This window comes from Lithobates pipiens, unplaced genomic scaffold (genome assembly GCF_037356315.1).
Source record: "Lithobates pipiens isolate NorthernLeopardFrog02 unplaced genomic scaffold, aLitPip1_a1.2 Scaffold_35, whole genome shotgun sequence".
Classification (NCBI taxonomy): domain Eukaryota; kingdom Metazoa; phylum Chordata; class Amphibia; order Anura; family Ranidae; genus Lithobates; species Lithobates pipiens.
In genome coordinates, this window is record NW_027507811.1 from 6,914,462 (window position 1) to 6,986,550 (window position 72,089).

General features: G+C 46.5%; 2 protein-coding genes across 5 annotated transcripts in view; both read right to left on the bottom strand.

The window, feature by feature from the left end:
• The window catches only part of LOC143955729 (uncharacterized), a 10,583-nt gene extending 7,123 nt beyond the window's left edge, over positions 1-3,460 (bottom strand). Inside the window, exons 1-7 of one of the 3 annotated variants that reach the window (XM_077465847.1) lie at positions 3,077-3,460; positions 2,215-2,307; positions 1,102-1,236; positions 890-1,013; positions 676-773; positions 377-595; positions 81-222 (exon numbers count right to left, since the gene is read on the bottom strand). In XM_077465847.1, coding sequence (XP_077321973.1) covers positions 81-222; positions 377-595; positions 676-773; positions 890-1,013; positions 1,102-1,236; positions 2,215-2,298 — 802 coding nt within the window. In that variant the 5' untranslated portion in view covers positions 2,299-2,307; positions 3,077-3,460. Of the gene's footprint in view, positions 1-80; positions 223-376; positions 596-675; positions 774-889; positions 1,014-1,101; positions 1,237-1,436; positions 1,767-2,214; positions 2,308-2,685 lie in introns of those variants that run through there. The other 2 variants (XM_077465846.1, XM_077465848.1) reach the window with 2 other exon arrangements.
• A 16,412-nt stretch (positions 3,461-19,872) lies between these two features.
• Positions 19,873-46,187, bottom strand: LOC143955725 (uncharacterized). Of its 2 annotated transcripts, XM_077465842.1 has the most exons (6): positions 46,057-46,187; positions 45,079-45,639; positions 44,819-44,989; positions 44,531-44,737; positions 44,240-44,375; positions 19,873-24,018 (listed from the first exon to the last, which is right to left on the bottom strand). In XM_077465842.1, the coding sequence occupies exons 3-6, from the start codon at positions 44,900-44,902 to the stop codon at positions 22,781-22,783; spliced, it is 1,665 nt and encodes a 554-aa protein (XP_077321968.1). In that variant the 5' UTR covers positions 44,903-44,989; positions 45,079-45,639; positions 46,057-46,187; the 3' UTR covers positions 19,873-22,780. The 2 variants fall into 2 exon arrangements, with proteins under 2 accessions (XP_077321968.1, XP_077321969.1); XM_077465843.1 differs by lacking the exons at positions 44,240-44,375; positions 44,531-44,737; positions 44,819-44,989; positions 45,079-45,639; positions 46,057-46,187 and adding exons at positions 25,172-25,307; positions 25,463-25,675; positions 25,765-25,962.
• Positions 46,188-72,089: the final 25,902 nt, after the last annotated feature.

Genomic DNA, 72,089 nt, shown 5'->3' on the forward strand with positions numbered 1-72,089 from the left:
CACTAAGATCCCGCCCTACTCTGCACCAATCGGTGAGCAGTAACAGAGGAGAGATAAGAGAAGAATATATTATGGGTCACCTGTGCTGATCTCTGTAGGAGTGTCCTCCTCTATGAATGTCCTCGTCATTCCATCCTCCTCCATATATTGCTGATCAGCCATCACATACGTCTCTTCTTCTTCTTCTTCATCCTCAACTTTTATGTTCCTCAGATCTTCACCCTAAACCAACAGAATGGCAGAAAATACATCTGTAACATAGAAGTATTTATGATGTGAGATCACATAGAAAATATCATCTTCTAGAGTCCACACATCATCTCCACATGTCAGAGTGTTCAATCCCTTTATGTTCCCGACCCTCAACTCCACCTACCTGATGATGGTGGGGGATGGTGAGACCTTCCAGTGTGGAATCCCGGGAATACAGAGGACGGGGACATCTCTCTGGTGGTTTCCTCATATAAGATGTTTCCATCATATCCTTATAGAGATTCTTGTGTACTTCAAAAAGCTCCTTCACCACACCATACTCCTCATCATCCTCTTTATACTCTTCTTTAACAACAATATTATAATCCCAGATGTTTCCAATCTAAATATAGAATAAAGAATTAATTGTAACAAACATGTTTGTGTATAAATCATAACTTCCAATAATTGTCATTCATCTACCTGATAATGGTGGGGGGTGGTGTCTTCTTCCTGCGTGGAATCCCGGGAATACAGAGGACGGGGACATCTCTCTGGTGGGTTCCCATTACTGGATCCATCTGTAGGAAACACACACACTGACTGAATACATTGTTTCTATGTGTTTATCAGATGATGGGGGATCTAGGTGGAGCCTCCGTACTGCTCTCTCCTTTACAATAAAGTCTCCTCTTACCCGGTGATGTGAGGGGCGGCTGATTGGCCATCATGACGTCCTTGTAGAGATCCTTGTGTCCTTCTAAATACTCCCACTCCTCCATGGAGAAATAGACAGTGACATCCTGACACCTTATAGGAACCTGACACACACAATGATACAGTCACCATCCAGACACATCCCTTGTCTGTTACTGGATAATGTCCCAGAATTCCCAGAATCCTCCTCACCTCTCCTGTCAGCAGCTCCATCATCTTCTTGGTGACTTCTAGAATCTTCTCCATGTTGTGTCTCTCAGGTTTTAGGGAGTCACATGGAGGCACTGTGATGGTCATATGATCACCGGACTTCACAAGAGGAAATCTCTGTATTGAGGAACCAATAGGAATATCATGTTAGAATCCCAGAATCCTCCTCACCTCTCCGGTCAGGTCTGTGTTTTATTAATAGAGATAAGAGTGATGTCATGTGACCTCCCAGAATCCTCCTCACCTCTCCGGTCAGGTCTGTGTTTTATTAATAGAGATAAGAGTGATGTCATGTGACCTCCCAGAATCCTCCTCACCTCTCCGGTCAGCAGGCAGATGATCTCCAGGGTGAGGTTTAGTACCTTCTCAGTCATGTGACTAGAGATAAGATTGATGTCATGTGACCCTCCCAGAATCCTCCTCACCTCTCCGGTCAGGTCTGTGTTTTATTAATAGAGATAAGAGTGATGTCATGTGACCCTCCCAGAATCCTCCTCACCTCTCCGGTCAGGTCTGTGTTTTATTAATAGAGATAAGAGTGATGTCATGTGACCTCCTCCCAGAATCCTCCTCACCTCTCCGGTCAGGTCTGTGTTTTATTAATAGAGATAAGAGTGATGTCATGTGACCTCCTCCCAGAATCCTCCTCACCTCTCCGGTCAGGTCTGTGTTTTATTAATAGAGATAAGAGTGATGTCATGTGACCCTCCCAGAATCCTCCTCACCTCTCCGGTCAGGTCTGTGTTTTATTAATAGAGATAAGAGTGATGTCATGTGACCTCCCAGAATCCTCCTCACCTCTCCGGTCAGCTCTGTGTTTTATTAATAGAGATAAGAGTGATGTCATGTGACCTCCTCCCAGAATCCTCCTCACCTCTCCGGTCAGGTCTGTGTTTTATTAATAGAGATAAGAGTGATGTCATGTGACCCTCCCAGAATCCTCCTCACCTCTCCGGTCAGGTCTGTGTTTTATTAATAGAGATAAGAGTGATGTCATGTGACCCTCCCAGAATCCCCCTCACCTCTCCGGTCAGGTCTGTGTTTTATTAATAGAGATAAGAGTGATGTCATGTGACCTCCCAGAATCCTCCTCACCTCTCCGGTCAGCAGGTAGATGATCTCCAGGGTGAGGTTTAGTACCTTCTCAGTCATGTGACTCCGGTCCTCCTCCATCCTCATTCGTGGGATCTAGAAGATCGAGAAGGATGAATGAATGAATGAAATACTTGTATAGCGCACAATGCGAACTGAATCGCCTCTAGGCGCTGTGGCGAGCTTTGATCATCTGCTAAAAGAGGAAGGTCTTGAGTTTTTTCCTAAAAGCCAGGTGATTTTCAACTGGATAGAGGTTTCTACTTAGACAGGTAAGGATGATACATTATAACCAAGACATATATATATATATATATATGTATAATACCATAAATGTAGTGCTTATGCCCTGTTCATAGTCCAAATATTTAAAAAACATCTCCAATTAGAAGAGTCCACTCAGTGCTGATCCACACAAAGGAATGTGTATAAAGGGGTCCGCCACCAAGAAAGAAGGTTCATACTGACCCTTACCGCAAAAGATGGACCACTTAATCAAAAGTAGTCAAATGCAGTTCATGAGGATACTTTAACTCCAATTTCCCATACGTGCGGTATGATTGATCCCTTGAAACCAAACACGATCCACTTCAAGCAGGAATTCACCACACCAACATACGGGAATGGGCAAAAAGAAACTTCATTGCGCAGTATTACTCTCATGGTCTGTATCTCAGCCTTAGATACATACAGTATATAAATGGGGGAATGTTCTCACCCTGAAGGGTTTAATCTAGGTTTCCACACTATATATGTGTGTATCATCATCTGCTGGAGATAAAAGACGTCACAGTGACTATGGAGGAAGAGGACGGAACATGATGGGGGGGTTACTGGGTGTAAATAGAAAATAAAATCCTATTACCTCCTCTGCTGCCACTTCCAGCAATGTCTCCTCTTTTATGCTCTCAACTCACCTCTCACCCGGAACTTCCTGTCTGTAGCGGACATCACTTCCTGTCTTCCATAGAGACTTCCTGTCTGGGGTAGAAGAGATCGCCATCTTGTGGAGTTCAGAGGAACTGCAGCGCCCCCAGAAACATCTCGTAACGTGAACACGGCCTCGTGCTTTGTGCGTATGCACTGTATATCTTTATAGATGAAAACCGGTCAACTTGGAAGATACTCGGCTTTGAGGGTTGTTTCCTGGATTTTACCGGAGCTTATTGAGGATCTCCATGAGAGGAAAAAATGTATGATAAAAAATTGACAAAAACATAATTTGAAAAATGAAATAGGTGTGGCAGATCACCGGCTCACCCCTGGTGTGGGGTCACGGGTGGGGGGGGGGGGATCCCGGAGTCGAGAACAGACTTAAGGTAAGGGATACCAAAGCATAGGGAAACACACAGCGGTGTAACTATCAAAATGGTAACGTTTATTAGTACAAAATGTAATCAAACAAAAAGACCAGAAATCTTCACCACACCATAATAAAAAAAACATTTGTGACAACGTTGTCAGAAAAAAATTAAAAGAAAGGACCCAAGCTCTCATTACCCACTGACAAGCATGCAGCTAGCTTTAGAAGCAAATAGAAATTAAGCAGTTAGCATGTACAGCCATGGCTGTTATTCCAAAGTGAATGGAAAACTGTCAGGAGACCTTATTGGGCCTTGTTGAGTCACTAAAGGAGAGAAGATTTCTGGTCTTTTTTGTTTGAGGACCGGTCAACCACCATAAGGATAACTGTGTTGCCCTGGCAATTGGGTAACTCCACAATGAAATCCATAGGTGGGTCCAGGGCCTCTCTCCATTGGGTATGGGTTGTATGAATGAATGAATGAAATACTTATATAGCGCACAATGCGAACTGAATCGCCTCTAGGTTGTAGGAGGCCCACTGGAAGGTGTTGTGGATTCTTTTTTTGAGAACACACAGAACAGGCAGCTACGAAGGCACGTAGACTAGGCCACCAGAATTGTTGGGAAATGGCCCAAAAGAGTTGATTCTTCCCAGGGTGGCCAGCAACCTTGGGAGAATGGTAAGTCTGGATCACGGCAGTACGGAGACTCTCTGGGACAAAGCAGCGGTCACAAGGTTTCTCAGGAGCAGCATGGACCTGAGCAGCAAGAATTTTGTCACCCAAAGGAGAAGTGAGACTGGTGCGAACCCTAGCCAGAATACGATCAAGAGGAATTACAGGAACTGGAACCGACTCAATTTTGGAAGTGGAGGAAAATTGTTGTGACAAAGTGTCAGCAGTTACATTCTTAGTACCGGGTAAGAATGAGACAATGTAATTGAAACTTGACAAGAAAGGAGCCCATCGCGCTCTTCTGGGAGAGAGGCGTTTAGCCTCAGACAAGAATGTGAGATTCTTATGGTCAGTAAGAATGAGAACCGGTACAGTGGTACCTTCAAGGAGATGTCTCCATTCTTTCAGGGCTTAAATAATCACTAAGGCCGCGTACACACGACCAGACTTTTTAACATCAAAAGTCCGACGGAACAATTCCGGCAGACTATTCGATCGTGTGTGGGCTGCAGCGGACTTTTGATTCGCAAAAGTCTGACAGACTTTAGAAATGGAACATGTTTCAAATTTTTTACGCCAGAACTCAGCCGGACCCAGTTCCTACCGAGAAATCCGCTCGTGTGTATGCTAGTCCGACAGACAAAAACTGACGCTAGGGCAGCTATTGGCTACTGGCTATGAACTTCCTTATTCTAGTCCAGTCATACGTCATCACGCTCGAATCCGTCGGACTTTGGTGTGATTGTGTGTGGCCAAGTCCGTTCATTCGAAAATTCCGTCAGAACTCCGTCAGAACTCCATCTAAAGTCTGTCGGACCTAAGTCCGGTCGTGTGTACGCGGCATTACAGCTCTCTGTCACCAATCTCATAATTGCACTGCACAGGTGACAACTTCTTGGAAAAGTAGCCATAAGGATGCATAGCGCTCTCAGAGTTAGGACATTGAGACAGAAGGGTGCCAACTCCAGTCTCAGAAGCATCAACCTCAAGGATAAAAGGTAAAGTAGGATCAGGATGTGCCAACACAGGAGCAGAAACAAAGGCAGCCTTGAGACTCTCAAAAGACTTAATGGACTCCGGAGATCATCTCTGTGGGTTACTGTCCTTTCTGGTCATATCAGTCAGGGGCTTGACCAGAGACGAGAAGTTAAATAAAATTCCGATAATAAGTTGGCAAAGCCAAGAAAACGCTGCAGAGGAAATAAACCCATGGGTCAGGGCCATTGTAGGACTGCTGAAAGTTTGTCTGGGTCCATTGAAATACCAGCAGTGGAAATGACATAGCCCAGTAATGTAACCTGTTCACGATGGAACTCGCACTTCTCCTGTTTACAATAGAGATTGTTTTCGCTCCGTTTCTGAAGCACACGACAGTCATTTGTGTGGTGGCTCTCCAGGGACTTGGAAAATATGAGGATATCATCGAGATAAACCACCACACATAACTGCAACAAATCTTGGAGGACATCATTAATAAATTCCTGGAAAACTGCCAGGGCGTTACAAAGGCAAAAGGCATTATGAGGTACTCATAATGGCCTGTTCTGGTATTAAACACAGTTTTCCACTCGTCGCCCTCCTTAATCCTCACAAGATTGTATGCCCCTCTCAAATCAAGATTTGTGAAAACCATTGCTCCCTTGAGGCGGCCAAATAACTCCGTAATCAGATAGGCTTTCTTAATCATGAAATGATTAAAACCCTTATAATCAATACAAGGTCTCAGTTCACCACTCTTCTTCTTCACAAAGAAGAAACCAGCACCAGCAGGAGACGAGGATTTGCGAACGAAACCTCGAGAAAGTGCGTCTGCAACATACTCCTCCATGGCCTTATCCTCCAAGACCGACAAAGGGTAAACCCAGGCATGAGGAGTAGGGATGAGCTTCGTGTTCGAGTCGCACATACATTCGACTCGAACATCGGCGAATAACGAACGTTATGGGCCGTTCGCGCCAAATTAGTGTGGCGCTCATGGCCCACAATGCACTGTGCCATTGCAGTGCATTGCTGGCTCATGATTGGCCAAGCATGCACTGTGACCCCGCATGCTTGGCCAATCACAATGCCGGCAGCGAGGAGAGCCATGATTGGCCACAGGCAGGATGCCTGTGGCCAATCATAGCTCAGGCTGTGTAGTACACACCCCACACTATATAAGCCAGCGTGGCTGCCTTGTGTAGTGTGTTGGCGTCTATAGGAGTTAGTGGGTGTTCTCTGTGTACCTTCAATACAGTATACACCGTTCATTATCAGCCGATTTTGCGTTCTTGCTCTTCTGTAATTGAGCTTTTAGCAATCTGCAGGAGTTTGTGGGTGTTGTCTGCGTGCCCTGACCGCAGTATACACCATTATATCCACCTATATAGCTAGCTATATTGCTCTTCTGTAATAGAGCTTGCAGTCAGTTGTAGGAGATTGGGCGTGTTGTCTGCGTGCCCTGACCGCACTATACACCATTATATCCACCTATATAGCTCTTCTCTAATTGAGCCATCTGCCGGAGTTAGTTGGTGTTGTGTGCCTCCAGCACAGCACAGTATACACCAGTATCTACCCTTTAATTGCTGTTCTATAATAAAGGCATCTGCAGGAGTTAGTGGGTGCTGTGTGCCTCCAGCACAATATACACTACCCAATTGCTGGTTTTCCCATCTCCCTTCAGGCCATTACCATGTCTGGAAGGCCAACAAGGAGAGGCAGACAGGCACGAGCCGATAAAAGAGGGCAAGCAGGCTCTGTGTCTAGAGACAACAGTGCTGGTCCTGGACACGGTGCATCGTCATCATCAGCACGTGGCCATGGGACACGCTTGTCCTTCTTTTCGGAAGCTGGACGTGTTGAGCCACATCATGCCGAAGACTTGGTAGAGTGGATGACCAAGCCCTCTTCATCCTCCTCATCCAGGCTTAGGGTACTAGCAAAGCAGCTGCCAACGCATCGTCTTCCCTTGTCTCAATGTCATCATCAGTGACTCCTTCCCTAGACCCACCACGTCCTCCTGAGGAGTCTCCTGAACTCTTTGAGCACAGTGTTGGGTACATGCTCCAGGAGGATGCCCAGTGTTTTGTAGGTTCTGATGATGATACTCAGCTAGAGGAAGGCAGTAGCATGAGCGCAGAGAGAGGGGATGCTCAAGAAGGACAGCAATCTGGCAGTCATGTTCCACAAGCTGCAGCATACTGCCAGGTTTGCTCCAGCGATGAAGAAGGAGGGGATGATGAGGGCACTGACTCCACGTGGATGCCTGGTAGGAGAGAGGAGGAGGAGGCACATGTCCAACAAGGCAGGATGCCCTCCGGGGGCCAGCTTAGGGGCAGCACACCAACTGAATCACACCGCAGAGCTTCGCCTGTGCAGGGCGCTGCCTCTGCGTGTTATTCTAAAAGTTCTTTGGTGTGGGCCTTTTTTGAGACGAGTGCATCAGATCGCACCGCTGCTATTTGCAACATATGTCTCAAGCGTGTCTCGCGTGGCCAAAACATCAGCCGCTTGGGCACCACATGCTTGACCAGACATATGTTGACCTGCCATGCAGCTCGTTGGCAAGCGTACCTCAAAGACCCACACCAAAGAACAAAGTGGACCTCTCCTTGCTCCTCATCAGCTGGGATCTCCAACCCCACTAGACCTTCAGTCCTCTCTGAAACCTGCTCTGAGAGGAATGAAGGTGTAGAATTAGGTGTGTCACAGCCAAGTGCTTCCGGGCACTCTGCTAGCAGTACACCCACGTCCGATTATAGCAGGCAAATTTCCCTGCCCCAGCTGCTGGACCGTCGAAAGAAGTTCACTCCCAGCCATCCACGTGCCCAGCGGTTGAATGCTAGCTTGGCTAAATTGCTAGCACTTCAACTGCTGCCTTTTCAGTTGGTAGACTTGGCCCCCTTCCGTGAGTTTTTACAATGTGCGGTTCCTCAGTGGCAGGTCCCCAAACGCCACTTTTTCTCACGGAAGGCGATTCCGGCTCTCTACCGGCATGTGGAAGGCAATGTCCTTGCCTCGCTGGACAGGGCGGTCAGCGGTAAGGTGCATATTACCGCTGACTCATGGTCCAGCAGGCATGGACAGGGATGTTACCTGTCTTTCACGGCCCATTGGGTCACTCTTCTGGCAGCTGGGAAGGATGCAGGACAAGGTGAAGTAGTGTTGGAGGTTGTTCCTCCACCACGCCTCCAAAATGCTACTACTAGTTGTGACACACCTCTCTCCTCCACCCCCTCCTCTTCTTCTTCCTCCATGGCCTCTTCCAGTGCTCTGTCCTCAGAACCAGCGGTGGTCCGTAGGCGTTCAAGGGGCTACGCAAGTACGCAGGCAAAACAATGCCATTCCGTGCTTGCACTGGTTTGTTTGGGGGACAGGAGCCACACTGGGGCAGATATTTTGTCAGCTATGCAGGGGCAGGCCGAGAGGTGGTTGACGCCACGCCAGCTTAAGCCAGGATTGGTGGTTTGCGACAATGGCACCAACTTCCTCTCCGCCCTCCGACAGGGACAACTGACCCATGTGCCCTGTGTGGCTCACGTCCTTAACTTAGTGGTGCAGCAGTTCTTGGGCAGGTACCCGGCCTTACAGGATGTCTTGAAGCAGGCCAGGAAAGTCTGTGTGCATTTCTGCCGATCATTTAATGCCTGTGCTCGGCTGCCTGAGCTCCAAAAGGAGTTGAACCTGCCCAAGAACCGCCTTATATGTGACACCAGGTGGAACTCAACGTTGGCCATGCTGCAGCGGCTGCACACGCAGCAGAGGGCCATCAATGAGTACCTGTGCGACTACGGCACCAGGACAGGGTCAGGGGAGCTCGGTTTTTTCTCACCACACCAGTGGGGCATGATCAGGGATGCATGCACTGTCCTGTCACCATTTGAGGAGGCCACAAGGATAGTGAGCAGTGACAGTGCATGCATCAGTGACACTGTACCTCTTGGAGCATACGCTGCGTAGAATAATGGACAGTGCACTTGAGGCAGAACAGAGCCAGGAAGAAGAGGACTTCCTTGCCTCTCAAGGCCCCATTTATCCAGACAGTGTTCCTGCTGTGCAACCCATCACACAGGAGGAGGATGATAAGGAGGAGGAGGAGGATGATTGTGTCAGCATGGAGGTGGAGGCTGGCACTCAGCATCAGCAGCAGTCTTGTAGGGATGATTTACAGTCCCAAGAAATCCGTGGACTTGTACGTGGCTGGGAGGAGGTAGCTGCGGATCATGTTGTCCTTAGTGACCCAGAGGACTCCGGACGGAATGCCTCAGCTAACCTATGCTGCATGGCCTCCCTGATCCTGCAAAGCCTTTGGAAGGATCCTCGTATTCTTCGGATCAAGGAGAGGGACCATTACTGGCTGGCCACTCCTTGATCCACAGTACAAGGGTAAGGTTGCCGACCTTATCTTGCCATCGCAGAGGATGAGACATCTCCGGGAGGCCTTGCAGAAAGGTCTGTGCAACGCGTTCCCAGAGACTGGGAGGTTACAAACTCCTGGTCCTGGACAACCTGTTGCTGAGGCATCGGTCAGAAGGAGCGGTGGAGAAGGTGGCCGTCTGACCGATGCGTTCAGACAATTTTTTAGTCCGCAGCCCCAAGGTATGATCGGTTCCAGCAACCATCGCCAGCGTCTGATTTACATGGTGCAGGAATACCTAGGGGCAAGGTCAGACTTGGACACCTTTCCTACTGAAAATCCTCTGGCTTACTGGGTCCTGAGGATGGATCACTGGCCAGAGCTTGCACAGTATGCAATTGAGCTACTGGCCTGTCCTGCATCCAGCGTTCTTTCGGAACGCACCTTCAGTGCTGGTGGCTTTGTTACCGATCACAGGGTGCGCCTGTCCACCGACTCGGTTGATCGACTGACCTTCATAAAGATGAATCAGTCTTGGATCACCCACAGCTACCAAGCACCTGAAGCTGATGTAACCGAATAATTATTTTTTTAAATATCACATTCCTTCAAGACTGCCTATGCTGATGCTGAGTGACTGTCCTTTTATGGTGATTGTCTATCCTCTTCCTCCTCCGCTGATATGTTGGAAGAACATTTTTGGTTCTGGGTGATGCCACCAGCCCAATTTTTCAGCCCCTGTTTAACAGGGGCGTTTAATTACAATTTTTGATGCAATGCTTTGCAGCAGGGCTCATTCCTGCACCACAACTGGAGTATATGGGAGAGTTTGCAGTGTCGTGGCACCAGCACCAGTGCCTAAGGCCCAATTTTTCAGCCCCTGTTTAACAGAGGCATTTAATTACAATTTTCGATGCAATGCTTTGCAGCTGGGCTCATTCCTGCACTACAACTAGAGTATATGGGAGAGGTTGCAGTGTCATGGCACCAGCACCAGTGCCTAAGGCCCAATTTTTTTTTGTTTAACAGGGGCATGTAATTACAATTCTTGATATAATATTTCACAGCAGGGCCCATTCCTGTGCCCACCGAGAGTAACTGTGAGGACTTATAGTGTTGTGGCACCAGCACCAGCACCACAACCACCAAAGGCCCAATTTTTCTACCATTGTTCAACAATGGCATGTAATTACAATTCTTGAAATAATTGCTCACAGCAGGGCGCTCCAGCGCCCACCAAGAGTCACTTTGAGGGCTTACAATGTTGTGGCAAAACCAACACCTTGTTCCGCCATTTCTGCAGAGCATATAGGGCAGGCCCCTACTTTCAAACATCCAACTTTCAAACATCCAACTTTCAAACATCCAACTTGCAAACGGAAGGAGACAACAGGAAGTGAGATGAAAAAAGACGGACGGCAAAACAAATTATACAGGGGTGATAACCCTTCCCTATGTTTTCCAAAAAGCTTCAAAATAGATTTTTTCACTGGAGCTACACTTTAAAAATGTACCAGTTCAGAATTACAAACAGATTCTACTTAACACAACAAACCTACACAGTCCCTGTCTTGTTTGCACTGCCTGTATACTGCTGTTCTGAGTATATAGGGCCTGGGGGCCCCACGTCTTTCCTTTTTTTAATATGGGTACGGGGTTCCCCTTAATATCCGTACAAGACCCAAAGGGGCTGGTAATGGGCAGGGGGGGCTACCCATGCCATTTTTCTCAATGATTTTCATCCATATTGCAGGAACCAGATATAACATTAAAAACGCAAGCAGTTTTAAATGACTTTTTTTCCGTTAAATGTCATTTTGTGCAGGGACTGTTCTAAACACGGGAAACACGTGGCACTTCACAGGCATACTATAGACACCCCCCAAGCACAATATTTAAAGGAATATTTCTCTTTTTTTTTTTTTCATTTTAATCGTCATTAAAATCAGTGTTCCCGCCAAAACGGCCATTTTTAAAAACATTTTAGGCACTGACCCATGTCCCCTGGGGCAGGAGCCAGGTCCCCAAACCCTTTTAAGGACAGTATCTTGCATATTAGCCATTAAAATTAGCACTTTTTATTTCGAACGTTCGAGTCCCATAGACTTCAATGGGGTTCTAGCGTTCGTACGAATTTGCGGTCCGTTCGAAAGTTCTGATGCGAACCGAACCGGGGGGGTGTTCGGCTCATCCCTAATGAGGAGGTATAGCACCAGGTTGAAGGTCAATTGCACAATCATACGACCAGTGTGGAGGCAAACTACCAGCTTGACCTTTATTAAAGACATCGCTAAAATTGCGGTACTCCTCGGGCAGGGAGAAGAGAGAAGTGCACAGGACCTTGGCTACCTTCTGGAAGCATGTCTTACTGCATTGTGGTGACCAGGAGAGAACCTCAGCACAAAGCCAATCAAAAGAGGGGTTGTGCCTCTATAACCAAGGATAACCAATAACTAATAAATTTAGGTGAGGAAATAACTTGGAATTGGATTATCTCATGGTGAAGAGCTTCTACAGCCATGGACAATGGAACAGTCTCATGAGTCACATGGGCAGGCTGTAGGGGTCTCCCGTCAAGAGCCTCAATGGTAAATGGAGTGTCACGCAGCTGCAGCTGAATTGAATGCTTCGATACAAAGGCAGCATCAATTAACAGGCCTGCAGCCCAAGAGTTGATTAGAGCCTGTATCACGACGAACGACTCAGCCCAAGAAAGGGTAACAGAAACCAGGGGCTTATCCTTAACTGGGGACGAAACAATGTCACCTAAGCTCTGTCCACTACAGGACCTCAAGGTTCAGGCGTTTCCTGGACGGGTAGGACAAGACTTCAAAATGTGACCTGCCTGGTCACAATAAAGGCACAATCTCTCCCTCCTCCTAAAGGTTCTCTCATCTGCAGAGATGCGTGAAGCCCAGGTGCATGGGTTCATCTTCACAGACTGACTCGGTACCAAGAGGCTTGGGAGGTGAGGAAGGCAAGGGTGGGACTGCAAAGTTCAGAGACAAATGTACAGGAGGCTTCCGCAAGCGGCACAGTGGTGTAGTGGTTAGCACTCTCGCCTAGCAGTAAGAAGGGTCACTGGTTCAAATCCCAACCACTACTTGCCTGGAGTTTGCATGTTCTCCCTGTGCCTGTGTGGGTTTCCTTTAGGTACTCCGGTTTCCTCCCACAATCCAAAGACATGCAGGTAGGTTAATTGGCTTCTGTCTATAAAAATAAAAATAAATTGACCCTCGTATAGGAATGAGGACCTTGGATTGTGGGCTCCTTGAGTGATGTGAGTGTGCAATGTACAGGGATAGGGGCAATTGTAGACACTCACTCAGGTTGAACTGGATGGACTGGTGTCTTTATTCAACCTTACTAACTATGAAGAACTATGACTATGAAGCGCTCCTTAAAAGGTAGTTTTTCTCTGAGTCTGGAGTCAATGAGGATGGCAAACATGATCAACCTCTCCAGCTCAGTGGGTATATCTCAGCTGCTATCTCATCCTTGATGGTATCTGAGAGACGATGAGAAAAAGCAGCCACAAGGGCCTCATTGTTCCAAGCAACTTCTGCTCCGAGAATACGAAATTCAATGGTGTAGTCGGCAACAGTTCTCGTACTCTGTTTGATGGACATGAGGCACTTAGCAGCAGAAGTGGAGCATGTGGGAACGTCAAATAACCTTTTAAAGGAGGCCAGAAACTCAGGGTAACTTGAGACACCAGGTTTTTGCATCTCCCATAGAGGGTTAGCCCTCTCTCAGGCTCTCTCAGAAACCAAAGATATCACAAAACCTTCTTTGCTTCTGTCCGTGGGAAACGCCTGGGGAAGCATCTTAAACTATATCTCAACCTGGTTGAGAAACCCTCTGCATTGAACTGGGTCACCCCCCAAATCGCTGGGGAAGCTGAGTGGAACCAGGCATACCTATTATAGAGGTTATACCCAAGGCGGGTGCCTGCACAGAGACTGGAGCAGCAGCAGGGATGGCCTGCAACATTGGTTGTACCAAAGCGGCCACAGTGGGAGATTCCAGGTGAGCCGTGCGACTCAGAAGTGTTTGTAAAGCCATGGCAAACTGATCCATGTGGTGATCCTGCTCATCCAATCTGGAAAAAATATTACCAACAAGTGGATTGACTGCATCTTCTGAATTCATGGCCTTTGCCTACTGTCAGAAACCATTAATTAGACTGAGACAGAAGTACAGTTAAATCACACTTGTTTAATAATAATAATAAAAAGGTAAACAGAGTAAACCTAGTCAAAACATAGCAGGGTTCAGGAAGCGGAACGGATAGTCAGACAAGCCAAAATGTCAGGGAGCCAGAGAGAAGCGTAGTGGAACAGCAAGCAGGATCTGGAGCCAGAAGGATTGTCAGCCAAGCAAGTCTTTAACAGGAACACAGGAGAGAGATGTGACCAAGGAGAAGGCAGAGATCATCTGGACTGGACAGCTTAAGCAGGCAAGACTGACGAGCAGGATATCATCAGGTGAGTCACTCTGGAGAGCTATAACTTCCTGTAAGGGGGTAATTCTTTCCAATGACCACCAGTGTAAGGAGCATTCTTCCACAACCAGAGTTCCATGAAACCCTAGGGTTCCTCCAAAGGTTGCTAGGGGTTACTTGAGGAATGAGCAATTTCTGCCTCTCAGATAAGTTCCCACTGACACCATTAATCTTTTTAGCTATCTGTAAGGGGGTAATTCTTCTCAATGACCACAAGTGTAAGGAGCATTATTCCTCAACTAGGGTTCCTCCAGAGGTCGCTAGGGGTTCCCTGAAGAATTTCTGCCTCTCAGAGAAGTTCCCACTGACACCATTGATCTTCTTAGCTATCTGTAAGGGGATAATGCTTCCCAATGACCACAAGTGTAAGGAGCATTCTTCCTTAACCAGGGTTCCATAAAACCTTAGGGATCCTCCAGAGGTTGCTAGGGGTTCCTTGAGCAATGGGCAATTTCTGCTTCTCAGATAAGTTCCCACTGACACCATTAATCTTTTTAGCTATCTGTAAGGGGGTAATTCTTGCCAATGACCACAAGTGTAAGGAGCATTATTCCTTAACTAGGGTTCCTCCAGAGGTCACCATTGATCTTCTTAGCTATCTGTTAAACCCCATACACACCATCAGATTTTCTGCTGATTTTTGTCTTCAGATTTACCAAAACCATGTAGTGCAAGGGCCTGCCTGATTGTAAAAACACATTAAAACTCCTAAGGTTTGACCTCATATTATATGGTTTTGGTAAATCTGAAGGAAAAACTCAGCAGAAAAACTGATAGTGTGTATGGGGCTTAAGGGGATAATGCTTCCCAATGACCACAAGTGTAAGGAACATTCTTTCACTGACAATTTTGATCTTTTTAGCTATCTGTAAGGGTGTAGTTCTTCCCATTGACCACAGGTGTAAGGAGCAGTTTTCCTCAACTAGGGTTCCTCCAGAGGTTGCTAAGGGTTCCTTGAGCAATGAGCAATTTGTGCCACTCAGATAAGTTACCACTGACACCAATGACATTTTTAGCTACCTGTAAATGGGTAATTCTTCTCAGTGACCACAAGTGTAAAGAGCATTCTTCGCACTGACCACCACATAATGTATCATGAGCTGCAGATATAGTATTTTTTAGCCGGGGTTCCCTGAGACCAGAAAGTCATTTCACGGGTTCATCTGTGTTGAAAGGCTGAGCTAGACTAATCCTCCACCTGAGTGAAGGGAGCGGCCACAGCAGTGCCTGCACAACTGTTGCAACCCAGGCCTTTCCTAAGAGCAGCGGCACATTGGTGGTGGATCAGGAGATGTCCTCTGTGGCGTGCAATCCCATCTACTAGCTCCTCTTCTGTTTCCCTTCCCTGTCTGTGCTCAGCCTGTATGCCGAGAAGGATGCCAACTGTTACTTATTAGTTGCCCAAAATCAGAACCTCTTATCCTAGGCTGTCCTGCCAGCCAATCAGCACAAACAGCTCTCAAACCCTAGTCAAGCTACCTAACTCCGCTTACAAAACCCAACTGTCAAGCCAAGGCCTAGATAGCCCACCAAGCTTTCAAGCCCAATCATTTGTCAAGCCCAGACCCAGCTAGCCCACCCAGCTTTCAACCCAAGGCCCAGCTACCCTACACAACAGGGCCCAACTAGCCAACCAAGGAGCAACTCATCCTTTAAGAGCACAGTTACATATTTCCTCCAAAACTATATCAGCGTAGCGACAACCCAACAAAGACATATGGCCAATGACCACAAGTGTAAGGAGCATTATTCCTCAACTAGGGTTCCTCCAGAGGTCACCTGGGGTTCCCTGAAGAATTTCTGCCTCTCAGAGAAGTTCCCACTGACACCATTGATCTTCTTAGCTATCTGTAAGGGGATAATGCTTCCCAATGACCACAAGTGTATATCCTAGGCCAGTGATGGCGAACCTTGGCACCCCAGATGTTTTGGAACTACATTTCCCATGATGCTCATGCACTCTGCAGTGTAGGGGAGCATCATGGGAAATGTAGTTCCAAAACATCTGGGGTGCCAAGGTTCGCCATCACTGTCCTAGGCTGTCCAGCCAGCCAATCAGCACAAACAGCTCTCAAACCCTAGTCAAGCTACCTAACTCCGCTTACAAAACCCAACTGTCAAGCCAAGGCCTAGCTAGCCCACCAAGCGTTCAAGCCCAATCATTTGTCAAGCCCAGACCCAGCTAGCCCACCCAGCTTTCAACCCAAGGCCCAGCTACCCTACACAACAGGGCCCAACTAGCCAACCAAGGAGCAACTCATCCTTTAAGGGCACAGTTACATATATCCTCCAAAACTATATCAGCGTAGCGACAACCCAACAAAGACATATGGCCAATGACCACAAGTGTAAGGAGCATTATTCCTCAACTAGGGTTCCTCCAGAGGCCCAGACCCGGCTAGCCCACCCAGCTTTCAACCCAAGGCCCAGCTACCCTACACAACAGGGCCCAACTAGCCAACCAAGGAGCAACTCATCCTTTAAGAGTACAGTTACATATTTCCTCCAAAACTATATCAGCGTAGCGACAACCCAACAAAGACATATGGAGAATGGCTTGTGAGTAAGAACTTTACACAACTGAAGTCATTGACATATCTTAAATGAGGATTATATAAATCATGGAGCTGAGTTCTTGGATTTTGAAGAAAATGAATTCTTCGGGGCTTGGTGGATGCTGGTTGATCTACATACTACACCTCATGGTAGCCTTGTTTGAGCTCGTTCCCTTCATTCATTTCCAGTCAAGAATTCTGTTAGCCTGGAACAGCACACACTCCTTTGCTCAACCTGCCCATGCCTCTCTCCAGGCAAGCAAGGAGCTCTCTAGCTTGCTGAATTTCCAAAATGTGGATGTCACACACCCATGGATGGTGATAACAGATGCCAGCCTCACAGGTTGTGGAGGAGTAGTCTAAACTTTTACAAGTTGGGGAACCTGGCCACCCGGGAGGTAAAGCTCCACGTCATTATCCTGGAGCTCTGAGCTATACAATTACCTTGTTTTTGCTCAAAATTAGCTCATTGGCCCCTCATTTCTGCAGAGACACCTGATCAGGGTGGCAATGAGACAATGAGGCAACCAAACAAATTGTCCCCTGTTAGATGGAACCAGCCTGTGATTACTCTGCCACCAAACCAGTTAGGTATGCAATGCAGTGTCTAGTGTGGACCATACGTGGTCCCAGAAAACAGCCCAACCGTACCTGGTGAAAGGTAGTGTCATGTAAAATTATGTGAAGAGCTCCAATGTCTTGTCCAGATGAGGCAGCAAGCCAGAAGGTCACCATGGAGGTGATGGTGAGGAAAAAGTCCTATCTTCTTTATTATACAAGCAACCATTTATGCCGTGTACAGACGAGTGGAATTTCCGACAGAAAAAAAAAAGTCAGACGGGAGCTTTTCATCGTATATTCCGATTGTGTGTATGCCCCTGATAGAAAGGATGAACCACCGCTCCAAAGTAATCCTCGAGGACTGAAGCTCTGTCTCCTGTTGATGAGCCCCGGGTGCTGACCATTACACACACCATGAGCAAACAAGCAGGACAAAACTCTGGATAGCCGCACACTGGAAAAAGACTTGAAATCCCATCTTTAATTGAGTCACATCAAAACAAAGTAAAAAAATCCACAGCAAAAGGAATAAAAGGATACAGGAAAATACTGACGCGTTTCGCACCGTGTGTATGCCCCATCGGAAATTTTTACGTCGAAAATTCTGACCTAGAAAGAAAACACGTTCTACATTTTTCCTGACCGAACCAATTCCTATCGGGAAAACCGCTCGTCTGTATGCTGCTCCGACGTACCAAAAAACGACGCATGCTCTGAAGCAAGTACGAGACGGAAGCTATTGGCTGCTGGCTATTGCACTTCCTTTTTCTAGTCCCGTCGTACGTGTTTTACGTCACCGCGTTCTAGACGGCCGGACTTTGGTGTGACCGTGTGTAGGCAAGACCGCTTGAGCGGAATTCCGTCCAGAGTTTATTCGGCAAAGCCGCTCATGTGTACGCATGGAAGGTAGGCAGCCACATCCTCAGAGATCAGTGTGCTATACCCAGCGTTGCTGAGATCCCGCTCCACCTGTGGCTACCAGGGGGCTCAGGGTGAGACACAGATGATACTACCGAGAGAGATGGTAAAGCTGGCAAAAAGTGGACGGGAGACAAATTCCACTGCAAGGGGCACAAAAAAAAAAAAACTCCAGTCCATGTCAACCATGCCACTGTCCAGGAGACTTCCTGAATCCACAGAAGCTAATCTTGGTCTCTGGGGACGTTTTCGAGGCCCCTGCCTCTTTCTCAATCCAAAAAGACCAAAGGAGTCAAGCTAGACTTATGTAGGCTGCACAGGGAGCAGGTCCATTGGCAGGAAGCGGGGCAGAATCTCATCACCACCAATACTTAACATTTTAGCAAATAAACAATCCAAAAAGGGCATTTCAAATGGGGCTTGATTTAGAATACCAAGTCAATAAAAACTTTGAACAAAATTATGATTTTTCAAGGCAGGAAGACATAAAACATAGCAACCATCCTAATGCAAAATGAACCACTTGGGTGGCAAATGATGTACAGTAAAGAAGGATGTGTTACCCTTACCCCCCTTGTAAATGTGATAACCCGATTGGTTTTCACTTTGTCTTTGACTTTTATATTTTTGCTTTTTTTTGTGGGAAATTTTAATATTTTATTTCATTCCACTTGTATTTGCTTATATAATAACTTATTATATAATGTATAGGTTTTTCACGGTGACGTTGGGAATAAATCACAGAGCTCTCCTATGTTTTTCAATAATGCTACACTGTTATGCCCCCCGTACACACGTTCGGACTTTCCGGCAACAAAACCGTGGAATTTTCTTCGAAGGTTGCTGGCTCCAACTCGTCTTGCATACACACGGCCACACAAACGTTGGCCAACAATTACGAACGTGGTGACGTACAAGACGACGTTCCAGGACAGTCACAGCTGGGTGAGGAGTTGGAGAAGGAGTCGAGGGATGCTGCTCGAGTCGGGGCGACGGTGAGGCGTAGTCTTCTCTCACTCCCTCTTGGGCTCTTGGTTATGGCAAGCTGTCAGCCTCTTCCCAGGTGCCGGGACCTCAATCTTGCCATTTGAAAATGCTGCTGCCCCTGCACCCCACCACCAACGGACCAACAGCGGACTCTCCAGGGCCATGACAAAGGGGCAAGGCTCAGCTCAAGGGGCCGGACGGCTGCTTTTTGACCCTCCGCACTGGAGGAGGAGGAAGTGAAGCCCTCCTCTGCTTTGATTGCTGGGCAGGGAGGGAGTCGCGGCTGTGACATCACCTCAGGTGGAGGCGGAACCGAGCCAGCACTATCGCGGCTCAGTCCGCCCTTGTCTCCTGCATTCCAGACTGCTCACAGTGTCACTTTTATTCCGTGCAGGAGACGGGACTCGGGAGGACAGGTCAGGGGTGGGGCTTTTTTCGCACGGGGGGGGGGGGGTCCGCCCTAGGCCTGGGCCTTGTTGGCCTAGGCCAAGAGACAGCACTGGTTGGAGGTGGTGATGTTGATGTGGTTGGAGGTGGTGATGTTGATGTGGTTGGAGGTGGTAATGGTGCGGAGGAGGAATTACGGGAGGAATGATAGACGGGTCTATGAACTGATGGACTTATCTTTGGAGTCTACTACAGACGTCCTGAGATTTATGAGAAGGGGGAGAGTCGGCTGTTCCAACAAGTACAAGCCGGTAAAACCAAACTACTAAGACACAAGATTAAGACTAAAACTAAAACCTACAGGATGGGCCTTACTTGTAGTGTTAGAAAAAGGATTAAAGGAAAAGAAAAGGACATTTCACCATACAGATCTGAAGGAAGACTTTTATCAATCAACTTACAAAGAATTTCATGATTGTAAGAACATAAATATTTAATTTTAATTTGTTTAATGTAAAAAAATGTCAAACAATGACAAATTCTGATCACCGTGAAAAACATTTCCCTCACACAAATTTCCTATCAAATACCGTATTTTTCCTTTCCTGATGGACTCCATGGCAGCATACGTTTTGGGTAGCCTTGCCCTCGCCCCTACCCCATAGGACCCCACTCCCATAAATTTTCAGGCTGAGCTAGAGGCTGCGTTCTGTAACTAGCCTACTCGTGACACTGGGAGGGAACTCCTGCTGCCATGGAGCCCATCAGGAAATGAAAATTGAGGTAAGTATCTGATCGGAAATTTTCAGTTTTCCTAACAGGCTCCATGGCAGCATACGTTTGGAAACTAACTAGCTCAAAAAAAACAAGGGTGGGAAGCTGAAAAAGGTATGGTTTCCAACATAGCATGATCCCCATGTCAGGAACCATGGAACAGAAGACAGAAAATGTGGTAAAAATCACACCTTTTCATAAAATGGTAAAACTAGTAAACGTAGTAGTAAGCCAGGAAATCAGGAAGCCAGAGATCGGCGTAGTCAGAGGCAGCAGATTGCACCATGAACCAAAAGCCAGGAAAATTTTCAACAGGAACACAGCAGACAGTATCTGGATATGTTGACCATGGCAAAGGCACAGGAGATCTGATCCAGGAAGTTTAAATAGCGAGCAAGGCTGACTTGACGGCAGCAGACTGGATCAGGAACCAAAAGGGACATCAGCCAGCAGCCAGCAAGGCTGACTGACAGCAGCAGACTGGATCAGGAACCAAAAGGGACATCAGCCAGGCAAGTCTTCAACAGGAACACAGCAGAGAGTATCTTGATATGTTGACCATGGCAAAGGCACAGGAGATCTGATCCAGGCAGTTTAAATAGCCAGCAAGGCTGACTGACGGCAGCAGACAGGATCAGGAACCTAAAGGGGCATCAGCCAGCAAGGCTGACTGACAACAGCAGACAGGATCAGGAAGCAAAAGGGATGTCAGCCAGGCAAGTCTTCAACAGGAACACAGCAGAGAGTATCTGGATATGTTGACCATGGCGAAGGCACAGGAGATCTGATCCAGGCAGTTTAAATAGCCAGCAAGGCTGACTGACAGCGGCAGACAGTTTCAGGAACCAAAAGGGATGTCAGCCAGCCAAGGCTTCAACAGGAACACAGCAGAGAGTATCTGGATATGTTGACCATGGTGAAGGCACAGGAGATCCGATCCAGGCAGTTTAAATAGCCAGCAAGGCTGACTGACGGCAGCAGACTGGATCAGGAACCAAAAGGGACGTCAGCCAGGCAAGTCTTCAACAGGAACACAGCAGAGAGTATCTGGATATGTTGACCACAGCGAAGGCACAGGAGATCTGATCCAGGGAGTTTAAATAGCCAGCAAGGCTTACAGAGGGCAGCAGACTGGATCAGGAACCAAAAGGAACGTCGGCCAGGCAAGTCCTCAACAGGAACACAGCAGAGAGTATCTGGATATGTTGACCATGGCGAAGGCACAGGAGATCTGATCCAGGCAGTTTAAATAGCCAGCAAGGCTGACTGACGGCAGCAGACTGGATCAGGAACCAAAAGGGATGTCAGCCAGCCAAGTCTTCAACAGGAACACAGCAGTGAGTATCTGGATATGTTGACCATGGCGAAGGCACAGGAGATCCGATCCAGGCAGTTTAAATAGCCAGCAAGGCTGACTGACGGCAGCAGACTGGATCAGGAACCAAAAGGGATGTCAGCCAGCCAAGTCTTCAACAGGAACACAGCAGTGAGTATCTGGATATGTTGACCATGGCGAAGGCACAGGAGATCCGATCCAGGCAGTTTAAATAGCCAGCAAGGCTTACAGAGGGCAGCAGACTGGATCAGGAACCAAAAGGGACGTCGGCCAGGCAAGTCTTCAACAGAAACACAGCAGAGAGTATCTGGATATGTTGACCCCCACGAAGGCACAGGAGATCTGATCCAGGGAGTTTAGATAGCCAGCAAGGCTGACTAAGGGCAGCAGACTGGATCAGGAACCAAAAGGGACTTCAGCCAGGCAAGTCTTCAACAGGAACACAGCAGAGAGTATCTGGATATGTTGTGGAATGATGAGTGCTGGCAATTAACCAACAGCTGAGCAGCCTGAGCTCAGAGAAGAGAGGACTGAGCCCAGCCCTGACAACCCATGACTAAGCTCTGGTGAGGGGGGGGGAGGCGGAGTGAAAAGCGTTGGGCACATGGCCTGGTCGGAGTCCAGGCTGAGGTTGCCACTCCATTCATTGCAGTAGATGTGCGACTTCAAGGGTTTTCCCTTCCTTCCTTGTTTTCAACATAGCCAACAGAAACCATATGGATAGATACTAACTATAAGGCAGCCACCTGGATTCCAGAGGTAGGAACAGCAGAGCACACCATCGTGCTGGGCACAGGTCACCCACTGTTAGCAGGGCATCCGACCTTGCTTGCGCAACTGCTTGGCAGAGCTTCCGTTATTACAGATGCCAATCTTCTTCGCATGTGTGCCATTCGACCCCCCCTCGCCGTTAGCTGGGAACTCGGTGACTACTGGAGCCCTATCCCCGAAACTTCTGGACACCACAGGATGCTTCCAATATCCGTACGGCTGTCCCACGTCAGACCCCCATCACCACATCTTCCAAAAGGTAGGAAACTTCATACAAAGTGGTCCTATGAGTGAGAAGGACAAAACGGGAATGCCGCCTCTGGCTCAGCCTGAAAATTTATGGGAGTGGGGTCCTATGGAGTAGGAGCGAGGGCGAGGCAACCCAAAACGTATGCTGCCATGGACATCTGTCAGGAAAAAAAAAAGCTGATGTAAAGTAAGACTGGATTTTGTTGAAAACTAAGAACAGGAATGCGCCTTCTTACCCACGTGAGACCTCTGATGTGTTTTAAGATTGGACTTGAGCGAAAAACATTTCCCGCACTCGGGGCAAGAATACGGCTTCTCCCCCGTGTGAGATCTGTAATGCCGGACCAGCTCCGATTGATGGAAAAAACGTTTCCCGCACTCAGAACAGGAAAGGATCTTCTCGCCTGAGTGAGACCTCTGATGTGTTTTAAGTTGGGAACTCTGTGAAAAACACTTCCCGCACTCAGGGCAGGAATATGCCTTCTCACCCGTGTGACATTTTTGATGTTTATTGAGGTAGGATTTCTGTAAAAAACATTTCCCGCATTCAGGGCAGGAATATTCCTTCTCCCCCGTGTGAAACCTTTGATGTTTATCAAGGTCTGATTTCTGTAAAAAACATTTTCCACACTTGGGACAGGAATACGGTTTCTCACCCGTGTGAATCCTCTGATGTATATTAAGATAGAACCTCTGTGAAAAATATTTCCCGCACTCAGGGCAGGGATACGGCTTCTCCCCCGTGTGGGATCTGTGATGTCTGACTAGTTGTGATTTATGGGGGAAACATTTGCCGCACTCAGAACAGGAATGAAGTTTCTCACCCGTGTGAGACTTCTGATGTGTATAAAGGTGGGAACTCTGCGAAAAACGTTTCCCGCACTCAGGGCAGGAATATGCCTTCTCCCCCGTGTGAGTGCTTTGGTGTTTTACAAGGCCCGACTTTTGTGTAAAACATTTTCCACACGCAGAACAGGAATGCGGTGTCTCCCCTGTGTGAGACCTCAGATGTGATTTAAGATAGGACTTTCGTGAAAAACATTTCCCGCACTCGGGACAAGAATACGGCTTCTCCCCCGTGTGAGATTTGTAATGTGTGACAAGTTCTGATTCATAAAAAAAAGATTTTTCGCACTCAGAACAGGAATGGATCTCCTGACTTGTGTGGGATCTCCGATGTACAGAAAGATCAAATTCAGAACTAGAACTTTCCCCACATTCAGGACACACAAATTTCTCCTCCCCCTGAACTCCGGCACCATCCCTCACAGTACGAGGTTGCTCAGAGTCGGAGGGATTCCGTGGTCTATCCACACTGTGAAGTCCACCATCCATAGTGGAGATCATTGTCTTTTCTCCTCCACAATCTCCTGTGATGTCCTCATCTTCCATTCTACAACCTGGAGATAAAGTGAGACGATCCTTTGAGGGTTTCTCCATGGCGTGTCCTGGAAAAATAGAAAAACATCATCAATAGATATGAGAGGGTTAGTTCACTTCCATCAAGATCCCATCTGGATCAGGTAGATATGAGTGAGGAGATGTTCTCTGTGGAGGTCCCAACCAGCCGGGACTTTTCCCCCCTCTTCAGTCCTTTGGTCCTCATCCCAGATCACTTCTACATTTACACAGCCTTGTCAGAAGAGCAGGAACCAATGGGGGGCTGGGAGGTCCATGCTCTTCACACAACCACAAGCCTAGGCACTGGGTCATGTGATCTCTGATAGACAAGAGGGTCAAAGTTCAGACTTACAGACCTTTTACCATAGAACAAGTGACCATAGGCCTAGGCTTCTGGTGATATGCAGCATTGGAGGGAGCTTGGAGCAGGATTTTCTCCTGGAAAGATAAGTGTTCCAGTCTTTACGTTTCTCCTCACTTTTCATCCCAAGTTTTATGTTAACTACTTCCAACAAATTTGCTTCCAGAAGAGGAACCAACCTAAGCCCCTGTACACACGGTCGGAGATTTCCACAACCAAATCCGTCGGATTTTGCCCGTCGGATTTTGTCCATCGGATCTTGTCCGAAACTGTTGCATACACACGGTCGGACTAAGTTGTCGAAAAATCCGATCATTCAGAACGTGATGACGTAATTTCGTTACGATGGGACTAGATTCAGGCTAGTAGCCAATAGCTTTGATGTAGGAATTTGATCTGAGCATGCGTGGCACTTGGTCTGATCAAAATTCTCTACACATAATCGGAGTATGTCCGATCTAACCAGTTGGTCGGGAAATATTTCCAACAAGTTGGAAAATTGGGTCCGACGGATATTCCGACGGAATCAGTCCGATGCATACCACACACAGTCGGATTATCCGACAACACGGTCCGATAGAACACATTCCGACGGATTCTCCGACCGTGTGTACAAGGGCTTAGAAAGTCTCAATCTGTGTTATCATATCTGTGCTACTGTGACTAGGAGTGACCCACAACCTAATACTGCCAGCTGAACCACAAATAGGGTATCAGTACAGGGAGGGGACCATCATCAACCTATTATTGGCTGATATCACTCAGCTCCCGTCCTACTCTGGACCAATCAGTGAGCAGTAACAGTAACAGAGATAAGAGAAGAATATATGATGGGTCACCTGTGCTGATTTCTGTAGGAGTGTCCTCCTCTTTGAATGTCCTCGTCATTCCAGCCTCCTCCGTATATTGCTGATCATCCCTCACATACGTCTCTTCTACTTCACCCTCAACTTTCATGTCCATCAGATCTTCACCCTAAACCAACAGAATGGAAGAAAATAACATCTGTAACATAGAAGTATTTATGATGTGAGATCACATAGAAAATATCATCTTGTAGAATCCACACATCGTCTCCACATGTCAGAGTGTTCAATCACTTTATGTTCCCGACCCTCAACTCCACCTACCTGATGATGGTGGGGGATGGTGTGACCTTCCTGTGTGGAATACAGAGGACGGGGACATCTCTCTGGTGGGTTTCTGTAGCTGGATGACTCCACCATGGTGTCCTGGTACAGATCTTTGTGTCCTTTTAGAAACTCCTCCATCACCCCATCCTCATCATCCTCCTCTTTTATTTCTTCTTTGAGATCAACTTTAGAATCTCTCAGGTTTCCACTCTGAATATATAATAAAAATGACATCAATGGTAACAATGCAGATAATGTACAGATCCTAATGATACTATCAGTGATTGTTCCTCATCTACCTGATGATGGTGGGGGATGGTGTGACCTTCCTGTGTGGAATCCCGGGAATACAGAGGACGGGGACATCTCTCTGGTGGGTTCCCATTACTGGATCCATCTGTAGGAAACACACACACTGACTGAATACATTGTTTCTATGTGTTTATCAGATGATGGGGGATCTAGGTGGAGCCTCCGTACTGCTCTCTCCTTTACAATAAAGTCTCCTCTTACCCGGTGATGTGAGGGGCGGCTGATTGTCCATCATGACGTCCTTGTAGAGATCCTTGTGTCCTTCTAAATACTCCCACTCCTCCATGGATAATTTCCTAGAATTCCCAGTACGGCTCACCTCTCCTGTCAGCAGCTCCATCATCTTCTTGGTGACTTCTAGAATCTTCTCCATGTTGTGTCTCTCAGGTTTTAGGGAGTCACATGGAGGCACTGTGATGGTCATATGATCACCTGACTTCACAAGAGGAAATCTCTGTATTGAGGAACCAAAAGGAATATAATGTTAGAATCCCAGAATCCTCCTCACCTCTCCAGTCAGGTCTGTATTTTATTAATAGAGATAAGAGTGATGTCATGTGACCTCCCAGAATCCTCCTCACCTCTCCGGTCAGGTCTGTATTTTATTAATAGAGATGAGTGGTCATGTGACCTCCCAGAATCCTCCTCACCTCTCCGGTCAGGTCTGTATTTTATTAATAGAGATAAGAGTGATGTCATGTGACCTCCCAGAATCCTCCTCACCTCTCCAATCAGCAGGTAGATGATCTCCAGGGTGAGGTTCAGTATCCTCTCAGTCATCTGACTCCGGTCCTCCTCCATCCTCATTGATGTTATCATGTGATCTATGTGGGTTTCTCTGTGGAGGAATAGTGGAGAATTATCTGGATTGTATTGGTTGGATAATATTAGGATGGGGATATAAGAGGTTAACAGTCGAGCTCCCCCCATTGGAAATTGGCATATGCAGATTGGGTTACTTTGTGTTTCTTGCCCCCGGCAATAAATAGGATCTTTCTTTAATTGTCTAATAGTTACTTTTAGAGGGCAGTAGAGGAGTTATAGTCAGGTGTGGGGGACCTATAGTAATGAACACTGCGACCGACCTAGCCGGGACCGAGGCTTTTGGAGAGGACAGAATTCTATTCTCTTGCCTACTGAATATGGGCCCTGGATTTTAAGGGAATAATATTCTTTGCAAGGTGTACCTTGAAGTAATGTTACTTTGGGGTCAAGTCCATGCCCCCCCAAAACACACAGACACTGGGAACCCTGTATATGCCATATTATAAATAGTGACTGCTTCATAATGTTGGAACTCCTAGAAGATGCTGATGTCCTCAACTCCAGCCACCTGTCTGTCTGTTATAATGTGTTGTTTTTCACCCATTGTTGTTTGTGTTAATTAACTCTGCTATTGTGTTAAGGAGTTCTGTGTTGATATTTATGATAATGTGTATTGTAGTTAGGGAGCGAGGAGACAACAAGGCTAGGACCTGAAAGGTCATATCTCTGAGTCACCTAGTCTGGAAATGATTAGTTAATTAATTCAAGTTAATTTATGTTTCTGGTTACAGGTGTATTGTTAGCGTAATATGAGCTGGAGAGCCTGGAAGCTGAGCTGCTATGGATATTGATTGAATCCACATTTCTTACGGTATCACCGGACCGACTGAAAGATTCTGGTACAGTAAGAAAAGAGGTGATAAGGTAGAAGGGGATTTGTGGTAGGAGGATAATTTTCTTCTTTTGGGGGGGGGGGATTTTTCTGACACATAATGCTCATACACCTGGGGGGGGCGCAGTTTGGAATGTTCGCACTGGGCTCTAGATGACCTTGTCCTGCTCCTCAATATATGAGGGGGTCTGAGATCAGCCAATAATGGGTGGAGGAGGTCGATAACCTCACCCCTCATTATATGTGGGGGTCTGAGATCATCCATAGTGTCAGTGTGTTGGATCTGGTGATAGTGAGTGGACAGGGAGAGCTCGTTCATAGGCAAACATTTGTGGAGGTGGGGGATGAGATTCAGGTTGACCTCAACCCTGGGTTGCATGTGGATCTTCTGGATTCGTGTTTTGGGAGAACTTTTAGTAAATTTTGCGTAAAGTTTAGAATAACCTACATTGGTAATGTCACTGATACAGTCCTCCCCCATTATTGGCTGAGCTCAGACCGCCTCTAATAGTGAGGGGCGGGGTTATCCACCTCCTCTCCTGTTATTGGCTGATCTCCGACCCCCTCTAATATTGAGAGTCAGGGTTTTTCCACCTCCTCCTCCATTATTGGCTGAGCTTAGACCCCCTCTAATAATGAGGGGCGGGGTTATCAACCTCTATTATTGGCTGAGCTCAGACCCCTCTTATAGTGAAGGGTGGGGTTATTCACCTCCTCCTCCATTATTGGCTGATCTCCGACCACCTCTAATAGTGAGAGTCGGGGGCTATCCACCTCCTCCTCCATTATTAGCTGAGCTCCGACCCCTCTATTAGTGAGGGACGGGGTTATCCACCTCCTCCTCCATTATTGGCTGATCTCCGACCACCTCTAATAGTGAGAGTCGGGGGCTATCCACCTCCTCCTCCATTATTAGCTGAGCTCAGACCCCCTCTAATAGCGAGGGGCCTATTATTGGCTGAGCTCAGACCCGTCTTATAGTGAATGGTGGGGTTAGCCACCTCCTCCTCCATTATTGGCTGATCTCCGACCACCTCTAATAGTGAGAGTCGGGGTTATCCACCTCCTCCTCCATTATTGGCAGATCTCCGACCCCCTCTATTAGTGAGGGACTGGGTTATCCACCTCCTCCTCCATTATTGGCTGATCTCCCACCCCCTCTAATAGTGAGGGTTAGGGTTATCCACCTCCTCTCCTATTATTGGCTGAGCTCAGACCCCTCTTATAGAGAGAGTCTGGGCTTATCCACCTCCGCCTCCATTATTGGCTGATCTCCGACCCCCTCTAATAGTGAGGGGTGGGGTTATCCACCTTGTCTCCTATTATTGGCTGAGCTCAGACCCCTCTTTTTTTTTTTTCCAAATATATGTTTATTCATTTTCAAAATTTAGGCAAAGAAGCCCGACAAACTCACAGCAGTGGTAAAACAGTAGAGGTCGCAGCCTCCGAACATCGTGCTCTGGTAACTGCAAAAATATTTAAGTACATTCCGTATGAATGAGAAAAGATCCACCTGAGATGTGTCCGACTACCACCTCACAACTTTATCTCGGAGGCTCAGGAAAGGCAAAGCTTACCAACAACTCTGAGTCTCCAAGAATCAGTCCGCATATACAAGTGAGGTCGCCCCCTGCCATAGCGGGAGGCTGCCGTCGGAAGAAAGATAGAGAGTTAAGTAGCAAGCAAAGAAGGGGGGGGGTGGGGGTAGGTAAGTGAGGGGAATGGTGAATGCTCCGTTCATTTCCATTACCATGCAGGATCAGATGGTGTTGCCTCCAGCCTAACAGGTTACGTGTGCTCAGACCTGAAGAAGGGATTTTCCTTCTCCTGAGTGTATAAACATGTTCCATAGGGACCAGGTTTTCCTATATACTTCTTGTCTATTTTCGGCAGTCAGGATCAAGTCCTCCATTATATTTATCTCCTCCACCTTCCTCACCCACATCGCTGCTGTCGGAGGACATTGCTGCTTCCATAAAATCGGGATGCAGGATTTAGCTGCATTAGTCAGGTGGCGTAGTATGGACTTTTTATAGCGTTCCGAAGGTAGGGTAGATATATGAAGCAGGAAGAAGGCCGGGTCGTTTGGTATCTGAAAGTCCGTGAATTTCTAGGATATAGTGCGCACCACATTCCAGAATGTTGTCAACTGACGACAAGCCCAAAACATGTGCAACATCGTTCCTCTTTCCTTCTGACACCTCCAGCAATATGCCGACGCGTCAGGGAAAATGGCGTGTAAACGACTAGGCGTCAAGTACCACCTCGTCAGGATCTTGTAATTGGTCTCCTGTATTTTCGTACACAGGGAGGACTTGAGGGAGAACAGACCCCTCTTATAGTGAAGGGTGGGGTTATCCACCTCTTCCCCATTTTTGGCTGCATTTAAGCTGCTGACCAGAATCAAAGGCTGTGCAAGGCATTACGGTTGAGCACCGAAACGAATCAACCAAAAATTCTGCCGACATTTGAGTCCCGGAAATTGGGGTCAAATTTCTGTACAACCTGAATCTCATCTCTCATTACTAGAGATGGCTAAAGTCGGAAGGCGATTAGTGGGAAAGCTGAGACATCTCCAAAATGAAGAGAATGTTCCGGCCCCATAAGTGGGGAAATGTTCTGCCCTTGAAGGGGTTAAAGGGGTTGTAAAGGTTCGTTTTCTAAATAGGTTCCTATAAGCTAGTGCATTGTTGGTTCACTTACCTTTTCCTTTGATTTCCCTTATAAATGTTTTTTTTCTTTGTTTTCTTTGTCTGAATTTCTCACTTCCTGTTCCTCCTCAGTAAGCTGTTCAGTAAGCTGTTCTGGCTGACTAACCACCAGCTCGGATGATGGTGAGAAGTTTACTGAGGAGAAACAGGAAGTGAGATATTCAGACAAAGAAAAAAAACATTTAGAAGGGAAATCGAAGGAAAAGGTAAGTGAACCAACAATGCACTAGCTTAGAGGAACCTATGTAGAAAATAAAAAACGAACCTTTACAACCCCTTTAATGTGTGTTCCACGATATATATGTGTTCCACGATATATATGTGTATCATCTCCTGGAGATAAAAGACATCACAGTGACTATGGAGGAAGAGGACGGACATGACGGGGGGTTACTGGGTGTAAATATAAAATAAGATTTTATTACCTCCTCTAATGCCACTTCCAGCAATGTCTCCTCTCTACTTCCACCCGACTCACCTCTCACCCCGAACTTCCTATTTACACCTGACATCACTTCCTGTCTGTACCTGACATCACTTCCTGTCTTCCATAGAGACTTCCTGTCTGGGTAGAGAGGTGGTGAAAAGATCACCACCTTTTGGAGCTCAGAGGCAATCGAGTACTGTCCATGATACTTTTTTTATTTGCACTAACATCCAATTTTTCAGGACCAGCTTTCGCGGGATATCCGCTTCATTTTGTACCGATTCACAAAAGTTTTAGCAAAATGTAAAAAAAGCAAAACAAAAAAAAAAAAAAAAACACACAATCTTCGAGGCAAAGGGAAAAAAAAGAGAAAACCAAACACAAACAAACAATGGTACATGTGTAGCACTTACCCCCAAAGGAGCGTCTGAATTTTTCTGGGTTTACCGATTACCTCAACCAGCTCGTACTCGTTGTCCTTGTCTAGGGGTTCCCAGGGTTGATAACCCAGTAATTGTAGAGACCGACACTTGAATTCCTTGTTAGGATTTTTATTTTGCATAAAACAGTTGAACAAACTCAGTCTCTAAGTTGGGATGGGAATAGAGGGTATCAGGATGAAGTTTAACTCAGGTGCTTGGAACTGCTGACTTCAAATAAAAGTCTCTTTCTGTACCTAATCCAGGGAATAGCCACTCGCAACTGGACTCTTTCACTGTTGGATAAATCCTTGAGCTTGGATTTAGCAGCCAACAGGTAATTCTAGCTTTGCAAAGTCTCTCACGCAGACTTGGTTGAAAAACGTAGTTGTAACCGGAAGGATAGAAGTAGGAACTTTTCTTACTGTACCAGAATCTTTCAGCCGTTCCGGCGATACCGTAAGAAATGTGGATTCAATCAATGCCTATGGCAGCTCAGCTTCCAGGCTCCTACCGAGCAGCCAGCCTTTTGTGTGGCTCTCTTACTGATTGCATGTAAAGTTGCTGGGCCTCTCCAAACCGGAGACGGCACCGGAACACCTTAGAATCCTCCTTCCAGTTACTGCACCTCAGACTAGCCAGTTCCGAGGCTCGGAAACGGATGGATCCACACCCCAGGCCATGAGGGCCCCCCGGGGCTGGTCAGGAGGACCAGGACCACAGAGTCAGCAACAACTTCTGGACCGGAACCCAGAAACACGTGACTTCAGCACCTTAAGTACCCTCTCCCGGAATACACAACGAGACAAACGCCCACTGATTGGCTCCGAGAGAGAGATTGGTACATAATGCGTCCAACCAGACTGCGTTCTAAGGCCTCTCACAGGTGCGAATCCCACCTATGATTAGGCAGAACCTTAATACATCCAAACTGATGCCAAAGCACAATTTAGCACAATTAACCCCAAAACGTAACTATAGTTTTGGGCAAAAATGTAATTTACGAACATAGCACGTACTCATTAGGAGTACTGGTGCTACACATGGCAATGGTAATGAAACTAGCAGCCCCTAGAAACATCTCGTAGTGCAAACACAGCCTTGTGGCTACTCCTACCAAGGGGCGTAGAAATATATTGCTGCCTAGTCCAACAAGCCAGGATTCCTCCAAAGGTTTCTAGGGATTCCTTGAGCAATGAACAAATTCTGTCTCCCAGTAACAACTGTCACCCTGCTTCGCACTAATCTGTTGTAGCTTGTGGCACACCTCATCAGTAGTATGTTGCAGGGTGTGCAAGATGTCTTCCGCTCTGCTAATGCAGGTCTCCGTCCCGCGGTCCTCAATTTTGGTGGTGAGCATGCTCTGGCACGAGGCAATGGCATTGAGTACTTTTGGAGTGCTCCATGTCCGAAGAGGTACCGGCACCATCTTTGGCCTGGTGGTCTTCTTCAAAGCAGTGGTACCTGGCAAGCTTGTCGGCAGCCTTTTTTGGTGGAGACATATTCCAGAGGTGGTCGGGGGAGTCCCTGGGTCCACAAATATGGCGGCTGCTTTCTATTCGGAGTTTCACAATAGGGGCTGCAAGTAGTGGCTGACTAGCTGTGGAGGCCGGCGGCTGCAGCAGGAAGAAACTGGGCTCAGGGTGGTCAGGCCCACATTGGGTGAGGCAAAATGGCTGCCGTACCAGGGACTAGGCCTGAGCTGCGGACTGTCCCTCCAAATGCTGCAGGATGAAGAGGTGCCGCTACAGCAGTTGCAGGTGGTCAGGTGGCTGTAGCAAGCAGAGACTAGCCCCGGGGCGGTCAGGCAGGCCATAAATACTTGCAGGGGCCGCCCCCAGGTGGAGCAAGATGGCCGCCGTCCCAGGATCCAGGCCAAAGCAGCGGTCTGTCCTACAGACAGCCACATGGTGGAAAAGTCTGGCAATAGTGGCCTCGGGCAGCGCTTTAATCAGCTGGCAGGCTCCGAGGACCGTGCAGGGAACAAAGTAGACCTGCCGGGATGCAGAGGCTGGGTAGGATCGGCAGGAAGACTGTTGCAGGAGTATGGACAAGCAGAGTATTCACTACATGCGTCCTACTCCATCACTCTCCAGGCCATGCCGCCTCCCAGTAACAACTGACATCAATAATCTGTAGGGGAGACACACGATTTTGAGGGTTGTTTCCTGGGTATTGCAGTGGTTGAGGAGGATCTCCTGGAGGCTACCAAGTAAGATTACCACCTGGCTAGTAAAGGCTAACTGTATGAAATAATACCGGCTATTGTGGCCCAATATTTGCTGGGCAGGTTGTCAATTACAATCTAGCTTCTGATTGGATGTCATGTTGGCTTTGTTTACAAGTCAAAATGAGGCTTGGTTAAGCAGAAGTCATCATCACACTGGCAAGGGGTGGGGGAAAAATCTAGCTTCTGATTGAATGTCGTATATGGGAAGGTGAAACCCCTAGGATGGCCATCAAGCTGTGGGATTGGGTATCCCACCTATTGACACGAATGAGGCTTGGTTAAAGGGGAAGCTATGGGTGATCTAATATAGTGATTGGCCAAATTGAGTACTATGGGAGGGGTGGCCTCTTTGGGAATCTGATCAACCGATTGGCTATCGAAAATGAGGCTTGGTTTGAGCGGGAAATGCCGAGGGCCCAGAGCGAGGCTAGGTGAGGATGTGGCAGTATAAATAGAGGTGACACAGCGTGCCGCTCGTGCCCCTGGATGACGCAATTTTTTTGTGAAACGCATAGGGCTGAGCGATGCGCTGACGTTACCCCTTACGAAGGAATTGTACCCAGGAACGACAAGTTTGTCCGTTTGCGTCCGGACGGCGCATCGGACTTAAGGCTGATCTTTCCTTTGTGCTTTGTAAGTGCATTTTTGTTTTTATATTTGAGTTATATTAAAAGGTTTTACACTATTGGAGCTTCATTTCTTTTGCATGGAATTGGCACATATGACCTAATATATGGGAGATAACTAAAGATACTTGTTTGACAACCTGGTCATGATATCGGTGGAGGGAGGAGAACAGCTGAGACCCTTCTGAAGTGGGAGATATCTATTGTTACATGCTGTTGGTGACCCTCTGTAGTGGGGGGTCATGAAATTTTGGTAAGGAGTAATTTTGGCTGTATGGTGGTGGATCAAGCACTTGCTACACAGTAGAAGATTTGACGATTTCATCTATATTGGACTCTGTTGGGTTTAAATGTCTATATAATTACACATTGGGTGTTCACCGTTTTGTTTTATATATTTTTTGTTTTTCTTTTTTCGTTGTTCACTGTGATCAATTATCCTATAACCCTTATTCTTTAGGACTGGGGGTAATAGGCCTAATTTTGCACATCATTATTGAAATTTTGTCTAATGTTTTCTACTTCATTGAATTTTATGTGGGTTTATGATTTAGCGCAGCTTACTCAATTTTTCATGTGTCAATTACAAAGCTTCATTCAGCTGCAGCTTCACCAAATATTCATGTTAACTGCATGATGACTTGTGTCGAGAGATAGCTTTACAAGGGCCCGCCTTGAATGATACTCCACCTGAGTGAACAGAGCGGCTCCGGCAGTGCCTGTGCAACCCGTGCCTTTCCTGAGAGCAGAGGCACACTGGTGGTGGGCCAGGAGAAGGGTGGCTAAGCCTGTGTGGCGGGAAGGATGCCAGCTTTTACTTATTAGTTGCCCAAAATCGAAGCCTCTTATTCTAGGCCAGCGATGGCGAACCTTGGCACCCCAGATATTTTGGAACTACATTTCCCATGATGCTCATGCACTCGGCATCATGGGAAATGTGGTTCCAAAACATCTGGGGTGCCAACGTTCGCCATCACTGTTCTAGGCTGTCCAGCCAAACAAAAATCGAAGCCTCTTATTCTAGCCTGTCCAGCCAACCAATCGACCTAACAGCTCTCAGACCCAAGTCAAGCTACCTCACTTAGCTTACAATGCACTCGGCATCATGGGAAATGTGGTTCCAAAACATCTGGGGTGCCAATGTTCGCCATCACTGTTCTAGGCTGTCCAGCCAAACAAAATCGAAGCCTCTTATTCTAGCCTGTCCAGCCAACCAATCGACCTAACAGCTCTCAGACCATGCTCTTATACCATGTCCAAACTATCCCAGCTGTAAGCCACCCAGCCTTCATGCCCAGATCCAGCTAGCCCACCCAGCTTTTAACCCAAGTCCCAGATTCCCGACTCAGCTGTCCGGCAAGGTCCAACTAACTGTCAACCCCAGCTTTTAAGCCAAGGGGAAGCTTGTCCTTCAGGGTAACATTTACACAATTTCTTCAAAATTGCATCAGCATAAAGGCAACCGTCCAATTTTGGGAAACTATTACCGGTAGGTGACGGTTGGCTTCCTTCTCGACACAAAGGCAGAGCACATGCAGAGAATGAATTAGAAGATGGGACTGCACTCCACAGAGGGCATTTTTGTCTCAGTCACCCTTCTTCTGACCCAATTTAATTCCCGGAATGAACTGTAAAAATTTTTTTTATGCAGGAGCATCGACAATGGTGGAGAATCTACCTGTCACGCCAGAGTTGTGGTCTTTTCCTCTGAACAGATTCCCGTAACCTTTTCAGAATTTCCAAGTAACAATGTTGATTGAGGGTTGCACCCTTTTCTATGGACTCGTAGCGAACAAACCCCTTGTGCTCAAAGAAATACACCAGCATGAGCATATGAGAGTTTGAACTCTGTCCACATTTGCATCTGTTTTTTGTGTTTTTGGCTACCCACTTCTTTTGTCACCGTGGACATCTTCCTGCCGCTCATTAAACCACCTATGCCATTTAAAAGCAACCTAATGTCTTCATGGGACGTTCATCATAAGCCTGTAGTAACTGAGCTAAAGTTTTACTCACACGTTTGCCAATATTCATGTAAAATTTGATGTAAATCCGTTCCTATCACTCATTTTCTGCCAACAACGCAATACACGTGAAGACTGAGTAAGCTGGTCTTTGACATGGGTGCGTGCAAGTTAGAACACATCAGGACACGCTCGAGTGCGATTGGCTGACCCACATTAGTTGTACCTGTTGTCCTCTCTACAAACATTTAAACTTCATAATTTATAAAGCTTGTCTGAGATTTCAGAAAGCAGGGGGTGCGGGGGAGCTGAGGTTACACTCTGCAGAGATTAGTAAGATGAGTTCTGTGAGCTGATTGGAGGGGAGGGACACATCCCTTTCATACAGCACATAGAGCTGAAGTTGTCAATCACAGGCTGTGTGCTGGATCTCCCTCCCATTTCTCTTTTGATGTCAGGAAAACTTGCCAGAAGTGACTCATTCTGATAAAAGAGGAAAGAGGCAGCCAATAGAAATGCCACTTAATGCTCTTAACTGAGACAAGTACAATAGGATAATGCCATAGGATAACAATTAAACTAAACTAAGCGATAGAGAGACAGACAGAGAGAGGGAGAGTTCCAAGATCAAGAACCAGTTTTCTTATGATTGCTTAACCACTTGCCGCCCGCCCTATAGCAAATGGACGGCGGCAAAGTGGTTTCATAATCCTGACCGGACGTCATATGATGTGATCAGGATTGGGGCGCGCAGCGCGGCGATCGTTGTTGCGGGGTGTCAGTCTGACACCCGGCAACTACGATCTCGGTAAAGAGTCTCCGACGGAGACTCTTTACCACGTGATCAGCCGTGTCCAATCACGGCTGATCACAGTGTAAATAGGAAAAGCCGGTGATCGGCTTTTCCTCACTCGTGTCTGTCAGACGTGAGTAGAGGAGAGCAGATCGGCTGCTCCTCTTACAGGGGGGGTCTGTGCTGATCGATTATCAGCACAGCCCCCCCGAGGATGCCCACACTGGACCACCAGGGACGCCACCAGACCACCAGGGATGCCAAGGACAAGGTATGCCACCCTAGACCACCAGGGATTCTAGTCAGTGCCACAATGGATGCCAATCAGTGCCCATAATGGATGCCAATCAGTGCCCACAATGGGCATCACTGATTGGCATGCATTATTGATTGGCACTGATTGGCATTCATTAGTGCAATATATTATAATACAATGCCGCCTATCAGTTCCCATCTGTGCCGCCTATCAGTGCCTACCCATGCCCACCTGTGCCGCCTACCCATGCCCACCTGTGCCGCCTACCCATGCCCACCTGTGCCGCCTAACTCATGCCCACCTGTGCCACTTATCCATGCCAATCCATGCCGCCCATCAGTGCCACCCATCAGTGCCGCCTATCAGTGCCACATATCGGTGTCCATCAATGCCACCTCATCAGTGCCACTTCATTGGTGCCACCTCATCGGTGCCCATCAGTGCTGCCTTATCATTGCCCATCAGTGTAACCCCATCAGTGCCCATCAGTGAAGGAGAAAACTTACTTATTTGCAAAGTTTTGAAACTGAAACAAAAAAAAAACTTTTTTTTTCAAAATTTTCGGTATTTTTTTATTTGTTTAGCAAAAAATAAAAACCCCAGAGGTGATCAAATACCACCAAAAGAAAGCTCTATTTGTGGGAAAAAAATGATAAAAATTTCATTTGGGTACAGTGTAGCACGACCGCGCAATTGTCATTCAAAGTGCGACAGCGCTGAAAGCTCAAAATTGGTCTGGGCAGGAAGGTGTTTAAGTGCCCGGTATTGAAGTAGTTAATGTGGGGAGTCCTGTTTCATAAGGAAATTGTGGACCAGCTATAACAGACTGTTTTTTGGTGTACAGACTATTACTAGCCGAGTTTTAAAAACTTGTCAGAAGTGACTCATTCTGATAAAAGAGGAAAGAGGCAGCAGATAGAAATGCCACTTAATGCTCTTAACTGAGACAAGTACAAAATATAGAGGGATGTGCTCTGTTCAGATTTCATGCCTGAGGTTTACAGCAACCACTTTAATTCAAGTTGAACAAAAACTTTCATTTAAGTTTCTCAACAGCCACAAAGATTATGTATTGATCCATTGTGTATGCACCAAATGACTTTGCAAACCAAGTTATTCTCTTGTAAATGTAGCAGTGACATCATCACTATGAGCTCACTACAATCTGTCTGCAGAAAACTACAGGATGGGGGCTACAAACCTTTTTAGATAAAAGCCCAGCAGAGAAAAAGCTTACTGGAGGACTCTGCCATAGGATAACAATTAAACTAAACTAAGCGAGCGAGATAGAGGGAGAGAGAGTGTCAAGAGCAAGAACCAGTTCTCCTGTGATTGCTTAATGTAGGGAGTCCTGTTTCATAAGGAAATTGTGGACCAGCTATAACAGACTGACTTTTGGTGTACAGACTATTACTAACACTCAGTAGCTGAAAATTACCGTAATATCTAGTGTATGAATGTTTTTATGTATGCATATTTTGTAGCATTCTGTATGACTTCCTGTAATTCGTTTTTAACCACTTCCATACTGGGCCCTATTCTGGCACTCCTTCCTCTCCTACATGTAAAAATCATAATTTTTTTGCTAGAAAATAACTTTAGAACCCCCAAACATTATATATGTTTTTTTTTTTAGCAGAGACTCCAGGGAATAAAATGGCAATTGTTGCAACTTTTCACGTCTCAAGGTATTTACGCAGAAATTTTTCAAACCGTTTTTTTTTTTTAAATAACAGATTCATGAATAAAAAAAAAAAAAAAAAAAGTAAAGTTATCCCAATTTTTCTGTATAATGTGAAAGATGATGTTACGCTGAGTAAAGAGATACCTAACATGTCACGCCTTAAAATTGCGCCAAACCTTAGTACATTGGTACTTAAAAATCTCCCTAGGCGACGCTTTAAACGTTTTTTTTCTTACAGATTACCAGTTTAGAGTTACAGAGGAGGTGTTGGGCTATAATTGTTGCTCTGGCTATAACGCACGTGGCGATGCCTCGCATCTGTGATCTGAACGCCGTTTACATATGTGGGCGCAACTTACGTATGCGTTCGCTTCTGCACGCAAGCACGCAGGGACGAGGGCACGTTAAAAAAAAACAATTATTGTTTATTTTACCTTTTTTACACTTCCTCTTTACATTTTGTTTTTGATGACTTTTATTCCTATTACAAGGAATGTAAACATCCCTTGTAATAGGAATAGTGCATGACAGGTCCTCTTTATGGCGAGATGTGGGGTCTATAAGACCCCACATCTCTCCTCCAGGCTGGAAAGACCGAGATCAGGCGAGTCCCCGGCTTTGTTTACATCTGCCGGCACGGACATGACGTCAGAACGATGGCCGGGGGTCATAGAGATGACTGATATGATCAACTTCCGGCGATTCGTTCTCCAGCTCGCCGCCGCCGCCTGTAAGAATGACCAAGTGGCTGAACTGCTGCTGTGATTGTTCGCCGTCCGAAAAAAGATGATATCTGAGTGATGCCTGCAGCTGCACCCATCATTCAGATATGTAAGTGTGAAGATTACTGCGCTAACTCTAATAAAAAAATGGAAAGCTGCTACATAAACAAGGTGACAAGAAAAGAGCGAATGGTAAATAACGTAGCGCTAAAAATAAAAAGTGAACACATATATCAATATATAAGTGAAGAGTGCAAAAATCAATTATACAGAAATGACAAAAAATAGAAATGTTAAAAAGTCCCATGGATGTGAAAGTCGGTTCTCGACCCCATGTGACCCGTGTTCTCTTTCATTATTGGTCCCGATACTGAGGCTTGGAGCCCATATGGTCAGGTGACGTTTTTTTTTCTCTCCAATCACTGGCCTCGGAACTGTCGAGGTCCAATTGGATCTCAATTATTGGTCTCTTATCCCTATGTCATTTATAAATATGAGCAATGTGGGTGGGAGCTGTTGTATGCCCCAGTTGAAGTCCTTTGTGATGAAACGCGTCGGTCTAGGCTTTCTGCTCCTCACATTATCCTCTTTGTCTTTATCCTGTGGTCACAGTTTTTATTCCCTTTGACGTATGCCGGTTTTTAGAAATTAAAAAAAACAAATTTTTTGACCTACACCATATGGAGGCATTTTTTTCTTTGAATAACTTTCCGGACGAGAGCTTCTTCGCGATACAGTTGGTCCATCCACGCCCAAGGTCCAGCCCTGGTGTCCTCTTCATCCGAGGTTCGGTTGGGTGGTTGTCCACAACACCCTTGGAGTCGTGTTTGGGTTCCTTTTGAGTTCCGTTGATCCGCCGATCCCGGCATCCATGCCTGTTGCCGACACTCGAGTCCACCCGTTCCGGTAAGAGCAGATATACTTCCCCTTTTTTGGTTGAAGATGTGCCATCCTTGATGCTTCTCATGCCGGACAGTGCCAGCGCATTCCATCCTTCATTATTCATCATTTGGTGGTTGACGCATACGGCCCTTCTCAGGACTTCACATTTCCATTGGTGTCATTTCTGTTTAACCACTTGCCGACCAGCGCACGCCGATGTACGTCGACAGAATGGCACGGGCAGGCAAATGGACGTACATGTACGTCCCTTTAAATTTGCCGCCCTGCCATCGGGAGCACGCCGCCGGCGGCACGCTCCCGCGCTGGTCGGGACCTCCGTGAGTCCGGTCGCGGGACCCGCGGTGATCGAGTGGCCAAATGAAGAAATGCCGTTGTAAACAGCATTTCTCCATTCTGCCTAGCAACTAGTGACGCTGATCTCTGCTCCATGTGATTGGAGGAGAGATCAGTGCTCACTAAATGAAAGCCCAGCCCCCCCAACAGTTAGTAACACACCCCTAGGAACACTTAACCCCCTACACTGCCACCCATTAGTTAACCCCTTCACTGCCAGTGTCATTTACACAGGAATCAGTGCATTTATATAGCAGTGATTACTGTATAAATGACAATGGTCCCAAAAATGTGTCAAAAATGTCCGATGTGTCCCCCACAATGTCGCAGTCACAATAAAAATCGCTGATCGCCACCATTACTAGTAAAAAAAAAATAATAAAAAATTATTAATAAAAATGCTATAAAACTATCCCTATTTTGTAAACGCTATAACTTTTGCGCAAACCAATCAATAATCGCTTATTGCGATTTTTTTTACCAAAAATATGTAGAAGAATACGTATCGGCCTAAACTGAGGGAAAAAAATGTTTTTTTTTATATATTTTTGGGGGATATTTATTATAACAAAAAGTAAAAAATAATGCGTTTTTTTCAAAATTGTTGCTCTATTTTTGTTTATAGCGCAAAAAATTAAAACCACAGGGGTGATCAAATACCACCAAAAGAAAGCTCTATTTGTGAGAAAAAAAGGACGTCAATTTTGTTTGGGAGCCACGTCACCACGACCGCGCAATTGTCAGTTAAAGCGACGCAGCGCCGAATCGCAAAAAGTGGTCTGGTCTTTGACCAGCAAATTGGTCCGGTCTGTAAGTGGTTAATTGATTTTTGCGCCCTTCATCGTTCAGATATCACCACTCAAAGCCAAAGACGTCATATAACGTCCTTGGGCTTGAAGTGGTTAAACACGGCAATCGTCTTTCGTAAATGCACATTAATGGGCTACAGGGGTTGTTTCTTTTAGGATTACTGTACGTATCAGACAGCCAAAAAAAAACTAAAATATCTTGTGGTTGAAGATTGTGATGGTGCAATAAAATGGTCGGTGCCGCCACGTAGTCGGATCTTCCCTTCATCTACAAGCAATATCTAGCTTATTATGTCTTCCTATGAAGCTTCTGCTGAAGACCAAGGAAGGTCAGACCACATTGTTAGATCGACTTAACACCAGCAGTATTACGCCTTCCTCTCAGAGTAAGCCAGACCAAACTTTATTAGGAAAAAAAAATTGTTTACTAAGGACTTCAAAGTGTTTCTTACAATATGGAGATCAGAGGAGCGCTCAGCCACGTGTTTTCTGAGGTGTATATGAAGGTGAGCTTCTTCCCGGTGTGAGATCTCTGACGTACACCAACATATGATCCATACAGAAGACATTTCCTGCACTCGAAGGTTCGTCTGAAGGTTGTGTGGGTTCTCTGAGGTTTGGTAGGACAAAAAAAAAAAAACATTTCCCGCACTCAGAAATTAGGCTTCTCCACCGTGAGGGATCTTTGAATGTTTCCCAAAATTTGATTTCCATTAATAACATTTGGAGCACTCAGTATTTCCCCACATGTGGTATATCTGATGTTCAGGAAGACTGGACTTCCATGATTTTGACTATGGCGTCCCAACCCCAGGCATGTACTGGCCATTGGGACTACAGGGAGTTTCCCGGTGGGCCGATGGCTCAGTGGGCCGGTCAGGTGCAGTCTTGGAGCCGCTCCTCTCTGACAGTGAGTGATCGTGATGTCACCCCTGTTAGCCCTTGTACACACGGTCGGACATTCCGACAACCAAATCCGTCGGATTTTGTCCGAAACTGTTGCATACACACGGTCGGACAAAGTTGTCGGAAAATCCGATCGTTCAGAACGTGGTGACGTTATTTGGTTACGACGGGACTACGTTCAGGCTAGTAGCCAATAGCTTTGATGTAGGAATTTGATCTGAGAATGCGTGGCACTTTGTCCGATCGGAATTCTCTACACATGATCGGACAAGGTCCGATCGGATCATGTTGTCGGGGGGAAAATTTTATACCCAAGCTGGAAAACTTGGTCCGTCGGATATTTTACGACGGAAACCGTCCGATGGAGCCCACACACACGGTGGGATTATCCGACAACGCGGTCCGATCGGACGTTTTTCCCATCGGAATGTCCGACCGTGTGTACAAGGGCTTAGGAGGAGCAGCTGCCGTCACTTGCTGGAGAGAGCATTAGGCTTTCTGCTCCCTTTAGCCTGCAGGGGGAGATAGACAGCTGGCAGACGTTCCCCCACGCCTGGCATCTGAAGACTTGGCTTTCGTCAAAGCATTTTTCACACTAAGAACAGGATTGGGTCTTCTCACCTATGTGAGTCCGCTGATGTTTGCTAAGAAGGGGCTTTTTTGAAAAAGATTTCCCGCACTCAGGGCAGGAATAAGGCTTCTCACCTGTGTGAGATCTCTGATGTCTAACCAGCTGTGATTTCTGTGCAAAACACCTTCCGCACTCGGGGCAGGAATACGGCTTCTCACCCGTGTGAGTTCTTTGATGTTTTACAAGGCTTGATTTTTCCGCAAAACATCTTCCGCACTCGGAACAGGAATAAGGTTTCTCACCCGTATGAGACCTCCGATGCGCGTTAAGATGGGGCTTGTGTGCAAAACGTTTCCCGCAATCTGTGCAGGAATATGGCTTCTCACCTGTGTGGGACCTGAGATGTGCATTGAGATTGGACTTGAGCGAAAAGCTTTTCCCGCACTCGAGGCAAGAAAAGGGCTTCTCACCTGCGTGAGATCTTTGATGTAAAACAAGGTCTGATTTGTGCGAAAAAGAGTTCCCACACTCGAGGCAGGAATATAAAAGACAAGAAAAGTTGACCGTACGAGGTTGCTCAGAGGGACTCCATGGTCTATCCACACTGTGAAGTCCACCATCCATAGTGGAGATCATTGTCTTTTCTCCTCCACAATCTCCTGTGATGTCCTCATCTTCCCTTTTACAACCTGGAGATAAAGGGAGACGATCCTTTGAGGGTTTCTCCATGGCGTGTCCTGGAAAAATATAAAAACATCATCAATAGATATGAGAGGGTTAGGTCACTTCCATCAAGATCCCATCTGGATCAGGTAGATATGAGTGAGGAGATGTTCTCTGTGGAGGTCCCAACCAGCCGGGACTTTTCCCCCCACTTCAGTCCTTTGGTCCTCATCCCAGATCACTTCTACATTTACACAGCCTTGTCAGAAGAGCAGGAACCAATGGGGACTGGGAGGTCCATGCTCTTCACACAACCACAAGCCTAGGCACTGGGTCATGTGATCTCTGATAGACAAGAGGGTCAAATTTCAGACTTGAAGACCCTTTACCATAGAACAAGTGACCATAGGCCTAGGCTTCTGGTGATATGCAGCACTGGAGGGAGCTTGCAGCAGTATTTTCTCCTGGAAAGATAAGTGTTTCAGTCCTAATGTTACTCCTTAGTTTTCATCCCAATAGAGTTTTATGGTAACATTTAGCTATAAGTCGGCTGGAAGAAGAGGAACCAACCTAAGAAAGGCTCAATCTGTGTTATCATATTGTGCTACTGTAACTAGGAGTGACCCACAACCTAATACTGCCAGCTGAACCCCAAATAGGGTATCAGTACAGGGAGGGGACCATTATCAACCTATTATTGGCTGATATCACTCAGCTCCCACCCTACTCTGGACCAATCAGTGAGCAGTAACAGAGCAGAGATAAGAGAAGAATATATGATGGGTCACCTGTGCTGATCTCTGTAGGAGTTTCCTCCTCTATGAATGTCCTCGTCATTCCAGCCTCCTCCGTATATTGCTGATCATCCCTCACATACGTCTCTTCTACTTCACCCTCAACTTTCATGTTCATCAGATCTTCACCCTAAACCAACAGAATGGCAGAAAATAACATCTGTAACATAGAAGTATTTATGATGTCAGATCACATAGAAAATATCATCTTGTAGAGTCCACACATCATCTCCACATGTCAGAGTGTCCAATCACTTTATGTTCCCGACCCTCAACTCCACCTACCTGATGATGGTGGGGGATGGTGTGATCTTCCTGTGTGGAATCCCGGGAATACAGAGGACGGGGACATCTCTCTGGTGGGTTTCTATTAATAGGTGAGTCCATCATATCCTTGTATGCATCAGAAAACTCCTCCATCACTCCATAATCATCATCTTCCTCTATAAACTCTTCTTTAACAACAATATTATAATACCCAAGATTTTCACTCTGATAAAAAAAAAAAAACATTTATTGTAACATATAGGCTTGTATTCAAATTATAACCACTAATAATTGTTAATAACCTACCTGATCTTCTTGTATGGAATCCCGGGAATACAGAGGACGGGGACATCTCTTTGGTGGGTTTTGGATTTTGGATGACTCCACCATGGTGTCCTGGTACAGATAGTTGTGTCCTTCTAGAAACTCTGCTTTCTCCACCACCCCATCATCTTTACAATCTCTCAGGTTTCCACTCTGAATATATAATACAAATAACATCAATGGTAACAATGCAGATAATGTACAGATCCTAATGATACTATCAGTGATTGTTCCTCACCTACCTGATGATGGTGGGGGATGGTGTGACCTTCCTGTGTGGAATCCCGGGAATACAGAGGACGGGGACATCTCTCTGGTGGGTTCCCATTACTGGATCCATCTGTAGGAAACACACACACTGACTGAATACATTGTTTCTATGTGTTTATCAGATGATGGGGGATCTAGGTGGAGCCTCCGTACTGCTCTCTCCTTTACAATAAAGTCTCCTCTTACCCGGTGATGTGAGGGGCGGCTGATTGTCCATCATGACGTCCTTGTAGAGATCCTTGTGTCCTTCTAAATACTCCCACTCCTCCATGGAGAAATAGACAGTGACATCCTGACACCTTATAGGAACCTGACACACACAATGATACAGTCACCATCCAGACACATCCCTTGTCTGTTACTGGATAATGTCCCAGAATTCCCAGAATCCTCCTCACCTCTCCTGTCAGCAGCTCCATCATCTTCTTGGTGACTTCTAGAATCTTCTCCATGTTGTGTCTCTCAGGTTTTAGGGAGTCACATGGAGGCACTGTGATGGTCATATGATCACCTGACTTCACAAGAGGAAATCTCTGTATTGAAGAACCAATAGGAACATCATGTTAGAATCCCAGAATCCTCCTCACCTCTCCGGTCAGGTCTGTGATTTATTAATAGAGATAAGAGTGATGTCATGTGACCTCCCAGAATCCTCCTCACCTCTCCGGTCAGGTTTGTTTTATTAGTAGAGATAAGAGTGATGTCATGTGACCTCCCAGAATCCTCCTCACCTCTCCGGTCAGGCCTGTGTTTTATTAATAGAGATAAGAGTGATGTCATGTGACCTCCCAGAATCCTCCTCACCTCTCCGGTCAGGTCTGTGGTTTATTAATAGAGATAAGAGTGATGTCATGTGACCTCCCAGAATCCTCCTCACCTCTCCGGTCAGGTCTGTGTTTTATTAATAGAGATAAGAGTGATGTCATGTGACCTCCCAGAATCCTCCTCACCTCTCCGGTCAGCAGGTAGATGATCTCCAGGGTGAGGTTTAGTATCTTCTCAGTCATGTGACTCCAGTCCTCCTCCATCCTCATTGGTGCCATCATTTGATCTATACAGGTCTCCTTGTAGACGGATAACTTTGGGAAATGAAAGTAAGAATTATTTGGATGGTATTGGTCACAGAATATTAGAATGTGGATGTGAGGGGGGTAATAAGAGGGTTGATGTACATTTAAGGACTACTGCCCCCATGGGAACACATTTCATTTGGGCTGTTTTTCGTGTTTTCCATTTTCATGAACCTGGAACCCTCTTGGCCTACTGGATCAGAAACTCCCTTTCCCCTGTTGGGTTTATTTGGTTTCTGAACTGGATTTGATCAGATTGATAAGAATGATAAATACGATCCTTCCTTTGACAGGTTTGCTCTGAGGCAGTGCTGTGAGGACAATGTCGGGTCATCATGATGTCCAGGAAGGGGAACTTGCTGACTTTTGTCTGGAGTTTCCAGCTTATGTGGATAACTACCAGAACTCCCTCTGGAGAGCCTGTGCAGAGTACTGACTCCTGGCCACCCCGTTAGGCAATGCTGTGCAGACAGACCTGACACAAAAATTCAAAAAGAAAAACAGATTGCAAAAGATAGTAGGGGAAACCACAAAAAACTATTCAACTCTATTAATAGTAAAAAGCTCAGGTCTGAGCATGTAGGCCCTTTACGAAATAATCTGGAGTGGGTGACTGGGGACAAAGAGAAGGCTAATTTATTAAATACTTTCTTCAGCTCTGTGTATACAAAAGAGCATGGGGGAGCGCATGTCCATAATGGGGGTGGTAGTGACACAGCCCCTAATCCACAATGGCTCATAAGTGATATGGTCCAGAAATATTTAGACAGAATAAAGGTGGATAAAGCACCTGGACCAGATGGCATTCGCCCACGGATCCTAAAAGAATTGAGCTCCGTCATTTCAAAGCCATTGTATCTAATTTTTTAGGGACTCGTTAACGACTGGACTGGTACCACTGGATTGGCGCAGGGCCAATGTGGTGCCTATATTTAAAAAGGGATCAAATTCTTTACCAAGTAACTATAGACTTGTTAGTTTAAGAGGGGTAGCGGTGGACGTGGTATACTTGGACAGAGGGGTAGCGGTGGACGTGGTATACTTGGACAGAGGGGTGGCTGTGGACACGGTATACTTGGACAGAGGGGTGGCTGTGGACTTGGTATACTTGGACAGAGGGGTGGCGGTGGACACTGTAGACTTGGACAGAGGGGTGGCGGTGGACACAGTAGACTTGGACAGAGGGGTGGCTGTGGACGTGGTATACATGGACAGAGGGGTGGCTGTGGACGTGGTATACTTGGACAGAGGGGTGGCTGTGGACGTGGTATACTTGGACAGAGGGGTGGCTGTGGACTTGGTATACTTGGACAGAGGGGTGGCGGTGGACACTGTAGACTTGGACAGAGGGGTGGCGGTGGACACGGTAGACTTGGACAGAGGGGTGGCTGTGGACGTGGTATACATGGACAGAGGGGTGGCTGTGGACGTGGTATACTTGGACAGAGGGGTGGCTGTGGACTTGGTATACATGGACAGAGGGGTGGCTGTGGAAGTGGTATACTTGGACAGAGGGGTGGCTGTGGACGTGGTATACTTGGACAGAGGGGTGGCTGTGCACGTTGGACAGAGAGATGGCTGTGGACGTGGTATACTTGGACAGAGGGGTGGCGGTGGACGTGGTATACTTGGACAGAGGAGTGGCTGTGGACATGGTATACTTGGACAGAGAGGTGGCTGTGGACGTGGTATACTTGGACAGAGGGGTGGCGGTGGACGTGGTATACTTGGACAGAGGAGTGGCTGTGGACGTGGTATACTTGGACAGAGAGGTGGCTGTGGACGTGGTATACATGGACAGAGGGGTGGCTGTGGACGTGGTATACTTGGACAGAGGGGTGGCTGTGAACGTGGTATACTTGGACAGAGGGGTGGCTGTGGACGTGGTATACTTGGACAGAGGGGTGGCTGTGGAAGTGGTATACTTGGACAGAGGGGTGGCTGTGGACGTGGTATACTTGGACAGAGGGGTGGCTGTGGACATGGTATACTTGGACAGAGGGGTGGCTGTGGAAGTGGTATACTTGGACAGAGGGGTGGCGGTGGACGTGGTATACTTGGACAGAGGGGTGGCTGTGCACGTGGTATACTTGGACAGAGGGGTGGCGGTGGACGTGGTATACTTGGACAGAGGGGTGGCTGTGCACGTGGTATACTTGGACAGAGGGGTGATGGTGGAAGTGGTAGACTTGGACAGAGGGGTGGCTGTGGACATGGTATACTTGGACAGAGAGGTGGCTGTGGACGTGGTATACTTGGACAGAGGAGTGGCTGTGGACGTGGTATACTTGGACAGATGGGCGCCTGTGGACGTGGTATACTTGGACAGAGGGGTGGTGGTGGACGTGGTATACTTGGACAGATGGGCGCCTGTGGACGTGATATACTTGGACAGAGGGGTGGTGGTGGATGTGGTATACTGGATTTTGCAAAAGCGTTGGATACAGTTCCGCACACGCGGCTCATGTGTAAGGTAAAGTCTACAGGTTTGGAAATATCAGTTTGTAAATGGATACAAAACTGTCTAAAAGACAGAATTCAGAGAGTCGTGGTTAATGATTCTTACTCTGAATGTTCTAAGGTTATCAGTGGTGTACCCCAAGGTTCAGTGTTGGGACCCTTACTTTTTAATATTTTTATAAATGATATTGGGTCTGGGATCAAAAGTAACATTTCCGTCTTTGCAGATGACACCAAGATATGCAGTGGAATAACGTCTTTACAGGATGTCTCCAATTTACAAGCCGACCTCAATGCTCTGTCTAATTGGGCGACTATGTGGCAGATGAGGTTTAATGTTGAGAAATGTAAAGTTATGCACTTGGGAGCTAAGAATGTGCATCATACATACTAGAGGGAGTACAACTGGGGGAATCAATGGTGGAGAAGGATCTGGGGGAATCAATGGTGGAGAAGGATCTGGGGAAATCAATGGTGGAGAAGGATCTGGGGAAATCAATGGTGGAGAAGGATCTGGGGGAATCAATGGTGGAGAAGGATCTGGGGGAATCAATGGTGGAGAAGGATCTGGGGGAATCAGTGGTGGAGAAGGATCTGGGGGAATCAATGGTGGAGAAGGATCTGGGGGAATCAATGGTGGAGAAGGATCTGGGGGAATCAATGGTGTAGAAGGATCTGGGGGAATCAATGGTGTAGAAGGATCTGGGGGAATCAATGGTGGAGAAGGAACTGGGGGAATCAATGGTGGAGAAGGAACTGGGGGAATCAATGGTGGAGAAGGATCTGGGGGAATCAATGGTGGAGAAGGATCTGGGGGAATCAACGGTGGAGAAGGATCTGGGGGAATCAATAGTGGAGAAGGATCTGGGGGAATCAATGGTGGAGAAGGATCTGGGGGAATCCATGGTGGAGAAGGATCTGGGGGAATCCATGGTGGAGAAGGATCTGGGGGAATCAATGGTGGAGAAGGATCTGGGGGAATCAATGGTGGAGAAGGATCTAGGGGAATCAATGGTGGAGAAGGATCTGGGGGTTCTGGTAGATCATAAGCTCAATAATAACATGCAATGCCAATCTGCGGTTTCCAAATCGAGTAAACTCCTTTCCTGTATAAGAGAGGTGTGGACTCCAGAGAGAGAGATATCATCTGTACAAATCATTAGTAAGACCTCATCTGGAATATGCAGTTCAGTTTTGGGCTCCAGTTCTCAAAAAGGATATCGGGGAACTGGAGAAAGTGCAGAGAAGGGCAACCAAACTGATAAGAGGCATGGAGGAACTCAGCTATGAGGAAAGATTAGAGGAACTGAATTTATTCTCTCTTGATAAGAGGAGATTAAGGGGGGATATGATCAACATGCACAAATATATAAGGGGTCCATATAGTGAACTTGGTGTTGAGTTATTCACTTTATGGTCATCACAGAGAATAAGGGGGCACTCTTTACGCCTAGAGGGAAAAAGATTTAATCTCCAAATATGGGAAGGTTTCTTCACAGTAAGAGCTCTGAAAATGTGGAATAGACTCCCTGCAGAGGTGGTTCTGGCCGGCTCAGTAGATTGCTTTAAGAAAGGCCTGGATTATGTCCTAAATATATATAATATAACTGGGTACTGACATTTATAGGTAAAGTTGATCCAGGGAAAATCCTCTCGGGGGATCAGGAAGGAATTTATTCCTCTGCTGTATCAAATTGGATCATGCTCTGCTGGGGTTTTTCGCCTTCCTCTGGATCAACTGTGGGTATAGGATTGTGTATATGGGATTGTATGATATTTATTTTTATGGTTGGACTAGATGGACTTGTGTCTTCTTTCAACCTAGCTATGTAACTGTCCTTCTTCAGTCCTCCTAATATCCAGGAACATTTTTTTTTTTTCGACCAGTGAAGGTGAAGCCTTAATTTCCTGGCAGGAGGTCTGAAAAGTAACTGTGGGTGGGAGGACCACCATAGACCAAGAGCCACCCCTCCCTACCTTAGAGTCCCCCCTGAGCCCTACCGCCTTCTTATTTACTCATAGCTCTGCAGTCCACCAACCCCGCTACCTCTTCAAGGGCACAAAAATATCCTCAGCCTCTGTACCCCCCTCAGCTCCTCTACTTCCCTCCCTCCGACACCAATGATGGAACGTGTTCTTAATGGCAGGCCGGGGTATGTTTTCTTCCTCCTGACCAGTGATGTAAGGGGCTCTATGCTCCATACTCCTGACCCCAACACCCCATCATTTTCTTGGCTGCATATTGTGTAATAATAATTGTCCATTGGCTGCCCTTTGTAGGCCATGTATGGTCAGGATGGTCATTGCCTTGTCTATTTATTGTCAGTGCTGTTTGTTTAGAGGAACAAATTACTAGAATCTATCTCCAAAATAAAGAGAATGTTCCGGCCCCGTAAGTGGGGGAATGTTCTGCCCCTGGCGGGGTTCATGTAGGTTCCCACACTATATATGTGTGTATCGTCATCTGCTGGAGGTAAAAGACGTCACAGTCACTATGGAGGAAGAGGACGGACATGACGGGGGGGTTACTGGGTGTAAATAGAAAATAAGATCTTATTACCTCCTCTACTGCCACCTCCAGCAATGTCTCCTCTCCACTTCCTTCTGACTCACCTCTCACCCGAAACTTCCTGTCTGTTTGTTACATCACGTCCTGTCTGTACCTGACATCACTTCCTGTCTTCCATAGAGACTTCCTGTCTTCCATAGAGACTTCCTGTCTGGGTAGTAAGAAGATCACCATCTTGTGGAGGTCAGAGGAACTGCAGTTCCCCCCCCCCCCCTGAGAAACGTCTCGTAGTGAGAACTTGTGCTGTTGTGATGGGATGTTCGGATCTTTAAATTGAATCGCAGACTAGGGGTGCCACCTCATCCCTTTAAAACCGAACACATATTAATTGCACAGTTTCTGTGGCTGATTAAGGTGATAATTAAACTCACCATAGTGCCCTTTGCCCCCATAGTGTCCAGTGTCCTCTGTCCCCATAGTGCCCTCTGCCCCCATAGTGTCCAGTTTCCTCTGCCCCCATGGTGCCGTTTGCCCCCATAGTGCCTTCTGCCCCCATAGTGTCATCTCTCCCCATACTGCACTCTGCCCCCACAGTGTCCAGTTTCCTCTGCCCCATATTGCCCTCTGCCCCCATAGTGGCCCCATAGTGCCCTCTGCCCCAGCCCCTATAGTGCCCACTGCCACCTCATCCCTTTAATCCGGGACACATGTGAATTACACGGGTTCTGAGGCTGATTTAATGCAGATAAGGCACCAAGTGAGCTTAATTTCCACCTTAATCAGTCATAGAACCCGTGTAATTAACATGAGTCCTGGATTAAAGGGATGAGGTGGCAACCCTATCGCAGACATCTCAAGACTCCCGCATTTGATGGTGGGCTCACGGACAACCCGCGAGTGCGGTACGATCTCCCGGCTGAACCTGCACTGCCACTCAGCCTGGAGTAGGGTTTCCACCTCATCCCTTTAAATCTGAACACACATGAATCACACAGGTTCTGAAGCTAATTAAATGCAGATACGGCACCGAGTGAATTTCATTACCACCTTAACCACTTACAGACCGGACCATTTTGCTGGTCAAAGACCAGACCACTTTTTGCGATTCCGCACTGCGTCGTTTTAACTGACAATTGCGTGGTCGTGCGACGTGGCTCCCAAACAAAATTGACGTCCTTTTTTTCCTACAAATAGAGCTTTCTTTTGGTGGTATTTGATAACCCCTGCGGTTTTTATTTTTTGCGCTATAAACAAAAATAGAGAGACAATTTTGAAAAAAAACGCATTTTTTTACTTTTTGTTATAATAATTATCCCCCAAAAGTATATGAAAAAATTTTTTTCCCTCAGTTTAGGCCGATACGTATTCTTCTACATATTTTTGGTAAAAAAAAATCGCAATAAGCGATTATTGATTGGTTTGCGCAAAAGTTATAGCGTTTACAAAATAGGGATAGTTTTATGGCATTTTTATTAATAATTTTTTATTATTTTTTTTTTTACTAGTAATGGCGGCGATCAGCGATTTTTATTGTGACTGCGACATTGCGGCGGACACATCGGACATTTTTGACACATTTTTGGGACCATTGTCATTTATACAGTTATCAGTGCTATATAAATGCAGTGATTCCTGTGTAAATGACACTGGCAGTGAAAGGGTTAACCAGTGGGTGGCAGTGTAGGGGGTTAAGTGTTCCTAGGGGTGTGTTACTAACTGTGGGGGGGCTGGGCTTTCATTTAGTGAACACTGATCTCTGCTCCAATCACATGGAACAGAGATCAGCGTCACTAGTTGCTAGGCAGAATGGGGAAATGCTGTTTACACGGCATTTCCTCCATTCAGCCGCCCCGTGAGACGATCGCGGGTATGCCCGCGGCGATCGAGTCTGCGGGACCCGCGACCGGACTCACGATGGCAGGGCGGCATTGAAGATTGGACGTACTTGTACGCCAATATGCCTGCCCATGCCATTCTGCCGACGTACATTGGCGTGCGCTGGCCGGGAACCGGTTAATCACAGAATCCGTGTAATTCATATGTGTTTGGGTTTAAAGGGATGAGGTGGCAATCCTAGCCTGGAGTAATCACAAACAGCGGGTGTCTCCCGCTGTGTCATGCAGCTGCAGTCTTAACTGTTCGGCGGCGGTCCACTATAACAAAGCCCCGCCTCCTCATCCATGATAGGCGGAACACTGATTCCATTTCCCAGCATTGTATCAGTGTTCAGTTGATCGTCTATCATGGATGAGGAGGCGGGGCTTTGTTACAGTGGACGGCCGCCAAACAGTTAAGACTGCAGCTGCATGACACAGCGGGAGACACCCACTGTGTGTAGTCAAGGTACTGGCGAAGGGCACTGATGAGGATACAGATGGGCACGGTGAGGCTGTAGATGGGTACTGATGAGGATACAGATGGGCACAGTGAGGTTGCAGATGGGCACTGATGAGGATACAGATGGGCACAGTGACGCTGCAGATGGACACTGATGAGGGAATACATATGGGCACAGTGAGACTGCATTGTTGACACTGTGAGGCTGCATTGATGGGCACTGAGAAGGCTGCATTTTTGGCACAGTGGGGTTGCATTGTTGACACTGAGGCTGCAGATGGGCACAATGAGGCTGCAGATGGGCACAGTGAGGCTGCAGATGGGCACTGATGAGGATACAGATGGGCACAGTGAGGCTGCAGATGGGCACTGATGAGGATACAGATGGGCACTGATGAGAATACAGATGGGCACAGTGAGGCTGCAGATGGGCACTGATGAGGATACAGATGGGCACATTGAGGCTGCAGATGGGCACTGATGAGAATGCAGATGGACACAGTGAGACTGCATTGTTGACACTGTGAGGCTGCATTGTTGACACTAATGAGGCTGCAGATGGGCACAGTGAGACTGCAGATGGGCACTGATGAGGATACAGATGGGCACAGTGAGGCTGCATTAATAACTCAGTGAGACAGCATTGATGGGCACTGATGAGGCTGCATTGTTGGCACAGTGGGGCTGCATTGTTGACACTAATGAGGCTGCAGATGGTAACTCAAATGATTCTTTGACTCAGTAACTCAAATGTTTCTTTTACTCTGTAATTCATGATTCTTTGATTCGGTGTATGGGAGCAGAGGGCACTGTGGGGGTTACTATGGGGCAGAGTACACTATGGAGACAGAGGACACTGGGCACTATGGGAGCAGAGGGCACCATGGGGGCAGAGGGCACTATGGGGGCAGAGGAAACTGGACACTATGGGGGCAGTGGGCACTATGGGGGCTGGGGCAGAGGGCACTATGGGGCCACTATGGGGGCAGAGGGCAATATGGGGCAGAGGAAACTGGACACTGTGGGGGCAGAGTGCAGTATGGGGAGAGATGACACTATGGGGGCAGAAGGCACCATGGGGGCAGACGGCACCATGGGGGCAGAGGACACTATGGGGGCAGAGGACACTATGGGGGCAGAGGGCACTATGGGGACAGAGGACACTGGACACTCTGGGGGCAAAGGGCACTATGGGGGCAGAAAAAACTGGATACTATGGGGGCAGAGGGCACTATGGGGGCAGAGGACACTGGACACAATGGGGGCATGAGGCACTATGGGGGCAGAGGACACTATGGGGGCAGAGGACACTATGGGGACAGGGACCCCATCACCCCTGAGGGCGGGGATCTCATTTTCCCTAGAGACAGGAACCCCATCTCCAGACCTTGCTGACTAGCAGGGCTGGCATCAGCCACCATTGGGTGCCAGGATGGAGGAGGGTGAAGTAAAATCCGAATCCCCAGCCATATGCTCCCTCAGGGTGAACTGGCTTTGTAATAGTGAAGCACCTTAAAGTGAGGTAAACCTGTACTGTTATTATTACTATGTTAGGATTATTATTATCTTCGTTTATTAGCAGCTGAATGCGGCCCTCCATGCATTCACATACATTGAATCCGGCCCTTAAGTGAAAAAAGGTTGCTGACCCCTGGCCTATGGCATAACTCTAATACCCCCCGTGCCGTACCCCAATGATTACCCTTGACCTTGCAAGTCTCCTGACACCTCGGACACCCTGGGCTCAGACATTTTAGTCAAGAAATATGGATGCAGACACAGAATAATATAAAGTAAACCAGTTGAGTTTTACTTAGAATTTTGCAGTAAATAGGATCAACAGAACTGGATCAGATAAAAGAAATGTGGTTAGTAGTATACACTTTCCATTAACAAGCAAATTAATAATCAACTGTAGTTCTCTGAGAAACAGTAAATCAACAACTTTGACCAATTATGGTCTATGGCTGCAGGTCTGAAAAGGGTAGGAGAATGACCAATCCTGGAGGCGTCTACCCCCCTTTACCACCTGATGCCACAGCCCCTTACATTATACCCAAATTGAACGACCTTAGTCTCTAGGTGTAAGAGAGTTCCTAGGTGATATGGGGGGGCCAAGTAAATGCCCAAATGTTCCTGTCCCTTGCGGGGGGGAAATGGAGAACAAAGGAGTCCTTTTGTTGAAGCAAGTGTCTAGAATCTTCAGCTAGCTCGAGTGATGGGGCTCAAAGTAGTGCTGAGATAATGACATTCAGTAGCATACATGGATGGGCAGATAGATGCTCCTTACAGAGCTCTAATGGATAATGGCAACGAAAAAGTGTCTGCATGCAGTGTCCTCAGGTGAAGAATCTGAACGATACCAAACTCAAGGGATGACGTGGAGATCCTGCAGAAGGATCCTTCAGATGCTGTACTCAGGGACGATGCTTGACCACATTTTCCACACCACAGCCCCTTAGTACAATAACTTAATGCAACCTGGCACATTATACCCAAATTGAACGACCTTAGTCTCTAGGTGTAACAGAGTTCCTATGTGATATGGTGGCCAAGTAAATACCCAAACGTTCCTGCCCCTTGAGGGGGGAGATGGAGAACCAAGGAGTCCTTTTGTTGAAGCAAGTGTCTTGAATCTTCAGCTAGGTGTAAGAGAGTTCCTAGGTGATATGGGGGCCAAGTAAATACCCAAATGTTCCTGTCCCTTGACGAGGGAAGATGGAGAACAAAGGAGTCCTTTTGTTGAAGCAAGTGTCTTGAATCTTCAGCTAGGTGTAAGAGAGTTCCTAGGTGATATGGGGGCCAAGTAAATGCCCAAACGTTCCTGTCCCTTGATGAGGGAAGATGGAGAACAAAAGGAGTCCTTTTGTTGAAGCAAGTGTCTTGAATCTTCAGCTAGCTCAAGTGATGGGGCCCAAAGTAGTGGTGAGATAATAACATTCAGTAGCATACATGGATGGATAGATGCTCCTTATCGAGCTCTAATGGATAATGGCAATGAAAAAGTGTCTGCATGCAGTGTCCTCAGATGAAGAGTCTGAACGATACCAAACTCAAGGGATGATGTGGAGATCCTGCAGAAGGATCCTTCAGATGCTGTACTCAGGGACGATGCTTGACCACATTTTCCACACCACAGCCCTTTAGTACAATAACTTAATGTAACCTGGCACGTTATACCCAAATTGAACGACCTTAGTCTCTAGGTGTAAGAGAGTTCCTATGTGATATGGGGGCCAAGTAAATGCCCAAACGTTCCTGTCCCTTGATGAGGGAAGATGGAGAACAAAGGAGTCCTTTTGTTGAAGCAAGTGTCTTGAATCTTCAGCTAGGTGTAAGAGAGTTCCTAGGTGATATGGTGGCCAAGTAAATGCCCAAACGTTCCTGTCCCTTGATGAGGGAAGATGGAGAACAAAAGGAGTCCTTTTGTTGAAGCAAGTGTCTTGAATCTTCAGCTAGGTGTAAGAGAGTTCCTAGGTGATATGGTGGCCAAGTAAATGCCCAAACGTTCCTGTCCCTTGATGAGGGAAGATGGAGAACAAAAGGAGTCCTTTTGTTGAAGCAAGTGTCTTGAATCTTCAGCTAGCTCAAGTGATGGGGCCCAAAGTAGTGGTGAGATAATAACATTCAGTAGCATACATGGATGGATAGATGCTCCTTATCGAGCTCTAATGGATAATGGCAAAGAAAAAGTGTCTGCATGCAGTGTCCTCAGATGAAGAGTCTGAACGATGCCAAACTCGAGGGATGATGTGGAGATCCTGCAGAAGGATCCTTCAGATGCTGTACTTAGGGACGATGCTTGACCACATTTTTCACACCACAGCCCCTTAGTACAATAACTTAATGCAACCTGGCAAGTTATACCCAAATTGAACGACCTTAGTCTCTAGGTGTAACAGAGTTCCTATGTGATATGGTGGCCAAGTAAATACCCAAACGTTCCTGCCCCTTGAGGGGGGAGATGGAGAACCAAGGAGTCCTTTTGTTGAAGCAAGTGTCTTGAATCTTCAGCTAGGTGTAAGAGAGTTCCTAGGTGATATGGGGGCCAAGTAAATGCCCAAATGTTCCTGTCCCTTGCGGGGGGGGGGGAAATGGAGAACAAAGGAGTCCTTTTGTTGAAGCAAGTGTCTTGAATCTTCAGCTAGCTCGAGTGATGGGGCTCAAAGTAGTGGTGAGATAATGACATTCAGTAGCATACATGGATGGGCAGATAGATGCTCCTTATAGAGCTCTAATGGATAATGGCAAAGAAAAAGTGTCTGCATGCAGTGTCCTCAGGTGAAGAATCTGAACGATACCAAGCTCAAGGGATGACGTGGAGATCCTGCAGAAGGATCCTTCAGATGCTGTACTCAGGGACGATGCTTGACCACATTTTCCACACCACAGCCCCTTAGTACAATAACTTAATGCAACCTGGCAAGTTATACCCAAATTGAACGACCTTAGTCTCTAGGTGTAGGAGAGTTCCTATGTGATATGGTGGCCAAGTAAATGCCCAAACGTTCCTGCCCCTTGAGGGGGGAGATGGAGAACAAAGGAGTCCTTTTGTTGAAGCAAGTGTCTTGAATCTTCAGCTAGCTCAAGTGATGGGGCCCAAAGTAGTGGTGAGATAATAACATTCAGTAGCATACATGGATGGATAGATGCTCCTTATCGAGCTCTAATGGATAATGGCAACGAAAAAGTGTCTGTATGCAGTGTCCTCAGATGAAGAGTCTGAACGATACCAAACTCAAGGGATGATGTGGATATCCTGCAGAAGGATCCTTCAGATGCTGTACTCAGGGACGATGCTTGACCACATTTTCCACACCACAGCCCCTTAGTACAATAACTTAATGCAACCTGGCACGTTATACCTAAAATTGAACGACCTTAGTCTCTAGGTGTAAGAGAGTTCCTATGTGATATGGTGGCCAAGTAAATGCCCAAACGTTCCTGTCCCTTGATGGGGGAAGATGGAGAACAAAGGAGTCCTTTTGTTGAAGCAAGTGTCTTGAATCTTCAGCTAGGTGTAAGAGAGTTCCTAGGTGATATGGTGGCCAAGTAAATACCCAAACGTTCCTGCCCCTTGAGGGGGGAGATGGAGAACCAAGGAGTCCTTTTGTTGAAGCAAGTGTCTTGAATCTTCAGCTAGCTCAAGTGATGGGGCCCAAAGTAGTGGTGAGATAATAACATTCAGTAGCATACATGGATGGGTAGATGCTCCTTATCGGGCTCTAATGGATAATGGCAACGAAAAAGTGTCTGCATGCAGTGTCCTCAGATGAAGAGTCTGAACGATACCAAACTCAAGGGATGATGTGGAGATCCTGCAGAAGGATCCTTCAGATGCTGTACTCAGGGACGATGCTTGACCACATTTTCCACACCACAGCCCCTTAGTACAATAACTTAATGCAACCTGGCACGTTATACCTAAAATTGAACGACCTTAGTCTCTAGGTGCAAGAGAGTTCCTATGTGATATGGTGGCCAAGTAAATGCCCAAACGTTCCTGTCCCTTGATGGGGGAAGATGGAGAACAAAGGAGTCCTTTTGTTGAAGCAAGTGTCTTGAATCTTCAGCTAGGTGTAAGAGAGTTCCTAGGTGATATGGTGGCCAAGTAAATGCCCAAACGTTCCTGTCCCTTGATGGGGGAAGATGGAGAACAAAGGAGTCCTTTTGTTGAAGCAAGTGTCTTGAATCTTCAGCTAGCTCAAGTGATGGGGCCCAAAGTAGTGGTGAGATAATAACATTCAGTAGCATACATGGATGGGTAGATGCTCCTTATCGGGCTCTAATGGATAATGGCAACGAAAAAGTGTCTGCATGCAGTGTCCTCAGATGAAGAGTCTGAACGATACCAAACTCAAGGGATGATGTGGAGATCCTGCAGAAGGATCCTTCAGATGCTGTACTCAGGGACGATGCTTGACCACATTTTCCACACCACAGCCCCTTAGTACAATAACTTAATGCAACCTGGCACGTTATACCCAAATTGAACGACCTTAGTCTCTAGGTGTAGGAGAGTTCCTATGTGATATGGTGGCCAAGTAAATGCCCAAACGTTCCTGCCCCTTGAGGGGGGAGATGGAGAACAAAGGAGTCCTTTTGTTGAAGCAAGTGTCTTGAATCTTCAGCTAGGTGTAAAAGAGTTCCTAGGTGATATGGGGGCCAAGTAAATGCCCAAACGTTCCTGCCCCTTGAGGGGGGAGATGGAGAACAAAGGAGTCCTTTTGTTGAAGCAAGTGTCTTGAATCTTCAGCTAGCTCAAGTGATGGGGCCCAAAGTAGTGGTGAGATAATAACATTCAGTAGCATACATGGATGGATAGATGCTCCTTATCGAGCTCTAATGGATAATGGCAATGAAAAAGTGTGTCTGCATGCAGTGTCCTCAGATGAAGAGTCTGAACGATACCAAGCTCAAGGGATGATGTGGAGATCCTGCAGAAGGATCCTTCAGATGCTGTACCCAGGGACGATGCTTGACCACATTTTCCTCGAGGCCACAGCTCAGCTGTATCTACAGAGAAGGTGCTAATGACAATCTTCTGACTGTCACCGGGCCGGCTGGACACTGATGAACAACAGATGTGTCCGCACCACCCGCTTACCGGAAGCTCTCTCTCCTCTTGCTGCCTGGACCTCAGCTTTGACTCCCTCTGCCCAACCATCCAGATCACTACTTTCAGGTAAAGGCCATGGTCCCGTGAGGCCGACTCCTCCTTTCCTCAGGCTATTTATCTGCTCTCCCAGCTAGCTGGAACTTGTAGTCTGCAATGGTCCGGCTCCAATAGAAACTAGGCTGTTCCGTACTACATGTCCCACAATCCTTTACTCTTCTGTCATAAATCCTTCCTCAGGTGCTCTGCATTCAGAATGTAGGTCTGCACCGAAAACACTAGAGGAAAAAGTCCCCCTGTGGCAAATGCTGCAAGTGTCCTTTATCACAGCAGGCAATTTAGCCAGCTCCTGGCTACATATAATTCTAGGCCTATTATTTATGGTTAACTCTAAACTGATCACCTATGGAAGCATTTAAAGCTAAGCCTACGGGCAAATTTTGAGTACCAAAAATTATCATTGCCCCGCCAAACATAATTTTAAGTTTAGCCACCCTGTATTTTAGTGGGTATCTAAATGTGTCTTTCCTGGGTGGTAACTAGCCTAGAGCAATTGCTAGTGTAGCACCCTGGCGTTTAGGCAAATTTAGTTTGCCAGGTAGTAATTGTCCTGGTTAATTGTTAGAAGATCCACTGACTCCTCTCTAATTCTGGAATCCCGCACCTTTTCTCTTCTGTCACTAGGTGGCACTGTGGCTGGTGACATTAGATTGACAGGGGCTTTGCAAGGTCAGATTAGGACTGGATGGAGCATCTCAGCCAATTGGCAGGGGTTTCTTTAGTCCCTTGGCCTGCTGGGAGAGCCTATTTAATTGGGTGGAGTTAGGTGATCGGGGGTTTGCTGTGAGACATCATCTGTGACGAAACGAGTAGGGAGGAGCAACCCGAAAACACATATGAATTACACAGGTTCTGTGGCTGACTACGGTGGTAATTAAACTCACTTGGTGCCTTATCTGCATTTAATTAGCCTCAGAACCCGTGTAATTCAAAGGTGTTTGGGGCTTAAAGGGATGAGGTGGCAACTCTACCTGGACGGCTGTGTGGGTGGACGTGTGTTATGTCGCCCCGGGTTGCTAGGCCGGAATCCTGAGGCCTATCCCGGGGACACCTGGATGCTAGGCTGCCTGAGGCCTATCCAGGAGCAGGAGAAACAGCGTAGGGTTGGGACTGCAGGATTGGAGTCCAACCGAGTTGAGAAGGTTCAGCCAGACGAGGAACCAGTTGTGGTCGGAGGTAGAAAGGAAGCGGTCACCACTAAGGGACCATCCATCTTGCTACCGGAGTAAGCTCAAGCTTACTGTGAGTAAGCTTGAGCAAGTACCAGAGCAGTCTTCTCACCAGCCGGGGACGATGAAGAAGTGGGAAAGCATCAGCGGGGGCCAAGCCAGGGACCCAGCAGGATATCGGGGGTGATGCTTTAGGAGTATACAGTGGGATACTGTGAGATAAGGACTGGACTGTCCTGTGTTACCAAGAATTATGTACAACTACCTTTATTGACTGTTACAAGATTAGTTGCCATAGGAGGCAGCGGTCCTGCCTATACAGAAGTGTTATCCAGCTGGAGGGCCACAGGTTGAGCACCCATGCTCTAAACCCAGCCCGGGCCTTTAATCGTTCAAGGGGATGGTGGTTCCATAAAGAAATAAAAACCTCCATAGGTGTAAAATCTTAAGGGTTTTATTTTGTCCGGGACTGGGTAGAGTCAACACGTTGCTCCTCCCTACTCGTTTCGTCACAGATGACGTCTCACAGCAAAAAAATAGGAAATGACCACACCTCGTTCTGAGCTTCAGGTGATAATCAACAGCGTTACTCCGCTTTGAGAAAGGGCAAAAATGCCCTCTTGAATTTAACCCAGTAGGTATTTGGCAATACTAATTCCACTGGAAGCGTACTGAACCCAGCCCGGGCCTTTAATCGTTCAAGGGGATGGTGGTTCCATAAAGAAAAAAAACCTCTATAGGTGTAAAACCTTAAGGGTTTTATTTTGTCCGGGACTGGGTATAGTCAACACGTTGCTCCTCCCTACTCGTTTCGTCATAGATGACGTCTCACAGCAAAAAATAGGAAATGACCACACCTCGTTCTGAGCTTCAGGTGATAATCAGCAGCGTTACTTCGCTTTGAGAAAGGGCAAAAATGCCCTCTTGAATTTAACCCAGTAGGTATTTGGCAATATTAATTCCACTGGAAGCGTACTGAGGTTAAACACCAAATTACCGTAAGTATCGTCACATCTGGTATCCGAATTGCATTCGTATGAAATTTAAAGGAAGCTAGATGAATCTACCTACACATATATTAATGATATTTACACAATACAGACCAAGGCAAATAAATTCCATCTACCCTTGATCAAAAATAATAGTAAAAAAAAAATAGATTACGGAGGGGGGGAGGGGGGGTTTCATAAAGAAATAAAAACCTCCATAGGTGTAAAATATTAAGGGTTTTGTTTTGTAAAAAAAAAAAAAATAGATGTTGCACTTTCACCAACGATGAGTAAAATTTGCATAAGGCCAAACAAGCCGGCCGGCTCGCAATGCAGCCCGTGGTCCCGTGACTGGGTAGAGTCAACACGTTGCTCCTCCCTACTCGTTTCGTCACAGATGACGTCTCACAGCAAAAAATAGGAAATGACCACACCTCGTTCTGAGCTTCAGGTGATAATCAAACAGCGTTACTCCGCTTTGAGAAAGGGCAAAAATGCCCTCTTGAATTTAACCCAGTAGGTATTTGGCAATATTAATTCCACTGGAAGCGTACTGAGGTTAAACACCAAATTACCCTAAGTATCGTCACATCTGGTATCCGAATTGCATATGTATGATATTTAAAGGAAGCGAGATGAATCTACCTACACATATAATATATTTACACAATACAGACCAAGGCAAATACATTCGATCTACCCTTGATCAAAAATAATAGTAAAAAAAAAATCGATTACGGAGGGGTTTCATAAAGAAATAAAAACCTCCATAGGTGTAAAATCTTAAGGGTTTTGTTTTGTAAAAAAAAAAAAATAGATGTTGCACTTTCACCATCGATGAGTAAAATTTGCATAAGGTCAAACAAGCCAGCTGGCTCACAATGCAGCCCGTGGTCCCGGGACTGGGTAGAGTCAACACGTTGCTCCTCCCTACGTGTTTCGTCACAGATGACGTCTCACAGCAAAAAATAGGAAATAACCACACCTCGTTCTGAGCTTCAGGTGATAATCAAACAGCGTTACTCCGCTTTGAGAAAGGGCAAAAATGCCCTCTTGAATTTAACCCAGTAGGTATTTGGCAATATTAATTCCACTGGAAGCGTACTGAGGTTAAACACCAAATTACCCTAAGTATCGTCACATCTGGTATCCGAATTGCATATGTATGATATTTAAAGGAAGCGAGATGAATCTACCTACACATATAATATATTTACACAATACAGACCAAGGCAAATACATTCGATCTACCCTTGATCAAAAATAATAGTAAAAAAAAAATCGATTACGGAGGGGTTTCATAAAGAAATAAAAACCTCCATAGGTGTAAAATCTTAAGGGTTTTGTTTTGTAAAAAAAAAAAAATAGATGTTGCACTTTCACCATCGATGAGTAAAATTTGCATAAGGCCAAACAAGCCGGCCGGCTCGCAATGCAGCCCGTGGTCCCGTGACTGGGTAGAGTCAACACGTTGCTCCTCCCTACGTGTTTCGTCACAGATGACGTCTCACAGCAAAAAATAGGAAATAACCACACCTCGTTCTGAGCTTCAGGTGATAATCAAACAGCGTTACTCCGCTTTGAGAAAGGGAAAAAATGCCCTCTTGAATACCCAGTAGGTATTTGGCAATATTAATTCCACTGGAAGCGTACTGAGGTTAAACACCAAATTACCCTAAGTATCGTCACATCTGGTATCCGAATTGCATTCGTATGATATTTAAAGGAAGCGAGATGAATCTACCTACACATATATTAATGATATTTACACAATACAGACCAAGGCAAATAAAGTCGATCTACCCATGATCAAAAATAATAGAAAAAAAAAAAAGGATAGACCTCATGGTGGTGTCACAAACCCGGAAGAGACCTGAAATCTACTAAACGGGGACATCCAATATAAGTATAGTAATATCAGGGTGTGCTTCTTCTCCACATGTCCAGCAACATTCATACAGAAGACATTTCCCGCACTCACTAATACACCTCGAGGATTGTGTGGGATCCCTGATGTACAGGAAGACAGGACTTAAGTGAGGAACATTTCCATCACTCAGGACAGGAATACGGCTTCTTCCTCATGCGAGATCTCTGATGTCTGTAAAGATGTGATTTTATTGAAAAACATTTCCCGCACTCAGAACAGGAATACGACTTTTCCCCCGTGTGCGATCCCTGATGTGTGGAAAGAGCGGAATTCTGTGAAAAGCATTTCCCACACTCTGAACAGGAGTACGGCTTCTCCCCCCCGTGTGCAATCTCTGATGTACAGTAAGACTAGACCTTAATGAAAAACATTTCCCACACTCAGGACATGAATATGGCTTCTCCCCTGCGTGAAATCTCTGATGTTTGGAGAGACTGGACTTCTCTGAAAAACATTTCCCGCACTCGGGACAGGGAAGTGGCTTCTCCTCCGTGTGCAATCCCTGATGTTTGGAAAGATCGGATTTCTGTATAAAACATTTCCCGCACTCAGGACAGGAATAAGACTTCTCCCCCGTGTACAGTCTCTGATGTCTGGAAAGAGTGGAATTCAATGAAAAACATTTTCCGCACTCAGGACAGGAATACGGCTTCTCACCAGTGTGAAAGCATTGATGTGCCACAAGTTCTGATTTACACATGAAACATTTCCCGCACTCAGAACAGGAAAATGGCTTCTCCCCTGTATGCAATCTCTGATGATCATTAAGACTGGACTTATGTGAAAAAGATTTCCCGCACTCAGGACAAGAATATGGCTTCTTAGGTGTGTATGAGACCTCTGATGTCTGAGAAGTTCTGATTTTCGTATAAAACATTTCCCGCACTCAGAACAGGAATACGGCCTCTCACCTGTGTGCAATCTCTGATGAATGTAAAAATTGGACTTCCGTGAAAAACATTTCCCGCACTCAGGACAGGAATATGGATTCTTACCGGTGTGAGACCATTGATATTGCACTAGTTATGATTAACAATTTTACGTGTCATATATCAATTAGTGAGCAGATCGGTGAACTAAGTGACACGGTTAAATAGCATGTGACTAATGGTCAGTGAAAAAAAAATAAAAAAAAATAAAATAATAAAAATAATAAATAACATATAAAAGTTTTATTTATATGAAATTAAAATTACTCACAAACATTCGGTATATAAATCGCTTTGTTGTAGTGGTCGGTTTAAAAATCCCGCCCCCGGCCGCGTGTTGCCGTCCGAGCAAGAGGCGTACGCTTGTCTGGCCACGCCCTACGCGTTTCGTCATTCGGACGTCACCTGGAGCGGCCATCTGCATACACCTTTTTTTCTTTATATAGTGTTCCAACTCGCATGCGCGGGAACTTCGCCGCCATTTTTGTTGAGGGAAAATGCCCTCTGTTAGCATTAATGTTATTCACGCGAAGGCTGGAAAGTTCGTTAATTAATGCGCCTGCGTTATCCCTCGTTGCCATTTTTGATAAGGGTGTTTTCCAAATTGAGATCGGAAAAGGAGTTGGACACTATTACTCTATATATATATGTATATGTATTTTTGTATCGGGGGACTCTATTTGCAAAAATCTACGGCTTATAAAGCCCATATAATAATACTAAGGTTATTGTTTTTTGGGGAATTTTGGTACTGAAGTAAACTTTACATGTATCTGTCAGTTAAATGCATGTTGTTTGTAAGAGAAAATTTATTATTATTTTAGGAAAGACTATTGCTATGAATAAATTACATTCGACCCTTGTATAATCTGAAAGAGGGAATTTGGATGGTGTTATCTGACCCCCCCCCATTAGAGAAGGTAGTTATACTCTGATGATTCCACACTGGTAGGTAAAATTATAAAACGGCATTACATGTTAATTGTAAGAGGAAGTATATATTAAATTTGCGAATGTTCCTATTCTTATGAATATATTACATTCGACCTTTGTATATTCTCAAAGTGTGTATTCATTTCCCAATGTTCCTATTCCTATGAATGTATTACATTCGACCTTTGTATATTGTCAAAGGAAAAATAAGTACTACTATTTGACCCCCCTGTCAAGAAGGGTAGATATGCTCTGGTGGTTCTACACTTAATAAGTGTTACTATAGAGATGTATCACAAGGTCTTTTTTTGAATTTTATGTGTCTATCTTTAAGAATTATTAAGTTACAATAAAAAAAATTTATTAGATTAAAAATTAAGAGTTTGGTGCTCCACCTATAGGAAGTTTCATTTAAAAAATTGGTTAGGAAGCAGTTAAGATCCAGGACTATGTTCATTCCCGCGGGATGTAAAGTTTCTAAGTTGAAAATCCATCTCGTCTCATTTTGTGAGACTTTTATGGTCTTGTCCTCTCCTCTCCAATGACCTTTGATCTTGTCAATCGCATAGAATCGCACCCTAACCCTAACCACTGGCCTCCATTCAGTGTCCTCCACCCCTCTCTACCAATCCCTCCACTGGCATCCATTCAGTGTCCTCCACCCCTCTCTGCCAATCCCTTCACTGGCATCCATTCAGTGTCCTCCACCCCTCTCTACCAATCCCTCCACTGGCCCCCATTCAGTGTCCTCCACCCCTCTCTGACAATCCCTCCACTGGTCTCCATTCAGTGTCCTCCACCCCTCTCTGCCAATCCCTCCACTGGCCTCAATTCAGTGTCCTTCACCCCTCTCTGCCAATCCCTCCCCTGGTCTCCATTCAGTGTCCTCCACCCATCTCTACCAATCCCTCCACTGACCTCCATTCAGTGTCCTCCACCCCTCTCTGCCAATCCCTGCACTGGCCTCCATTCAGTGCCCTCCACCCCTCTCTGCCAATCCCTCCACTGACCTCCATTCAGTGTCCTCCACCCCTCTCTGCCAATCCCTCCACTGGCCTCCATTCAGTGTCCTCCACCCCTCTCTGCCAATCCCTCCACTGGCCTCCATTCAGTGTCCCCCACCCCTCTCTACCAATCCCTCCACTGGCCTCCATTCAGTGTCCTCCACCCCTCTCTGCCACTCCGTCCACTGGTCTCCATTCAGTGTCCTCCACCCCACTCTGCCAATCCCTCCACTGGTCTCCATTCAGTGTCCTCCACCCCTCTCTGCCAATCCCTCCACTGACCTCCATTCAGTGTCCTCCACCCCTCTCTGCCAATCCCTCCACTGGCCTCCATTCAGTGTCCTCCACCCCTCTCTGCCAATCCCTCCACTGGCCTCCATTCAGTGTCCCCCACCCCTCTCTGCCACTCCGTCCACTGGTCTCCATTCAGTGTCCTCCACCCCACTCTGCCAATCCCTCCACTGGCCTCAATTCAGTGTCCTCCACCCCTCTCTACCAATCCCTCCACTGGTCTCCATTCAGTGTCCTCCACCCCTCTCTGCCAATCCCTCCACTGGTCTCCATTCAGTGTCCTCCACCCCTCTCTGCCAATCCCTCCACTGGCCTCAATTCAGTGTCCTTCACCCCTCTCTGCCAATCCCTCCCCTGGTCTCCATTCAGTGTCCTCCACCCATCTCTACCAATCCCTCCACTGACCTCCATTCAGTGTCCTCCACCCATCTCTACCAATCCCTCCACTGGCCTCCATTCAATGTCATCCACCCCTCTCTGCCAATGCCTCCACTGGCCTCCATTCAGTGTCCCCCACCCCTCTCTACCAATCCCTCCACTGGCCTCCATTCAGTGTCCTCCACCCCTCTCTGCCAATCCCTCCACTGGTCTCCATTCAGTGTCCTCCACCCCTCTCCACCAATCCAAAATATATATTAGACGTGTGAGATTAATTTCCGTAAATATGTACATTCTGGAGGATCCAAAATACGAATTGCTACGCTTTCGAATTCTATACGAAATTTTATTTATGAAAAATGAACGAAAATTCATAATTGTTACGAAAAGTTAACGAACCTAAAGGTTAAAAACCCAGGAAGTCAGCACAGCACAGGGATGGTGGGAGCCCCTCATAATGATAAATTCATCATAACGAACATTCGTAATTGTTTTAAGAAAAGTTAACTAACCTATTTTATATTACGTACAAAATTTTCGGACATGGATTACAAATTAATTCTAATACGAAACGTAACGTAAAGGAACACAACACATTTATTGACGCCGCACATGTCTAATATAAATATAAAACAACCACATAGAAAGCCATCCACAGTTTTGCAACGAGCCACATCACCAACTTCGCCTCAATTTATCACCCAAACCGTCCTCTCCTCCCCCAGACCTCCTGCTTTCTATCTCCCTCATCACCTCCTCCCATGCTCACCACTGGGACTTCTCCAGAGCCTCTCTCATCCTCTAGAACTCCCAATCCCTGGTCTGTGCCACTTTCGGCAATATCTCCTCTCTACTTCCTGCCGACTCGCCTCTCGCCCGCAACTTCCTATTTATACCCGACGTCACTTCCTGTCTTCCATAGACATTTCCTATTTTCCACGGTCACTTCCTGTCTGGGTAAAAGTGAGATCACCACCTTGTGGTGCTCAAAGAAACTGCAGCCCCCGAGAATGGTCTCATAGTGCGAGTATGGCCCTGCACACCGATCAGCCATAACATTATGATCACTGACAGGTGAATAACATTGATTATCTTGTTACATCGGCATCTGAAAGTCAATGGAATATATTGGGCAGCAAGTGAACATGTTGTCCATAAAATCGATGTGTTGAAAGCAGAAAAGCTGTTCATCGAAGACTGTTGTGTATGGGGCTGTGTAGCCACAGACTGGTCAGGGTGTCCATCCTGACCCGTGTCCACAGCCAAAAAGCTCCAACAATGGGCATGTGAGCATCAGAACTGGATCACGGAGCGATGGAAGAAGGTGGCCTAGTCTGTTGAATCACGTTCTCTTTTACATCATGTGGAAGGCCGCGTGTATGTGTGTCACTGGGGAGAAGATGACACCAGGATGTAGGATGAGAAGAAGGAAAGCCAGCGGAGGCAGTGTGATGCTTTTGGCAATGTTCTGCTGTGAAACCTTGGGTCCCTTCATTCACGTGGATGTTACTTTGACACATACCAGCTACCTAAACATTGTTGGTGACCAAGTACAACCCCTCATGGAAACAGTATTCCCTGATGTCAGTGGCAGTTCAAGAATTGTTTGAGGAGGATAACAAGTTCGAGGTGTTGACCTTGGCCTCCAAATTCTCCAGATCTTAATCCATTGAGCACCTGTGGAATGTGCTGGAAAAACAAGTCCAGTGCATGTAGGCCCCAACTTCCAAAAAAAGATCCTGTCCTGAGCAGAACTTCACAGTACCGCCTTGTCCGCTTTTTATATACCAGGCACTAACATTGTTTTCGGGATGCATTCGTTTGAACGTAAAAAAAAAAAAATGCCAGTTAAAAACATAAAAAAACACAGTGTGCCCCCCCAAGCCATGCCGGGCCCTTTGGAAACCCCACACAAAAATAAAAAAATGGCCTGGGGCCCCCCCAGAATCTGTACTAGGGCCTTAGGTCTGGTATGGATTTTAAGGGGAACACCATGCCAAAATGAAAAAAAAAATTGGCATCCCCCCCCCAAATCCATATCAGACCCTTATCCAAGCATGCAGCCTGGCAGGCCATAAAAGGGAGGGGATGAGCGAGCCCCCCATACCCCCCCCCCCCAACCATAACAGGTCACATGTATGAACACAGCCGCAGGTCCAAATTTGACAGGTGTGTGGGTGCAGAGACAGTGTGCATTTGGAACCCCTTACCCACACCTGCACACCTTTAAAATTAGGACCTGCGGCTGTGTTCATAAAGTTGCTGTGTCCTGTTAGAGCTGGGGGTCATCAATTTTATAAACAAAGTGCCAGTATACTTATCCTGTAGACTGTGGGGGGCCGGACTGAGGCCAGTTGGAGTGGAAAATTTCCTCGTTGTTACTGGGAGTAGCCAGAAGCCGGGTTTTCAGCAGCCCCAGGGAGAGCCAAAGGGGATTTGTTCCAGTAAATTTAAATTGCCTCCTGCTACACTAAGCACACCCTTGCGTTAAGGAACTCATTCTCCCTGCTAGTCAGCTGCTCTGGCCCCCCCTGTTAAATGGATGGGGCCTGGTCTGGCTTTACTGCAAAAATTAGAGAGCTGAAAGAAAAATATCTTGTGGTTGGAGGTGGTGAGGATCATGTGGTTGGAGGTGGTGGTGGTAATGTGGTTGGAGGTGGTGATGACGTTGTAGGTAGTGATGGTAATGTGGTTGGAGGAGGTGTTGTGGTTGGTGGTAATGTGGTTGGAGGTAGTGATGGTAATGTGGTTGGAGTTGGTCAGGGTGATGTGGTTGGAGGTAGGGATGGTGATATGGTTGGAGGTGGTGATGGTAATGTGGTTGGAGGTGGTGATGGTAATGTGGTTGGAGGTGGTGATGTGGTTGGCGGTAGTGATGGTGATGTGGTTGGAGGTGGTGATGTGGTTGGCGGCGGTGATGGTGATGTGGTTGGAGGTGGTGATGTGGTTGGCGGTAGTGATGGCGATGTAGTTGGAGGTGGTGATGGCGATGTGGTTGGTGGTGGTGATGGCGATGTGGTTGGAGGTGGTGATGGCGATGTGGTTGGAGGTGGTGATGAGGTTGGAGGTGGCGATGGTAAAGGTGATGTAAGAGAAAACAGCTCTTACATCACCATGTGATGATGGTGATGAATACAGCTACCGCTATATAATGTAGTTAGTGTTCAGAGTGGTCGGTGCTCTGGCTAATTGAGTTGACAGTGAATCCATAACAAATGCTTTGATGAAGGCTTAGGCCAAAACGCATCAGAATTTTGGATGATTTTACTGCTACCACTTCCATAAACTCATTCCCAACAATTATAACCTTCTGTACCACCTGCCCCACCCTTTTAGATTGTAAGCTCTTCTGAGCAGGGTCCTCTTAATCCTCTTGTATTTAATTGTATTGTAACTGTATTGTCTCCCTTTTATATTGTAAAGCGCTGCGTAAATTGCTGGCGCTATATAAATCCTGAATAATAATAATAATAATAATGCTATAATAAAATTTTCTATGGAGAAGCTGTCGAGTTGCTGGCTTGTACTTGTTATGGGGTCATGGTGATATGGGTGGAGTTGGTGATGATGATGTGGTTGGAGGTGTTAATGGTGTGGAGGAGGAATTACGGATGGAATGATAGACGGGTTTATGAACTGATGGACTTATGATTGGAGTCTACTACAGACGTCCTGAGATTTAGGAGAAGGGGGAGATTTGGCTGTTCCAACACGTGCAAGCTGGTAAAAAACAAAAACTACTAAGACACAAGATTAGGGCTGAATTGGCATTTTTATCAGCTACATATAAAATGTTACATCTAGAAATGTAATTTTCCACTTTCAGGCAGCAGGTGGCACTCTCCAAGAAAATGAAGCTGCCTTTGCAGGCTGATGACTACGGTACAGAAATTGTCAGTCTTCTAATGTAATCTGATCTCCCTTTCTCTCTCATCCATGTCTAGATTCTCTCTCTATGATGTCTTCCTATAAAGCTTCTGCTGACGATCAGGGGAGATCAGACTACACTGCTAGAGGGACTCAACAGTATATTTAGTCGGACTGTGCTAAAGTGCTTGTGCGCGAAACGCGTCGTCAAGGCAACCTAAATACCACTTGCGAGTCACCACGTCCCATCTACTATCACCATTCATGACAACCATCGTCGATGAACATTGGTAGCTTTGAGTGCCATCTCAGTTCATCAACCTAGCTCTGACTATTACCAGTGTGTTACAGACTTTCACTGCAACGTTTAGCCTGTGACGTGCCCTTGTATAGAGGAGAGATTGACGGCTATCCCCCATTGCAGCATCGCGGCTTTCTCCT

Excerpts from the sequence above, each read along its gene's own strand:
- LOC143955725 (XM_077465842.1), bottom strand. The coding sequence starts at position 44,902 with ATGGTGGAGTCATCCAAAATCCAAAACCCACCAAAGAGATGTCCCCGT. Across the intron at positions 44,738-44,818 it reads ATTCCATACAAGAAGATCAG|AGTGAAAATCTTGGGTATTA; the intron begins GTAGGTTATTAA and ends TTTTTTTATCAG. Across the intron at positions 24,019-44,239 it reads TCCTACAGAGATCAGCACAG|GACACGCCATGGAGAAACCC; the intron begins GTGACCCATCAT and ends CTATTTTTCCAG.